The sequence below is a fragment of the Mastigoproctus giganteus genome, chromosome 13 (assembly GCF_048544385.1).
Source record: "Mastigoproctus giganteus isolate SK-2022 chromosome 13, ASM4854438v1, whole genome shotgun sequence".
Classification (NCBI taxonomy): domain Eukaryota; kingdom Metazoa; phylum Arthropoda; class Arachnida; order Uropygi; family Thelyphonidae; genus Mastigoproctus; species Mastigoproctus giganteus.
The window spans coordinates 138,680,275-138,752,363 of record NC_143587.1 but is presented as its reverse complement, the minus strand read 5'-3'; the positions used below and the strand labels follow the sequence as shown (position 1 = coordinate 138,752,363).

The 72,089-nt window shown below is 36.6% G+C and overlaps 1 protein-coding gene across 1 annotated transcript; it reads left to right on the top strand.

Annotated features, from left to right (window-relative positions):
• The first annotated feature begins 20,833 nt into the window (after window positions 1–20,833).
• Window positions 20,834–62,294, top strand: LOC150076484 (allatostatin-A receptor-like). The gene is made up of 5 exons (XM_090387369.1): window positions 20,834–21,231; window positions 28,326–28,449; window positions 34,452–34,666; window positions 44,181–44,316; window positions 61,887–62,294. Exons 1-5 carry the CDS (start codon window positions 20,834–20,836, stop codon window positions 62,292–62,294), a joined length of 1,281 nt encoding a protein of 426 aa, XP_090243495.1.
• Window positions 62,295–72,089: the final 9,795 nt, after the last annotated feature.

Genomic DNA, 72,089 nt, shown 5'->3' with positions numbered 1-72,089 from the left:
TCTATTAACGTCAGAACTACCCCACAGAGTGTTATGTCCGTTGCCACCCCCTAATAATGGAAAAGGGGGTGAAAATTGCTTAATGAGATCATCAAGGTCATCCAGGTGGCTTGGTTTGGATTTTATTGGCATATTAGCAACTGCGCCAAGACCACCCAGGTGGCAAATAGATAGACAAACAGTTAAGAGGAATCCTGCCATAAGACGAACTGCTATAACCTATAGGTTAGTAGCAAGTGGCATAGCTTGAAAGGGAGTGTGGTTACCCACAAGAATGGTAACTCCTCTCTGGGCAAGTCCATCCTCAGCTCTGTCTATGCGACGTATCTAAAGGCAAACACCTTTAGATAAGTCTCCTGTAAGCAAAAGCAAGTTGGTTCATGCTTACTCAGAAGAGCCTTGATATCATCACTATTTCTACGAAATCCACGGCAATTCCATTGTAGAAATTTAAATGTACCCATTTAGATTTATTGGGTCCGTCTGGTGGCTTCCGAAGGGCTGATGGCTTTGTTTTCTCAGTCCTGGATTTATCTCTTTGGAAAGACTGGGCGTTGGCCTATATCCATCTCTTTCTTTCACAAAGATTTCCTGTACCTAGTGAAATTATTCTTGTAGGAATGAAATCCTTTATTCCACACTCCACTTTAAAATCTCGTCCTTTATCTAAACCTTGGTTTTCCAATAAATGTGCTAAGGCTGTTCAAGAGAAGAACGTTGCATATCGCAATTGACTTGTTAACAATTCTTCAGTTTCATTTTTTGCCTATACCAAAGCTCGTAACATTTGTAAAGCAATCATTTATCAGTCCAAACTAGATTTTGAACAGGCTAAGAGTAGAAAACTTGCTTCTTCCCCTAATGGTAGCAGAGCATTCTGGTCTCTTGCCAAACCTGTTGGCCGAAACTTGTACCTATCTCTGCTCCCACCTCTGTCAAAACGAGATGGTTCTGTTTTCACTTCAACAAAGAATAAAGCTGACCTACTAGCATGCCATTTTTCTCTTAACTCGTGTATTAATGATCTTGGTAAAACACCTCCCACCACGCTCCATTCAATGCCTCCTCTGGTCTTCCGTCAAAAGGATGTCAGAAGGATTTTGACGAATCTTGATGCTAAGAAAGCTGCAGGTCCCTGATGGAATTTCTCCACTTGTTCTCAAAACCTGTGCTCCTGAACTTACTCCTGTTCTTTGTCGCCTTTTTTCACCACCTTATTCCAAAGGTGTTTTTCCTCCTTCTTGGATATTTGTTCATATGCAGCGAGTTCCTAAAAAGGGTGACAAATCCCTCCCATCCAATTATCGTACCTCCTTATCTTCTACTTCTATCGTTTCTTGGATTGTAGGTGACCGTTCCAATTTCTTTGGAGTTTCTTCAGCATTGTGTTTTGGAAGTGGAGCACTAGCAGGTATGGATATAGGAGTGGCGGCTGACTGTGATTTTTGGGAACTTAATAAATAGCGCGCAATGGGAGCAAATGACTCCCTTGATGGAATAGTCATATCAGTCATCGGTACACAGACTGATTTTTTTATATATTTATTATTATTATTATTATTATTCTTAGACATAATAATAATAAATATATATCAGTCTGAGTACCGATGGTACTTTTCCCAGATTTCTGGGCATATGAGGGCTTGGTGCAATTTATTGGTTGGATGCGTTTTCTGGCCCCCTGATAGACGTTTAGCTCTGTTTTCAGTCTTGGAATTTTTTTTTCATCGTTCCACCACTGGCATGCTTGAGATTATGCAGGGTGTTCTCCTTTGCAGTTAGTACGACTTGAGGGGCCAAGTTGTACTAACTGCCGTAGAACCGCAGAGGTGCCACGACAAGCTATTTGAGAGCGGTGTACTTATTGTTTTTGCATTTAAAACACCTCAGTGGATTCGGAGTATTAATCCTCACTGGGCAGTTTAAATAGCCTGCCTTTATGGAACTTGGAGGCCGTGGGATGTTGAACGCTAGGATGAGAACTCGGTAGGGATGAGATTCCCATCCTTCCGCATCGATATTCTTTTGACAGCCGTCACTCCTTGGTCTCTTGAATCAGAGCAGATCTCTTCTTCAGAAACATGAAGATCCCAACTTTGATATGACACCGCGTGAAAAATTCAGGTTTTTATGCCGGGTAACGATGATAGCCTAGTGGTCAGGCGCGCGTGCATAAGTACACGTGCCTTGAGTGACTGGGGTTCAAGCCCGTGACTGCTGAATACGGTGCTGTTTCTTGTATTCTGTTTATCTTGTGAACTCCTCTGACCGTTTGGTGGTCCCGGAGTATAAACAGAAAATTTATTTATTATTTTTGATCGGTAATTCCTCTAACGATGTGGCTTTCAGAAGTTGCTGTGCATGTTTTTGGCTAGCAGCCTCAACTAAAATGTCTCCAGAAGCCCTTTAACGGATTTTGGAAATCCCATACTTTAATCCTTTCTGGGTTAAGAAGGGTGACATTTTCCCGAGTGCCTGCTCTCCGGTGGAATGGAGAATGAGGAAAAGCGGTGTCACAGATGGTCTATCCTCAGTTCTGGGCCTTTTTGAAGTGCTGTTAGTGGTATCTTCCGATTGCTTAGGTAGGGGCCTTGTTTAGGCCCCCAGAATAGAATTTAAATTACTCATATGAGTAAGACAAAAATTTCCGATGCCCTAGGTACCTCTCCCACAACGGAGCCCTACGAGGGGACGCTCACTTGTGAACTAGCAGGTACTGCATACACGAATGGGACGCCAAGTTCGCTTAGGAGTACCATACCCAGGTTTCCAAGAAGCCTTGATCCCGTCCCAGGACCAAGGGGGGGGGGCTTATTGGAACGCAGTTGTCCCTAGCAGTAAAAACCACCCGCCGATTGATTCCATTCTGACCAGTCCGGGAACACCCGGACCGGGATCCGACTGGGATCTTGTCGAAGCAGGGACCGAAGTGATGTATCAAGGCTGGGCCTTTCAACCAACAGGATCCCCTTTCCATTTTCACGGGTCGCGGCGCATGGCTGAACACGCCGGATTCCAATGATGTAATCCTGGAACCAAGGTATGGGCGTTGGATCCCAGTGATATAATCTGGAAGACCAACAGCATCATTAGGAGGTTTCCTCACCACGTACAGGTGCCCACATCGAGGGGCAGGATAGCAGAAATGATAGTATCTCGTAGATAAAAGAGGAACTGCCACATCAAGTCATGAAGATTATAATCGGTAAGGAAGGCTGTCCAGGATCTTCCGCCTATATTTTTGTCCAAGAGAAACTTTTTGTAGTCACAGTCAGGAGCCTGAAGAGCTGGCAATATTTGAATTCGGAGGAACCTGTCGCTCAGCAGAAGCCTGTGAGACAGATAATAATGGCGTCGCGCTGAGTTTGGCCTGTGGAATCCTCCATGAATACAGTTTCCAGAGTTCGGGGTGTCGATCATTCCGGAGAACATCCTTATCGTGGAGGAGAGGCGTCGTTCCGTGGGAAGATCTAGCAGTCTCTTTATTACAAGAGCATATTAGCGTATGACTTCTCAATTATGCTTCCTCCGTCTCTGTACAAAATTGCAGAGTATGTGGCTGAATAAATAAAGTTTTTAACGAGTACTGGCTCGTTCACGTGCAACAGTTGTCTGGTGGTCCATCTGAGTTGGCGAACCTTGTTAGTTAGTCGTTCTACTTTGCTATGAAACTTCAACTTAGGGTCGAAAGTTATCCCTAGGTCAGTGTGGGGTGTGACTAGCGGTATTTTTAAATTATTAAGAGATACTAAGATTTTAGTGGGGTGATTATTCAGTGAGTACACCATTAAAGCTGATTTGGATGGGTTGATTCTAAAGTTAGGTAGTTTTTCATGCATACTGTTTAATTTCGAACTTATGACACTGTTTATATCAGTAAGTTGGTCATTAGGCCCAATTCTTGTTAGCATTTTTAGATCATCTGCTTAACAGATGGTGTAAGGGTTTTCTTTTAGGAAGGAAACGAGTGTAGCTACGAATAATAACCCGAGGGCGGAGGACGCCCCCTTGATGTACTCCTACAGAAATGTTTCTTGATCACGATTTTGTCGGAGGATCATATTTCTTTTTTGTAAGATGGTACTGAGAAACCAAAGTGCATCATCTGTGATAGAGAAATGATTCTCAAGCAAACTGATGAGAGCAGAGATACGTCATCAAAAGCTGCTTGGATGTTGACGGACGTGATCACCATTTTCTGTCTTGACCCGCGAAGAATTTTGGAAGTGGTGACTAAGAGATTCGTGGTCGTTAGTCGGTCTTATCAACAAGTGGTATTCTAGTAGTTTATAGCTAGATGTACACAACATTCAGGTTATCTTATGGAAAACGAATGCAACATAACGTAATAAATTAAAGACAAAAAGAATATCAAAGAAGGATAGTAAGTTTGTTATGATCAGTAATGCGCACAGAATGGTTGCAATTTTGATTTATTCAAAAATAGTTCAGCATTAGGAGTTGAGAAATACTGCAAAGCTTTTGATTTCTCAACTGTTTTGTTAGCTTGTTTGCTATAGGCTTTTAGGCGCATCAGCTACTCAGGCCATATTGCGCCGTATATATTAAGTCTGTAAATTGCATGTGTTTCGTAGTCGATTTGTCTGTTTTGCTGAACGAAAAACAAGTTTCCGGGAGAAACAACCATGCTAGCCTTCGGCTTCGCTCAACTAACTCAGCCACGTTGTGACAAAGGTCCATAAAAATTCCTAACTTCATCGACGGGATTTGATCTCAGGTCTTTTCCACCCGGTGTGTGTTAAGGACGACGATTCTATTAACTGAGGAACTGCAAGGACATTTCTCAACTCAATATTAGATAAATTTGTAACAATAAACCTTTTTTCAAGTTTTCAACAGCACTAAAATTTGTTATTAATGAATATCAAAAGATCCACCAACACTGTTTCGTATAATTTTGAAAGATTTCTCTTTCCAAAGAGAGAAAAATCCAGGACTGAGAAAACAAAGCCCTCAGCCCTTCGGAAGCCACCAGACGGACTCAATAAATCTAAATGGGTACATTTAAATTTCTACAATGGAATTTCCGTGGATTCCGTAGAAATAGTGATGATATCAAGGCTCTTCTGAGTAAGCATGAACCAACTTGCTTTCGTGGAGGACAGGATTATGACTCCTAGAGTAAAGGCGTTAGCCCCATTGGTTAACGAACCAATGGGGGCTAAATGGAACCGCTGGAACCTAACTCATTAATCAGTTAGGCTCCAGAAAAGGTTAACGAACAATACGTTTTAGCATTTGTTTACTCCAGGTAGTTGTGTGGAATGGGGCGTTATACTCATTGCCTGTTCTACTGTAGTGGTGCTCAAAAACTAATCAAAATATTAGTAAGGCATTCATGGTAATGTCATAATTCGCTGACACTGAAAAAACTTCGCTCTGAAATAAAATTTATTAAACTGAGTAAATTAGCAGGAAAAAGGGGTCATTAAGAAAGCGTGCAATTTCCAGGTACAGCAATGATACAGGCCTGATATCGAACCTCCTCGTGCTAAGAATGAGACTTAGTTACTGTTAGAGGTATATAAGTAAATTGCAATTCTTGTATAAGTGCCGATGAAAGCGGTAAGGTTTCTAGGAAGGGAACTGGGATTGGAAATAAATAATAAATTTTCATTTATTGCAACTACAGCAAGCCCATCACAGCACTAGGCTAGGGGCATTAATTCAGTACCCTTCTGCTTATAGTATCCCAGGCTTTCTGTATTGGAATGAAGTCAGAAAATTTGGTTGGCCATTCCATACCAGCTACACTCTGCCTCTGTTCATTAGCAGAGTTCTGTGAGGCATTACGTCTATAAAAATAGTCCGGAACTCCTACAAAGTGAGAACAAAAGAATGAATGACCATCTTGATACTTTCCAGCCGTTAGATTTCTCGCGGGATGCATAGAGATGAATAAGGCAATTGAAAGTGATTACTATCTTCAGAGTGCGCTTTCAGTAATGGCAGTGCTGGTTTCTCGTTTCCTCCAGTCAATGCACTTTCCAAGGTCGTCAATATAATTACTCCTTTCACAAATCCACTTGTAGGATTCGCTTGGATACAGTCCGTCCTGTAGATCAAGAAAATTGAAACATCTCTTATGAAACTCGCAATTCAGTTGAGGCCAGATATGAGCTTTGCAAGCAGCAGATCAACCAACTTCGTTTCACTTTTTTTCTTATTTTATTCTCCATACTTCTTTCCACCAGAAAGAAATCATCAAAATGTTGTCTGACGTTTTCCCAACTGACGTTTTAAAATTGAAACTGAAAACACGAAATGCAGAGGTTGGAAAATAAAGCGAGTTTATTTTAACTTACTATTTGAATTTTTAATAGGCTGTACTTCTCGAGGTGAGATTCAGTGTTTTGTTTAATGAATGATTAATATTTGAGCTCGTTCAGTAAACTTTCAGCACCAGTATTAACGCATGATAATATTAACGTGATGAAAGGCATTTTATTTATTTAAATAAAATTCTTAATTTAAGATACTAAGTAATGCCATTAACAAACACATCAGCCATTTTATTAAATATCTTTTTAGTTATAACGCAAGAATCAAAAGTTAGGGCAACTGGAAATATCCAATAAGACAAATCATTTATTATGCAATTGTACATAGCAGCAACAAAAAAAAGAAAGAAAAAATGGAGAAGGTTGCTACGGCCTTCTCAATTTCTTCAATTGAGAAATTTCACTGAAATTTCTCAATATGACCATAGTTAACACCGATTGAATATCCTCAGTTTTGGTTCAATCTGATCTTGAAAATCCACCAACCATATCAGCTGTTGCTATAAAACCCATCCGCTCGAGACCTTACCTTGATGAAAAACAACTCTAGGCTTTCAGAATTTGAAATATGAGTACCACGGTGCTGAAATTCATTACCGCGCATGACTAGCTCTTTGCGAAGCGGTTGGATTTACTCTCTGTATTTCGGAAAAAATAATTTTCTAGTCTAATATCTGCCATCGCTGTTATCTAGTATCTTGTTTCACGAACATTTTTATTGGGTGGTTGGTTTTGATTAATGGACAAATTCTGCGTTTACTATATGGTGCAAACAGCAAAGACAAACCCATGCGCACGCCTAGGGCGAATTTCACCATTTTAGTTTAAATGACCACCCCCCCCCCTTTGTTTTCTTCATTGGTTCAAGTTCTTCTGTCATTTGATTCACATTAACTGAGGTTTATTATGAATATATATATTTTTTATTTTAGTTCTATTCAGTTTATTTTGATATAGTTTAAGGTCAATATTGAGTTCAGGACATGATTGGGAGAATCGGCAGTCAAATCTGCATTTTGTTTGTTCAGTTCATTTATTGAATCTATAGAGGTGGCAGCCATCGATAACACATTTCATTCTTTTCAAGGTGCAAAGTATGACCTTGCCAAGTATGACCTAATATTACATTCACTTGTTTTACGCTCTCTTTTTATTATTTTTCTTTCTTTTAGCTGATAGTACGCAAGCTTTCTTCAATGAATCATTTCGCCATTATTAGGACTAATACCAAATTTACCACGTCCAAATTTTTCCAATAACTTCATAATGAATTAAATGAGATAAGTAGAAATTCATCCGAATTATATAAAAGTCTCTAACTAATATATAATGGATTGAAAATATTTAAAATTTCTTTCAGACACAAAATAGGCATTCATACAAATATGCTCTTTAAAATCGATTTTATCTTTATTACACCGTTATGACAGAGTCAACTATCGCGTGGACATTCTCATGAATTAGTGAACGGCGTGTACACGATTTTCACGATGGAAGCGGACCATACCCAAGTAAAAGTATAAACATTGACCACAGTATGAAAAGGATATGAAATCAGTTTCAACCAAAATATGCAACAAACATCTATTCAATTCAAACGACACCTTTTGTCCATCACTTGATAGTCGATCAAGTATCATATCAGATTGTTTAAATTCTTTAGAAAGTATCACTACCACAGAAGGAATCGGCTTTAGTCAGTTTATTCGTAGGAGGATTCAAGAAAGAGGTAATGAATACCTCTCTCGAGACTAATTCAACCAGCATGCAAAAAAAAAAAGCCCATAAAAATTCCTTCCATCGAGATGATTCAAACTCAGACTTTTCCACGCGGAGTGAAAGGACAGCAGTTAAAACCAGCCTGTTGGTGTCGAGGGCTGGGCATTCGTTATAAGAGAAACTCAGCCTTAGTTAAATTCTAAATTCGCATTTATTATCATTATTAAATCAATGTATTTAATTGACTACTTTTAGCCTGAAGGCTTGGACGCCTTCAGGCTAGAAGTAGAGTTAAATCAGCTGAAACTTTCAGCACGAATATCGTTCATTGAGTGATGAAGCAATGTGGTGGAAACTACTGTAGCTTCGTTTATGCAGAAATTGATGAACCTATAGTAAATTCAAAATTATACAGCGTGAGCTGTACATAAACGAACATTTGAAAGGGCAAGTGCAAATACACATTTCCGAGAGAAACGGACAGCGGAATATTCCAAAGTAAGAATTAAAATATACTTATTGACAAAACTGTCAATAAAATTATCAATCATTCTGTCGTAAGAACTACTCCATCAAAAGTAGTTTTAAATATGAATAAAATATTAGTTATCTGAAACACAGATGTTTTCGGACAATGCGATATCACTTAGCATTGAACAATCATTTTCTGAGGAATGTTTGCTGTCAGCAAAATATGGAAAATGGTTCATAATTAGTAACAGATGACTGTAATCGTTTTCCTATTGGACTAGGTTCTATAATTCAGAAAGGTCTTCCATTATGCAGGCATTTATATCTTTCTGTGATAGAATAAACTATGTATTAACAATAGCGAGCTATCAATCATTTAATTCGTAAAAATAGGCACATAATTATATCAACTTTAATTGAATATCTAACATCTGCACTGCATTTCATTGTGCCCATCTAAAACTACTTTCAAATTCTAAGTATTGATAAAATATAATTCAACTTAATGCCACACATTATGATTCTAAGAATTACAATAAATTAAATTACGTACTTTTGAGATCAAATATACGTATTTTGAATTTTCGATATTTAAGGAATAGTTGAATGAGTACAGAGTAAATTTACAGTTATTTAATTGGAACTGATTTTGTACGTATAAAGCTACCGATGCGTATACATTCGGCCAACCACCCACTTTCATTTTTAAAATGATTTGTAAACATAGTTCTGAGGTGCTTTAATGCTCTTGTCATGTTTGTTTAAGCGTATTTAATATCCAAGCGCTGCCACTTTCCAGATTTTGTTATAGAAAAAAAAAAACATGCGAAGGAACTTTCTCTGTTTAAAGATTTTTCTCCTCCTCATATAGCAAAGTAAAAAAACTAGTAATTTTCGAAGTTTTTATAGAATACAGAATAAGAAAGGCGCAATCTATCTTTTTAGTCTGATTTTGTTCATTTAGTACTTAATTTTTTTTAAAATTTTCTTATCCGAACGGTAAGAATATTACGCTGTGAGAAAATTCTAGGAGTACTCACAGTGGAAGACAAATAATTACCGAGTCTCTTTTCACCCCTACTGGAATTACTTGCTAATTTATTTTGAAAGACGGCTCTTACAGCTTTGGTACTCTCACTACCTACAGTCGGGCGTGGGCGAAATTTTGAGCTTTGTTTCATGCTGTGACTGAGTTGATACCCCTAAAAAGATACACCCAAGAATGTTTCTTCTGGAAACTGGGGTTTTTCATCCGGCAAAACACGCAACATGACAAAATGCACATGGTTTACAGGCACTACATACTATGCCTTATCTGTTAGGCGCAGTTTCTTAACCACCCAACCAACTTTTGAAAGTCTATCGAATAGGCGATTCTCCTTTTGGAATCACTTTTTCTCCGAAGTTTGTTCATGATTTATTTCATAAGCTGTACTGTAATGTTTCCAGCTCTTTTGAACCTATTGGAGGCTGTGGTACTTAGGACAGAATGCTACAAGGCCACTCCACAAAGTTATTTTACCCTTGAACATTATATGGAAACTGACTGTTGGAATCATTCCATTCATTTCTTATTGCGATTACTATAAAATGAAAAGAATTTTTGTTAGCTACTTAAAATATTATTCATTCTGGTAAAATGAGTTTAAATTACTTTACGACAAGCCATCAGTTCATAACTAACGGGTCGAAGTACCAGATGAGAATTGGATTTCAGAGAGAGGCCGCAAAATTGACCTTTCTGCCAGCCTTTAAATATTTGTTTGTACGCTATCAGTTGATGTTTAAGTTAATCTAATGGAAAACACAGAAAAAGGTCGCTTGGCCAAAATTCATATCTTTGTTTTTATAGCAGTTATTGAAGAGAATTCAATTTCGCCTAAATAACGTAATACTGTTGGAACTCTTAAAGAAACAATGCACACACACTTCTAATATTTCTGGCTTAAAAATATTGGTCTATTATACGTGGTGGGTCCAATATTATAATACAATAAATTGCATGTTGGTTTTAAGGCAGAGATGCTTTTATCTCCTGAGATGAGTCGCAAGATTAAATCGAGAAGTATGCAACGCAAACGGTCGAGAAACATTACGCTAACCAATTTATCTTTAAGATTTCTTATTTTCCATCTCCTGCAGATGAATGTTCATCGCCTTTCTTAATTTGCATAACTCGCTCTATTCCATGTTTTTTTTTTTTTTATCAGTGTTCAGAAAACGAAAGTTATTAAGTGAGAGACGAGGTAAGCGGTTTAAAACTGGTAGCTAATTAAATGTGCAATTAAACGCAATCTGTAATTACTCAGTTCTCTTTATTATCATTCCTGTTGAATAATTAATAAAATAAGGAACTGTTGCTTCAGAAATGTAGAATTTGGAAAGGCCTGCTTAAATATAACCTATCAAACTTCAATTCCTTTATGGCTGCGAGGGGATTCTCCTCAAACTTGAGCTCATTCCAATTCCTGAAGTATGAAAAAAAAAAAAAATTGAATTTATTCAAGAAACTTCGTCCACTGTGGTGGCAGAGGGGGGAAGAGGAGGAATGTGTTATATTCGCCTTTGGCATTTTTCGCTTACTTCGCTCGGTCGGTTCTAAACTAGTTTATCGCTTGCAACCTGCTCTATTGATCTATGTTTCCTGACTCCATTGATCGCTGGACTTTCTTCTTTCCATTTAAAGCATTCCTGTAATTTTTCCGGATGAATTATCTCTCCAGCATATTCACGAATTTTATGGGCTATACATGTGTCGTCCGTACTTTGTTACCATCCCTGCCGTTGCTTTTTTCCATTCATTACAGTTTGTTATCCATAAATCGCGATTATTATTTTTCAACTAGGAAACTGCATCGTGGAGAGCTGTTATCGGCATTTTTCGCGCGGTGTCGACAGTGGAGAGATAGGCGGTGAATAATTTAACAGCAAACAGGAAAGCATTGATGCTGGATAAGAAAGTGTGGCACCGTGTTTTCGTGAGAGTCTTGAAGATTAAAGTGAAATTAAATTCCTGATAAATGTAACGTGACATCCTTAGGTGTTTTGAGTTAGTCATCCGCACATTTACAGCGACAGATTTTAGAGATTTTTTAGTTTCCCGGTGATCGTTAAGTGATGCACTGCTATCGTTCATATAACAGGAAACATTCTGGCATATTTCTAGCGATTTAAATTATAAATAAATCCTACTTTTTTATTGCCTTCTGAGAGATTGCCTGCTGCTTCTTAGTCGGTCTCTTAATGTACGTTGACTGATTTGTTTACTATTTCTATAACGAGGAATCAAACGGGATAAAATTGCTAGAGAAGCTAGAAACACATTTATGTTTTTTAACTGTTTCATTAATTGGTCACCAGCGAATTATAAAGTGTCTCTTGTAAACTTGTTTTAAAATATATTATTAAAGAAAGTCAGGCTGGATAGAATGATAACAGTTGGTTCTTATTAAAAGCTAAAGCATCAGATAGGTTATCATCGGCACTTAAAAACTGGTTGTATACTGCTCAGAAGGATGTTTAGAGACATAAAATACGGTAGTCACTGATAAAATGCGGACAGTCAATTAGTAAAACGTCGAACAGTTAAGAGTTCCACAGTTTTCACGCAAAAGGGGATTCAAACAGCCCTAAAAATGCGAATGCCTAATGCGAAGTCGAGCCAGAATGACTTTATTTAGTTACATTTTCTGATTAGAGTACCAAGGAACAATTTCAGATTTTTTACTGCAATATTTATCTCTGGTGTGTTCCAGAATTCTTGTCAATGTGCAAGACAAATATGGAACTGAGACTCGGTTCACTAATTGGTTGCCTCAATCAACGCATTTTACTTAATTCCAATGCATATATAAAGCTCAGAATCCAGCAAAAAAGAAGGTCTGACTTCCCGAACAGCAACAGACATTTTGTGACCTTATACAGAATGGACGAGTATCATATTGTGTACCTATAATAGCCTTCAGAGCATGCAGGGAGTGAGTGCTATACAGTATTCCTGTGTATTGCTTGTATAAGACCTTGTTGTCATGGTCTTTTGCACCACTTCGAGCATAGACAAACGGCACTGCGAATGTCCATATTTGACATTGGGACACCGTATTGGGTTTTGTATGTGGGACGATACTCCACGATGTAGGTACGCGTTATATCGGAGACAAAGTAAGAAGGAAGTTTATGGTCCTAATTAGATTTCATAACTCTGCAAATGAATATCCATTTTGCTGCAAACACTTTATAGAACTTTTGTGCACAGAGACCACTTCTGAAACGTTAAAGATATCTTGCTCTGAGGTGAAATCTTAGAATATGTAATGAAAGCAAATTTAACTCAGTGCGTGTCTAAATTATTTAAATGTCGTGTACTCTTTATTCAAGCCGTTGCCAGTGGGTCGGTTAGTCTTAGGGGGTAAGCCTTGCATGGTTTTTCCAACCCAGAAACAAGCAAACAGTGTCCATATCATAATGACTTCGTCATTTTGAAAAGTTTTAATTATTTTTAATAGATCGTTGTGTTGTTGTTGTTTAAGGTGTTTTGGCGCAAAGAGTTTCTTCGGCTATACTGCGCCTATTACATTTGCGCTATGTGCTTCTAGTTCAAAACTAAGCTTTAAATGGTGTATTTTATTTGGCGATAGAATTTTTATCAGTTTTAAATATGTCAACAGTTTATCAATACTTGCGTCGTTCCCAAGAATATCCATTAGAGACTGTGTTGTAAGCTGGGTATTTTTAAATATAATTTGATTTCTTTGGGCAGTCCAACAGCACATTATGTACTGTGAGGCTAACTTCATATAATATGCATGTGCGCAATGCGTATACACAGTCATATAAGAATAACTTCTTCGTTTCTGTCTTTCCGGAAGCTTGATTTCCAGGGTTTTAGTTGAAATAGATTTGATATTTCCAGAAACGTGCCCATCTTTCATTACTAGCTTTTGAATAACAGAAAATATAATCATGATATGGACCTGATGATGTGATGCCATCGATCTGCTAGTTCATTGCTAAAAATCCTGGTATTCAACATAACTTCACTGTTTGCTTCTTTCTCCTAAGGTATGCTAACCGGACATGGATTTGACTTATCTGTGAATGGTTAATAGCACTAAGCGTTTAATTGCACTTAGGGAGTTCGAAAATATAATGCTTTTCACGAAGGAATGCTGTACGATATATTCTAATGCTATTTGAATTGCAATCAGCTCTGCAGTATGCACGTTAGTTCGATTGGAAGCTTTTGGGAAATTACATGTCTAAACGATTTACTGCCGTGCCTACCAGAGTGTCTGATTGTGATCCATCCGTATAGGTGCGTTTATAATCTGCAGAGTTTTATACAGAATCAATTTGTAATTGTTGAACATTCTGATTTGGGATGGTATTTTTTTTTTCTCCCATTGCTGAAAATATTGCTCACACTCGGGACGCCAGAGATTCTGGGGGATGGGATGTGGTACTTGGCTATCGTTTGCAACATTCTACAGATTAATCTGCCACTCCATGAACAGGTTTTGCAAACGTATACCTGCTGGTTTATTGACTATACCAAGTTTCCCTCTTTGGTTCTTGACGCTATTATCCAGAATGGAAATATCTTCACGAACCAAAGTGGGAAACTTTGTACAGTTTCTAATCAGTCTAAGATTTGTATAAATTGATGAGACTACGAATTTTTAGAAAAATTCAATAAGAGCCTTTGTCCACGTAAATGGAGAAGTGGTTCGCAGGCTTCTGTATGCAAGTTTTACGTTTTCTGAGACAAATGAATTGCGACTTTTTTTTTTATTTGAGATTCAGTAATTATTTTGCTCTATCCATACTTGCATTTTATATACAGAATTTTGCCTTTTCATTGAATACATATTTTGGGAGCTGTTTGATTTGGTTAAATCATCTGCATGTAAGTATCTCGCTACAGAGTCTGGCATTTCTCAAGAAGTCCTAAATCATGTCAACCACGCAAGACTTCATATTTCCAAAAAGAGTGTCCAATTCCTTTTCGATGTCCAAGCATATCATTATTATATGTTCATTCCTCAAATTGGTGTTACGGATGTTAGATTCTGCTTTTGCCACGAGGTGTAGCGTTGACCTAACTCTCCTAAAACCTTGCTGATCTGGATTAACAAAGTTTTTGGTTTCTAAAATCTATATTAGACTACCAGGTATTATTCGCTCTAAACTTTTGGACAGACAACTGATAAGAGCTCTTGGACGATAGTTAACTGGATTTAAATAGTTCTTTCCTGGTTTTGTTAAAGCCAGTATTATAGAGTACCTCCAGCTTTGTGGTAGGTTTTTTCCAAAAATATTTTATTATAAAAGTTACTAGACCGAGGAGTAACTCTTCACTAAGCTGCTGGGTTATTTGGTAGTAGATCTCGTTTGTATATGCTGCACTTGGTTGTGCTTTATGTAACTCGGCTATGGTGAGAGTTGGTTATATGAAATGTTCTGAGTGGTGCGGAAATTTTTTTATTTTCTGCTTGCTGTTTATGAACGAAGAAGGATAGGGAATATGAGGCTATGGCAGGTAGATTTTCGAAGGTAAATCCCAGAATATTTGCAATCTGTTTTGGCTCTGCGATGTCTTTTCCATTATATTTTATGAGCGGGGGCTGAAGTTTAAGTTTTTTCCATTATTTGGTTTTGTTTCTGCCTGTTTCCGCGGGTTTGTCTGCTTATGCCAATCGATTTTTACTTTCTTTTTGGTAAAATACTGAAATTGGTTTATCTGTTGTTCTTGTTGCAGCTTCGGCTCTGAGAGAAGAGATCTGGCCCAGTCTGCTGTGCAGATGTTTGTCTGTATTGAAACTTCTGTGTGTGATGATGCAATGGTATATGATTTTTGAATCATAGCTGCATATGAACATGATCTTTGAAAAACAGGTGTGCTTTTGTCTTCTTTATAGGTGACCTTGTGCTGTACCTTATATTTTAGAATCTGCTTTTCCCTTTTCCATATTTGAATGATTCTACCTGCATTTTGGACATCATAGGGTTGTTGACTGCACTCACTGTGTGAGTGTGCTCCTTTGATCCACATGGCGCACATAAAGCTATTCCCTACATACTGTTTGTGAATGACCGAACTTCTGCCATTCGGAACACAGCACACAGTTTGGAGGGTATGATTTTATACCACAAATCAAATAACCTGCTTTCACTCTGCTTGCGAGAGTTTGTGGCTGAATGTAAGGATTATATTCCTATTGGGAACAATACACCATCTATTTTAACCGAAATTCTTTGGCTTGAATTACCTTCTTGTCTTTTAATTCTTGGAATATTTTTACTTCTGTGCTGTTTATTAAGTTCCATTCCGTTATTATCCCTTTCGAATAGCTCAAAGTCACGGAGGGAGGGACTTTGATTGAGATTCCTCCAAATACTGTGGAACTGAGTGCCTTTAATAAAAGTTTCAACTAAGCAGATCTCCTGACTTCGATTTCCAAACCATTTTAGTGTTCCTTTTATAGTCTCCAGGTACCTTTGTATAACAAAGGTCAAGAATTTACTAATCGGTTGTTTTGTCAGGGAATGCAAGATTCCTTCAAATACTGTTTGGAGTAATTCCGTTGGTTTGTGCCAGTACTTTGTCTTTATGCACTGGGAGTGAAATTGTCATCTTGGTTTTCTGTCTGTCGAGTCAGAATCAGAGAGACAAGCTGGTTACTGTCCATCAGACTTCAGATTTTATTTAAGAGAGAGATATGGTCTCTTTGAAATTATAGTACCATATTCTATATGGAGCTCGCTATAAACCCTAGTAGAAATCGCTTAGTCACTAAATTGCTTGGCATTCGGAGCTAGATCGTCATGTGCGTTAAATACTGTGTTAGTTAGAAGCCCGTAATCAATATTTTTTATTAAACCTAATTTAAGATCTTTTATTCTTCTCCTAATGCATTTACATTACCTAATTTATTCTTAATTTTTTAATAAAACGAAAATATTTTTAAGCATAAATAATCGCAAATTTATAATAAAAATCTTTTACATATTCAGACTTTTGCATAAAGCTATAAAATAAATCAAAACACGAAAAATAAAATTTCGGAGTTCTTAATAAATAAATAGCCTGAAATAAGATGCATATTAGTATAAAGCTCTTGAAAAACTTCAAACGATATTGCTTCTGGTGAAATCAGTTGCCATAATTTATAAATTAAATTATGAAAACCGATTTTAACTTATTTTAGTTATTAATTTCTTTGACAGGAACATTACTGTTTTTTTTTTGCGATTGAGATAATTCCTTAATTGAGAAACATGAATCTATTATGACGTAGTTCGTAATTAAATTAAATTCGGAAACTTGTACCTTAACAACTGACCATTTTTAAACTGTCTAGAGTGCAAAATACTCATTTGATTATCCGCACTATGCTACTGAGGGGAAAAAAATCAAAAGTAACTACCAGATGGAAAAGCATCACAAGTTAAGGATATTGCAGGCGGACTCTTGTTTATCAATCGCACAAGTGGTCATTTGCCCGATTTAAATCTCTAAACTACCTTTTTAATGACTAATTTTTACAAACTTCAGCAAGTTATCACTCTCCTGAAGTGCCAAAGATCATTCTGTTTATTTATCCTACATTAAAGATAAATCATGCGTCTTTTTAATTTCTGCGTAATGTCTTTTTTAAGAGATCCGAACCAGAGTTGATTAATTTTTCGTAGTTTAGTGTTCTTCAATATTTTATACGACGGAAATTTGGTATTTATTGTTTTATTTAATGGTGTACGTTCTACTTTATATCTTCATATAACTGATTACAAATCAATTGTGCATTTTTCTTTTTTATACTAACTCATCTAGCTCACTAGCAACTGCACTTCAGTTGCTTTCAGATTTACGAAAAGTAATTTGTTTTACGCATATTAAAGAAATAAGTTGTATTTTTTTTTAAAGAAAATAGCTTTGGGATCTGAAAGAATTATACGAATAATATTCTTGAGGATGTTATTCACTGAAAAAAGAAAGCTGAATCACGCAAATGGGATGAAATTAGTCTGAGCCTTACGGCATTGAGGACATATCCTCATAATTTAACATATCATCATTTAAAATCAAATCTAACATGATAAACAAATGATTCTACTAGACAATTAGTTAAACGGTTGGAAATGTTCAGAGAGCATGGAGAGGGAGTAATTGCAACTGGTTCATCAAAGGCTGTTTCTGTTAACAATTTGTTCTAATAGGGTTTTTTGGAGCATCAGCGACTAAAGCCATATTGCTCCGTGTATATTGTATAAGTTGCGTTTGTTCTGAGGTCGGTTTTTTGCTTGCTGGACGAAAAATCCGAGTTTCCGGGGGAAAAAAAAACCATGCAACCCTTGTCTGAGACCGACGTTGTGAAAAAGCCCCATAAAAATTCCTCCCGTCATCAACGGGACTCTATCTCAGGTCTTTCCCACCTGGTATGGGGAGGACGGCGATCTTACCGACTGTGTTATTCACGAGGGAACTGTTAACAACTGCTCTGACGGTATTCAGTGAAGTGTTAAAATTAATTCAGTATGGCTGTAAGCCATAATGGATTAATTTTTACTTAGAATTGTATGCTAAACACAGTCAATAGCACAGAAAGCATCTGTATAGAGCAAATAATGATGCTCTTCCCCATCCATGTTTTGGTCAGGAAATACCATAGTACTGTCAGTTTTGTAATCAATGTAGCTCTTCCCTTGAAGGATCCCCGTTGATAGCCTGTTATTCGAAATTTCTTTTTCTAAAATACAGTACTATTAACTGATTTCGCTGAGTAGACTAATCGGCACGAGTCTGGGATTCGTTTTTTGCTCCTCTTTCATGATTGGGAATGGTACTGACATTAAGTATTCATGTTATGTAAATAAGGGCAAATCCTTGTATGTAGCAATTAGTTAGCATTCAACAGAATGAGATGAGGCTGCTACAGTATTTCTTCTAGAAAATGGGTATTTGATGGAAACTGCCATAGAAGTCATTAAGCATTATGTTGTGTTAATTTATCAAGCGTGAGAACATCATGATTGTTGATAACAAATTGAACTAGCATAAATTCGAAATTTATTTGGCTGCGCTTGACTGAGGAATCGCGCTCGGCCAAATATGCTCACTTATCCATGGGAATATTAATCCGATTTCGTTGAGTGCCTCACAAGCGACAGAAGATTGTGATTTTGCTTTGGTTCATCTTTCAGTGTAACAGAAAGTTTTAAACTTTCTCTTGTCAGTTAGACTTTCTTTGAAAGACTGAAAATATTTCTCATAGTTAATTTTAATGAGGATTTTTGCCTGTTTTGAGCTCTTTGAAAGAATTATGGAAGGTTCCATTGTCATTTTATTTGTATTTATTGTGAAATTGAGCCTTGAGTTAATTTTTACTTGAGTTCTCTGGAGCATCCAACCGGATAATCAAAATTCTTGCGAGCTACTTTTCCACACTGAAAACGTTTAACACAAAACTTTTGCAGTGTGGTGTGACATGAATCCATAACAACACTGATATGGGTTCCGCCAGTCCGCAGATATTATTGCACTGCTCCCATTTCGTCTCATCAAAATTGAATCTTTTTTGTTATTGTAAATTAACACAAGGATCTCTTGCCGCGATTTTACTGGTAATAATTGGAATTTTGGGGGCCAAAATCTTAGTGAAAGACTTGCTTCTCCTTTACTGCAGTTTTGTCAGTAGAGAGTGAAGTCGAGTCTAAAGTCTTCCCAAGTACTAGCATTGCATATCTTTGCTTTGAGATCCAAACCGAAAGTGAGAAAGAGCAGTTGTCTAGAAAAAAGGAAGATTTCAGGAACACTATCATCCACATAATTGGAGGTAGGCGAGTAAACTTCGAATACAAAGTTCAGACATCGAGGAACAAACTTTAAATTTAATGATATGAAAGTGAACTAAAAGAGAAATTTTAGCTTGTTTTCCTACGTTATACTATTTAAAGGCTAATTGGATATTCATGAATGAAGTTTGTAACTCTTTAACACCCCTGACTATTTGCTGAATACGCATACTTTAAGATTATTTAGAATTTACAAACTTTCTTAGAAAGATTTCCTAAATTCGGTTTCTTAATTCATCTGTATTTCTAAAGGAATAGTCAAAAATAAATAAATGAACTGCATCTTGCGAAGGCTGTTATGTCGGAAGCATCTCTCTCGGAAAGGTACTTACAGAGAATATAAGCACAGTACATAATAAGATATAAAAGTTCTATCAATGGGTTTCTTAAGGTTCCAATCATTCAATAAAGGTGATACGGTAAAACTTAGTTTACAATTTATGCCTGGTGGGTTGCCTCAGATAAGGTCTCTACTAATTTTCCACAGTTGCCTATAAACGAGCAAACAGTAAAGGGATCATTTCGATTTCGACTGCGAGAGATAAGCCAAGGAAATCGATATGCTAAGATGCCTACAGATATCTGAAAGTTTCGCTGTATCTGCATATTTCAAGAATATTCTGAGAAGGAAGTGAAAACCTATTTCTTTCCAATGGTTCTATCTTCAGCGAATGTTGCTTAGTTTTGGCTCATCGAGCAACTTATCATAAAAGAAGTATGTTTTTTTAATTCAAAGTACGATATATTCTGATATAAAATACTGCTTATCGAGCAAGTTGTCTTCATGAATATTTTCGTGAAAAATTTCACCAACGGTGATGAAATCTATGTTCGATGTATTCCAAAAGTTTATAAAATTTCCTATAAAAAGTACATTTTCGTATTTTCCCTTTAACTTTTGTATTGAGCACGGGTAACTCGATCTCAGAAATGCATTTCTTTGTGTTCAGTAGCAGGTCGATTCGTCTGACACAAATAAAGTTAAAAATAAGAACTAGGACTGAATTCTGCTTCACTTATACACACAATAAAATGCACTTAAACAACATTGGAAATAGTAACGGCCAAAAAGGACAGGTGTCATTTGAATTATTTCGCATAACCTTCACAATCCATTCGGCTCACGCAGCCAACATTAAATTGTAGCCACTTATACAAAAGGAAACACTTTAAAAAAATAGAAAATTCGGTAGACTGTCTTTGCAGTCGCTTTCAAATGTCATCGAAATGCGCAAAGTTATTAATGCGCACTAGATGTCATCGTCTGGTTTTATTACTCTCAAACCAGATGGAAGAAAGCGTGGTAAGAATGAGGTTGAATTGTGTGAAATTCGATTTCTCAGCCGAGTAACTTAATAAAAGATTTGGGCTTGCCACATCGAGATGTAAGATTCAGACATTTTACAGACTGTTATTTTTGACAAGTGTATCAGGTGTGTCAAGAAATAGTTGAATAACGTCTTTTCATTTTTTTTTTTTTACAGATTACAATGGCTAACTCTACTTGCATGATGGACGATGTTCTATGTGAAGAACGAATTTTCATGCAGAGTCCGCAGGATATGTTGGGTCCTCATGTCATTAATCCTTCATTTGTTCCAATCATTTTGACACACGCTGTGACATTCCTCATCGGTGTCGTGGGTAACAGCGTCGTTATCGCAACGTGGGCTGGCTCCAGACCTTCACGTTCTCCCACGTGTACGTTTTTGGTGAGCCTAGCTGTTGCTGATCTACTCTTGTTGGTAATATATGTGCCACTGGAGACACTCGCATATTTCGTTATTACTTGGGACGCTGGAGGCGCCACCTGTAAGCTTAATTCCTATGTTGAAATGCTCTCTGGGATGGCATCCGTATTAAATTTGACAGCTGTGAGCTTCGAAAGGTAAGGTTGAAAGAATTTTACTCTTTCATTCTCTATTTCAAATATGCATTTATTCTTATACTTTAGCTCTTGAACTGACTAATTTCAGAAACTTTGTGAAGCTTGTTAAATTTCAGCCAAATAAGGAGTAGCAGCGTTTTTATGAAATACAAGGTATAAAGGGGATCATTATATGGGAAACTTAAACTTTTTCTTTTCAGCTGGATCCGAGTAATTTCTTTAAGATCGCCATCGCGTTTGACGTTCCAACTGCTTCAGTCACTTTCGAGTATCCAGCACTTCTCTGTTTATTATATATCAAATAGAAACCCGACCCGTCTGATTACTTCACCCTTAGAATATTTCAGCTTTACCTTACTACGAAATCGTAATCTTATAAGAATTTTCTTCTTTTGAGTGACAGTCAGAAATAAATAAGAACGAAAAGTTTTGCTTAGAAGCAAAAAAAAAAAAAAAACACATGAAATTTATACATATTTATTATCCTCTGTGGATTATTTATAAAATTCATTCTTTAAGTACACAGAGTCAATTTTATTTTTTGTATAAGATAAATAGTGTTTTGAATAAGTTTATAGGTGAAGTTAAAGGATGTCACTTTAAGGCGATTTCTTCAATGGTTTAATAGTGTTTCTTTTAAACTTAATTCATTCATAATGGATGATTCCATAAGATTCCTCTTTCAATAAATATAATTCTAGTTACCTCGTTGAGTCCTCCTCGCAGATACCAAATGACCTGAAATAAGGGAAAAACTAGTAGCTTTATTCCACTGAAGGAAACAAAGAGGCTGCAGGGCGCAGAATAAAGTTCAAAAGGCGATCCAGGAAATAGGTGCTCAAATCTCCACTCCATACTTGATCATCTTTTAGACAGGTCCTTGGTGACAATAGTAGGTTCGCCACTTGTCACTCGTTTGGAAGGCTGGAATTGAATCTCTCAGAGATTGAAGGAATCCTTGAGGATTCTTCTCAATCAAAGCTGGACCTCATGCGAAAGTAGGCTTCCCCCGACAATGTTACCTCCCGTGAGTTATTTCGGTCAGCACAGCATGCGAATATGCCTGTAAAATGTACAGAAACAAGATGAACCATATCAGCTGGAACACCATGGAACACATTCTTATACTTTAGCTCTTGAAATGTCGATGGGCCACAAAAAGTTCCTTGTAGCAGCAATTGATCTCAATCCTTGTTGTTGTGGCATTAGGTTTCAGTCGTCCAGTTTGTTATGCATCATAGTCTTGTACTTGTGGCGGTATGCAACATTCTCCTGTCACCGTCTTATGCACCACTCCAAGTCATGTTATGGTTCTTACTTTGTTTGCCACATTGGTTAATATCTTGGATTTGGCTTACCTCTATCCTTCTTATTGCCTCCGCCTAATGAATAATTTATTCTGTCACAGTGGCATTTTTAGAAAATGTTTGTAGTAAAGTTTATGCAGTGAATTAAAAAAAAAAAAAAAAGTCTAAAGCACATTATACAGTTATCTATTTTGTATGCTTCGAAGAATTTTTTAAACAAATTGATTCAACCGTTATATTCATCATAATTATTTAAATTTAACTTAGTTACTTATTATCAATATTGTTTAAATTTAATGTTATTTAACTTCTGGTGCACGCGAATGTTTTGAGAATAAGAGAATAATACTTGTACATTTTACGCCATATTCCAGTAATTATAAAGATAAGGCAAATAAATATAATCCTTGTTGCTTATAAGGTAATAATTCCCATCACTCAATGTGTAGTTTATTATTATGTAAAAAATCTGCGAATTCAGATTTTTTTATTACAAATTAACAACACACGCTTAAAATTGCACAATCTTGCTTACAGTTGCCTTCATAGACTAAATAACGCGTTCTCCAGTTAGGTATTTGCATGCCATTACAGCATTTTGCATGTTTCGCACTATATCGGTTGTATTTTGGAGTCTCCGTAAATCTGCTTTCGATGAATTGCATTCGTGAACAGTTTTACGGGTTAATACCATAATCGCTGAAAAGCTTCAATGTGCTCGCGGGGACTAACTTCTGCTAAATTCCTGTGTTATCACTCCCAAGAGGAGATCCTATACCTACAAGCCTTCTGATAGTAACGGGGAGGGGGAGTTACAATTCAGTGATCAGCATTAGGAACAGCAAGTATTCCTGCTAATAGTCGAGAGAGCGTTAGAAGGCTTTTGTCAAGCGACCAACTTTGTGATGCACATATTGGGATTGGAATTATACATTTCTGGATCATTACTCTCGGGGTTCTAACACAAGTGAGCTCCAACCTGGTGGGCCCAAAGTGCTGATTAGGTTTTCTTAGATGATAGGTGAGCGCACGCGTGTGTTAAGCGCCAAAGCCACTAAGACTATGAGGTATCAGGATATGGTATGTTTTATGTAGTAAGGAATTAATGGTGGATAGTGGGTCCAACCAATCACAGGATATGGGCGCATGATTTTTTTCAGGAGTTATTCCTATTATTATTAGTTACATTTCTCCGTTAGTTAGAATTAACAAAAATGGTGCTTTTAACGTTTGTAGATACCAGAACTAGACTGGATAGCATTTAATTTCTTGGTGTCGGTTCGCTCCTGGTATTCCCTGCTCTGTTAAGTCCATGGCATAGAGGGATCACAACGTACGCCCTTGTATAGGTTTCGGTTCAGTAAAGAATTATTATTCTTCAACACATAGTCGGCCAAAGAAGCCAAGCTGTGAAAAATTCACCACACAGTGAATTTTTCATCATGAGAGTTGGAAATGAAAACACGCGCACACAATTTCGCTCTTTCCTACACTTGAGTTTTATTAGGAATTTGTAAAGTTTATCCCATTCCCTTCACAACCGATGGTTACTCTCCTAGTCGGCCCTTAATTCTACTATTTATTGCCCGTCGCGTGCAACAAGTTTTATCAGGATTTTATATGTCTTCTATGTTAGTCTACAGTTATCCTACAATCGATCTTCTTCGCTTTCACTCCATCGTTACTGTTAAGAGGTTCTTTCCTCTATGCTTCTTTCAAAGACTTCTTTTTCCTTCAGTAATCTAGATAAATATAAACTTTTTTAAAGATTTATTCTACAATTGTCATATCTTTCTAGTTCATTCGAAGTTGAGGTTAGCAGTGCAGCTTGCTATCTGCTGCTCTACTGTAACCCTTCAGAAAAAGAAAGCGTAATCCTGTGAAAATTGCATGTTCTAAAGATCAGATGCTCACATGCTCATCGGCTGAAAGGGATGGTCAAATATTCTTGTAGCCTGGAGTGGACTGAAATCTTCTATAAAAATGAAAACTATTCACATACAAGACAGCGGAATAAAAGTGACATTTCATTTATCCAAGATTTTTTTGTCATAAAAGAAAAGGCAATTTTTAAAAAAGTCTGGTGCATAACGTTATTTTACAATTAGTGTCTGTTTGTCTCTTATTTAATTCTCTGAAAAAACGAATTTATTATTTTCTACTTAGGCAGACTGAAAATATTATTTTCCACTGCTTACCTTTATCTTTTTTTTTTACTTAAGAGGAATTGTGGATGAGTTCCATGAAATTCCGATGTAATGATCATTGAGAAAAACTTTGCACTGGGAAAAAATTTAAACAACAATAATAATACATCGGATCTATAAGAAATAGTCAAGATGGTAAAAACAGTCACAATAAGATTCTCTTCTAATCAGCTATGAATTATTCCAAGGAAGATTGAAAATAATGCACGTGAAATTAAATGCAAAAGCAAAAAATTTAAACTTCATACATTCAATATTCAAAAACGCAAAAGAAAGCACAATTAAAACAAGCAAACTAATCTACAACTTTCACTTTTTTTTTTACAGAAAAACAAAAGTTTTTATGTTCGCAAGACATAAAAAGTGACATAATTACAGAAGAAAACTCGTGCTAGATCTTTCGCTTTCAGTTTCCACATTAATTTTGTTTTCTAAATTGCAAAATTAAAAACTCTTCGTAATTACAGCTCGTTTATTCTGGCTACATATTCTAGGAAATGTTTCAAGTTTCGTGAAGTTAATGTGGGCATTTTCAAAATAACTTTCCCCGCTTTCGTTCACTCGACTCATTAAAATTAATAGACAATTATTTTTATTTCTCATACTTTGTAAAATAAAATTTAAAAACTGTATATCAATCACAATGCTCATTAAATTTAGAATTTCTCCTCGGGATGCTATGAATAAACAATCGTCTTTTTACACATTCAATACAAAGGGTATTTTAAGTTTACCAAAGTCACTGATTGGTTTTGTTCTGGTCCATTTATTCTATATAATGTTCTGCTCAGTAAGTAGCAGTGTCACTATGGGTTGGAGTTATCCTAATTACTATGAAACATGTCATTTATGATGAAATAGGATTATGTTGCATCTGGCGTCATTGAAGAATATGAAACGTGTCTGAACTTAATTTGCAAGTTAAACTGATTATCAGAAAAAAACATACTTGCATTTTAAATAAATATTTAACTAGATGGAAAGTATCCAGATCCTTGAAAATCTTCAAACATTTCTGGTTCCTAAAATTTATCTCCTCAGATGACTCGTGATTTTAGGCAACTTTTAGATGCTCTTGGTTTTATTTAAACTTTTTTCGAAGTTGAATTTTTGCCTCTCACCCAATTCATTTAAATATCTACATAATGACAATTCTAATGAATGTCATTATGTAGATATTTAAAACTTTGCTTGCTGTACAGAAAATCCTACTTGATACAACAAAACTGATAGAGTAATCTGAAATGCGATATCAGCCTTTGGTGCTTTAATTTATATTAACTGATGAAATCTCTTAATTTCTATGACGTTGAACTTAAAAGGTCATAGCAATTTACTTATAACAGATAGCAATAAGAAGATAAATTATTTCTCAGGGGGGTAATTATCGTCGCCTTATTATTTTCTAAAAAGTTGTTGAGACAACGATAAAGTATCCCCTTGAGGTAACTTCTTAGATGTGTCAAAACATGTTAAAATACTAGTATATGAAAATCACATAATATATACTGCAGCCACTTTATTAGATATACATATCTAACAACGACTACGTTTGTTGGATCGTTATGGATTTTTCCTCCAAAGAGCTTTCCATCTCATTCTACACGTGGTCATTTCTTTTGAGATTTGGTAAATGGAGAGGTTAAACAGTAGGCTGAATTCACTCATATTCGTGGAAACAGTTCTGTGTAATTTTGACTTTGGTACATGTTGCATTATCCCGTCGGAAAAATTCATTTGCAAATCGATACATTGCAGCCATGAAGGAATGCGCCTGTTCGGAAAGTTTCCATAAAACCAAAAGGTGCTCCACTGCTTTCAAGTAGTCCAATACTCAAATACTAGTTCAACTGTAGTAACATCGACGAATTTTGGAAATCAGCTGATCTGCGTGTTAGGAAACTGTCCCCGATGTTATTTCATAAAAGAACCATATAGGGTTGGGACAGAAATTAATGTATTTATTTGGGTTAATTGAGGTCCTTGTTTTGTCTCGTTGCTTAGCCTTGTTCAGATGACAGAATGAATTCGATTCGTGTGCTATTCAAAATAGTTTTGCCTTTTGCCATTAGTGGACGTTGTTCATATGACCAATGGTGCTAGACGAAATCTATCACATCAACAACGATTTTGTCACCAACAGCTGTCTCAATTGGGTGTCTCTGCCGGAATCACAAATAAGGCATCTTCGAAATTCCTCATCAGTTTGGAAAGAATCCCATTTTCAACTTTTTTAAACAATGCTAAAGCGCAGTTAAGATATTACTCTTGTTGTTTTCGATAAACGAGTTGGTTAAATATATTTTGACTAACATTTAACTAGTGGAAACTATCCAGATTCTTTATATCGGCAATTTATCCTCGAATGGAGGCTTACTTCTGCTCTGGGACAGAGTAGGATTGGCTGATGAATGGTTGGCTAAACCAGTCACTGATGAAATGATACAAGAACATATACAGAAACTTCTGAATATGCGAATTAATTTTTATCTTTTAAAAATAAAGGAGTTAACTTCCGCGTAGAGAAGTACAATCCAGTCTACCACTTCACATGCCACTTGAAGAACGTCAAAGCTGGTGATTTTGTTGATGCAAAATAAAATTTCAGGGATTATCTTCTAAGTTTCTTAACCTCCTTGCAAAGGCGACTTCCAAACCTGATCCGCCCTTCCTTCTCCAGCTTTAAGAATAGTTATCTACGTATGCCGTAGGATGATGTTGTAAATTGTCCTTACACATACCCTTTTCCTTAACATCTCAGATAATGGTGAGGTGAACATTACCAAATAAAAATCTGCTTCACGTATCATTAAGTAAGATCCATACAATCCGAGTACGTTGTCCGTAAGCTTTAATCAGGCAGAATTAGAAGAACCTTTGAAATGCTTCTCAAGGTTGAAGTGTTCTTAAGGGTATATTAAGAACAATGGTCAGTACCTTTATAGGAATAAAATAATGGCAATAGTCTTTTCAAATGGCAAAGGACCATTTTTACACCTGGCTTTTTTTACAAGCAAGTTCAGTTTAAAACAATTTTGTTTATAATTTGAATTTAAATATTCAATCTTTTATTATAATTAACCTAGATTTTTGTGTTATTACTTATCTCAAACGCCCCCTGTAGTTATAAGAATTTATCACGCATTGCGATATTCAAATATTGAAATAAAAAGTTAATTAAATTTGTAGTAATTGTATTATTCATTTTTAATTATTCGATATTAAATTTTAATAATTTAATTGGTTATTGAAAATCAAATTTCATTTTTTCTGTGTGATTCTTTAGTGTATTCCGAATCTAAAAGGAAAAATCGAATGCCAACTGGTACTCCAAACATTAACTGCACAAAAAATATCGATTTTTGCTTTTAAATTCAAACAAGAATTTATTTTCTGCCAGAATGTTATAACGTTATCAAAAAAAATGAGAACTTGTTGACCAAGATATTAATACTTGAGAAAAATTCAGTCATTAACTATAAGCCCATACATATCAATAGAGAAGGAAGGAGAGAGGGAAGTTCACCATTCGCTTTGAAACAAAAAAAAATCTTAATGGACTTTGTATCCATGGTTTCAGGTTCCTGGTGATTGCCTTTCCTATCATGGCCAGGCGATTCTGCACAATAAACACATGCAGGAGAGGGCTGGTGGCCGTGTGGCTGTTGGCGTTACTTCTAGCTGCTCCCGTCCTAGTCACCAAGGTAAGTGCATTTATTAGTTACTTCCGAAGTCATCGATCATGTTTCTTGTACTACATACTCAGCAGCGGTAAATAATCAACAACAGTTGGGAAAGAATATTGGATGTGAGATTACACTTCCTCAATGTTTTAAAAATATCACCTAAGTGCCCTTAGTACGTTCAGGTAGTAGGTAGATATTATGGGAGAGTTTAAAGGATTGAACATTGCTAAATCAGTCGAACAGAATGCATATTGCAGTTTTCGTTAATAATGAATATTCCAAACAGCGTTATTAGGGACACCCAACGACTGAGAATTTTAGAATTTCTGCTTAGTTAATGGATATTGTAGGGGTAGCGCGCGTTTCACAGTTAAATGGTCCTCAAACTTTCCCATTTTACAATTGTAAAATTCCAACGAACGTCCGGGTACCGGCATCCAACAGACAAACAACCTTTAAGCAACCGACGCAAAAGTTATAAAGGGAGTTAAATTTGGGACACGACATTCCTCTTAGACGTGTTTAAGATGTAAATGCAACTGTCTGACGTTTCACTGAATATGCATGCATGCATTAACGCTTGGGAAACGTCAGTTATAAGATTAAATAGTTATATTTCAAACTTCGGCTAGCCGACAAGGTCTTAAACGATGAAACTGCAATGAACACACAAAACTCTCGCTGATGTCAAGGTCCGTTTTGGTTTCCATGCGACCAACATCACATCGACCTCAGCTTTCGTAGACTGTGTATTTTGCACGCAGCAGTCAATCTAGTGCTGGTCATCGATTGTGTGATGTTTATGAACAACCCTCCTCGATAAAAGCAAGAAATTGCGAGAATCAGACCTTCATTTTGCAGAATATTCTCGTACATCGCAATTTCTTGGTAGATTCTGTTGTACGTAGTAGTGGTGTTGGATGTAAGAATATGTTAATTTAATTTTTGCAGATTTATTCAATTTGAAATTAGTTACTAAACGAAAAAAGGCTGTGCACTGGTCAATAGATAATGGAGGATTGAGATAGAAAAAAGCAAAGCTAAACCAAATTGCCTCAAAGTGCTTTGGTTAGGTTCAATTAGCAGCCAACTGCTAATGGAATAGTTATTTAATCCTTTAAGCTGATAAGAATATTTAAAAATTCTATATTCATAAACTGGTATAAAATATCGAAAAAAAAATGAAACTGTTGCAAGAGAACACATTTAACAACTGTTTAGTTTTCATGAGGGTTTTGTAACGAAGTTTTGTTTCAAAAGAATTGAATGTAATTAAGTTTCCTACGCTGACAATTATTTTAGGGTTTTTTTTTTTTTTTTTTTGGTAGTTGTTGGCACATCGGCTTCTGTGGCCATATTGCACCTCCCAAGGTTTTTGCAGTACTTTGATCCAAGCCCGAGGCGAGAATCGAACCCGCGACCTTTGGGTTGCCGGGCAGGTACTTTACCCACTCGGCTAGCCCGGTCGGCAATTATTTTAGGATTTCAAACATTTACTTTCTTCATCCTCCTTCTTCGAAGGAGGAGAAATTTGATCGCACAGGTGACCTTCAGAACACCAGGAGTTCTCAATTATTTTTCACTGGCTCTTGCAGGCTGCATATGCACTGATAAAAGGGAGTATAACCATTTCTCTTCTGTTTTCATAAACGGATAGGGAGACGAAAACAAGCATGAAAGAATTTTGTTCTAAGACTACTTTATCAGCTGTCGGTAGCTTCTGTCTTTTGGTATCATATGAAAGGAGGCAATCAGTACTGTCAACAAGGAGCTACCTGGAAACAATCAATAGAAAAGTTCAAAGTAGTAGGCGGCTACAGAAGCAATTCTTCTCAAAGCACCAATACGAGTCCTTGCGTATTACCAATGGCACCTGACGAAGGTTTTTCTTCCATCTTTGAAGTCGTTGTGTACATCATTAGGAATATTTGTCTTTAAATATTAGAACTTTCAATCAGCTACTTCAAAACATGCAAATTAATGATGTGCCAGAATGACTGCGCATGTGCTCACTTCACAGAATCCATAAAAGTAAATTAAAAAAAGAAAGAAACTAGCCTATAGCTAAAATTACTTTACCATTCTTTAAAATATAGTATAAAATGAAATTCGGAAAAATACCTTTAATTTCATCTCAGCGAACTGTATTTTATTATTTTGAATAAAAATGGCAAAGCTAAAGCATTCGAATTAATCGTTTATTTTTCAAAAGATTGGAATTTAACTTAAAATGGAATTACAGAGAACTGAAGAGATTATTTTCATTTAGATTTTGAATATCAGCAGGCAGTCAATGGCAAGTTTGGGTGAATTGGATTATTTCAGGAAAAATACTTATTACCAAACATTCATTAAATGCAGAAAGTTATTAAGTTAATACCAATTATATATATATATATATTTGCTCTTATTACAGTTTTAGGCATTAAATATTAATAATTGTAGCAGATTTTGTTTCGTTTTAATGCATTTTACCCTCTCCACGGGGCCATTTGCAATGAGGACACGCATTAAAATATTTTCCACAGAAACAAGGCATGCAGCAGAAATAGAATGGCTATGAGACAGACAGATAGAGATCAGTCATTAATTAGCCTAATTACCCTCTTCTGAATGGAATCTAGAAGCTTGAGAGAGGTTTTGGGGCATCGCCCCAGATGTAAGAACAATATTCCATGGTAGGGCGGATTTGCACAGAGTGAACAGCTGTTTGGAATAAAAGTAACGCGAAGAACCAAAGTGGAAAACCCAGTTATTTAAATAGAGTGAAAGCAATACACTTGAAATGTGCCTATGCAAGAGAGATTAGTCAGGCAATCTCCAATAGAGATATATGATCTTGCATAAAAATCAGGGTGTCATTGAAGATAAGCATAAGAACAGAAGAATCCTTTTTGCGATAGACGCATTATAGCCCCAGCAGCTTATGCGCCATTAAACCTCCATAACACACACACACACCCCTTTTTGCGAGTTACAAGACATAACTGAGTTTTAAAACGATTGAAATCAACTAAGGTATCTTTTTCCCACTGGAATATTACCTGGAGATCAATATTTTAGAAATTTGAATTAGGTATTCGAGAAGTTGAAGCTGTTTGTGCAGGGCAAGATTTTCCAAAGGAGAAGGTGGAATGCACTGTGCTATCATCAGCAAACCTATGGATAGGATTTCCGGTCAATGGAAGGACGTTAATATACAAGAGGAGTGGGAGAAAGAACTGAATCTTTGAGAACACCAGCATTTCTGGAGAAGTTAAAAGACAGAGAGCCATTTCCATAACTCGCAGGGAGCGGTCAGAGAGAAAACTGGATAACCAATTACAAAAAAAAAAAAAAAAAACAGTTGGCAATCATTATCTGATCCGGAAGCCTCTTAGAGTCACCAATAGTTTCGCCCCGGTGGACTATCTAGTGGCCGACCTGCAAACACCGTTTTAGAGCTATACCCACGAAATGTAAGGAAGATTGGATCTCGCCATGATGTCCATCAAACTTAAAGTCATCAATCACACTTCATGATGGAATAGGTGGGGGAAGGTGCCAGAGCTTTGCTCTGGAGATTAAACATGAGTTCCATCACTTCAAGCCTCCAATAAGCAAAGCGGTGGTATTGCGCCAGTTGGCGAGTCACCTACCACCTAGTATTGTCTGTATTGACTATTAATGATCAATCTGATTTAAGATCTTTGAGATTCTGCTATTGGTGAATTAATTTTTCTAATTTTAAGTTTCTTTTGCCATTTGTTTCACTGAATTTGTTTGTGTGTTTTTTTTTTTTTTTTTTTTTTTCATCTCTCTTTACTGAAAACCTTGAGGAGCTTAGCTGCTTGGTTTTTTTTTTTCCCGCTGAAGGTTGTAAAGACCGTTGAAGCATTTAAAATCAGCCTTTAGAATTATTGAAAGACATCCCCATTCTAATCCTTTCACTGCTGCAACAGAATATTGCCTAGGCTCTTCACTTGTTGACACTGAAGTCTCAATACTTTTATCATATTCTTCTGATCTTGAGACTTTAATTGTGCCAGTTGGTGATATTTTGCAGCAAATGTCTTGAGTGGATAGATCTCGTGTCTTTGAATCCTGAGACAGCATTCGAAACCCTTGCGGGTAACCCCCAAAGCATTGGAAGCATCTTTTAAAGATACCTCATCAGTAAAGAGAATAATGTGCTATACCCGAATAGCATCCATGGATTGTACAACACCCGATAAAATATGTAATCTTCCAACTAAATAAATTCGTTTAATTTCACTAAATAATCTCAAAATATAATCTTCGATATATTTTAGACGACGTATTTTAGAGGTCAGCAAAATGTTAAACAAGAAACGAACCTCTTGACACAATCAGGTTTTTCTAACAGAACGAACGGGTTTCTGAATATACTATATGAACGATGCGGCAATAATCTGTCTCTGCCTCGTATGAAAAAAATAAAATGTGAAAACATTTTTATTTAAAATGAATGAAATGCTTAACTTGATCCAATTTACCATTTATCTTATGAGATCAATTGATGGTGTCTTTCTTCATTCTTCTTCGAGGAAGGAATTTATCTTCGAAAACCCTAAGGGGCAAACCTAAGAATCGGTTCGCCACTTAGCAGAGGCTGAGTTGAAATCCTATCTGATGTTGGAGGAAACTTTTTTAGGTCTCTTCACTAAGGACTAGTTTTCGGATCTCAAGGAGTAGCAGAAATGTTAAACTGGGTTATTCCGTCTTTTTACATTCTGCAAAATATGAATATAGTGCATCGATTTTCACTGGTGAAATAATTTTCATGGAAGTAGTGAACTGAGTATACTTCACAAGTACTATACAATGCTGTATGTACTATATATACTTTAAATTGAACTCAAAGCGAACTGTGCGTAAGAACAGAAGGTCCAATGCATAGCAAATGACTGAAATATTCAATTTAGGCAAACAAAACCCGTTTCCGACCGAACTATGCAGCAGATTTGAAAAATCTGGGATTTGGTAATCGAGAGCTTATCGACTAGAACGATGGAAAAACATCATGTGGTCTAACACGACTCTCAATATAACCTTTTTTTTTTGCACCATGGTGGGGTGAAAGCGCGGCATGAACCTCATGAAGCCACCCATCCAGATTCTGGCCCATCAGATAAGCAGCTGAAAGTGGTATAGTATCATATTATGGGGTATGTTCTGTTAGTACGCACAGCGTCTTCTCATATCGTTAGAAGGTCGTGTTCCCTTCAATCTTTGAAGGTACCGGACCAACTTTACTTTACAGTACTTTATTTTTACCCAGATTGCGTTGGAATTTTTCAAGACAACGCAACTATCCACAGTACGAAAATTCTATCCGAATTGCTTGAGGAACATTCCCAAGATTTCGAAAATCCACTCTGACCGCCTAATTCTTCAGATCTAAATTCAATTGAGAATGTCTGGGGGACGTTGGAAAGGGCAATTCGGCGTCAGTTTTCTACCGATCACAAAACAGCGTACAAATGTCCTGATGGAAGTGATCAAATTTGGTGCTAGTCTCCCTCTAACACCTAATTAAATCTATGCCCTACATGTAGGGACTACAATTTTGAAAAAAAAAATGGCCGTACTGGATATTGAATAACGGTTTCTAACCTTTTGGCAAATGAGCGTAGAAACTATTAATGATTTGATTATCTTCCCTACATCTCTTACATCATTCTAGCTATTTCCATTTGTTTAATCAACAAAAACAGCTTTGCAGGAAACGTTTTTCTGACGATATAGAAGAATTCAAATGCTGTCAATCACTGGTTGTGATAGAAAACGACATTTTACGTATATGATTTCCATAATTCAATAAAGCAATGGGACCAGCATATAATCACCAGCTTTTGGTGATTATACTGAAAAATAAATACTATGTACGAGTCAGTTTCTTGCTTATTTATTTTCCCCACTTTCATTTCACCAATTTACTCTGATGTTCCCTCGTATATTTTATATTTACCACTTTATATAATTTGACTTTAATATGAATATTATTCTTTTGCTTCCAGCGGGTTTATCCGATAACGTATTACAACAACATCACAAGCATCACAGCGTATTACTGTTGGGATTCAAACGACAGTTTGGCTTTCTCCGTAGCCATCTACCAATTAGTTGCGATGTTTGCCCTCCCTGCAGTTCTCATGTCTGTCTGCTACTTTTGGGTTATCAGGGAATTATGGAGTAGTACCAAAACAATAGCAGCTATGACCAGGCCTTACAGGTAAGTGTCTTCAACGAATATTTTTGTTTCAGAGTTGGTTTTAGTTGAGTAGCATGAAGTCCTTATTCCTTGTTCTTTATTGTCAGTAGATCAATATTCATTTCCATAAATACTGTTTTCATTAAATGGTGATTTTGTGATTCTTTCTCTTCTTATTCGGGTCAAAAACATACAGGGTGTTCCAAAAATTTCAGGACAGGTTTATGAAGTCTATTGCTGTGACGCATTTTACCTATTCGCCGTGTACGGTATTAGATCTGCACCTCTGAGGAGAAAGTAAAATGAATAAGGGCGATATTTCCGTTGTTATAAATGATTTAAGAACTAGGGGATTAAATTTAAATTACGGGGAGGTTTTTACTGAATTGCAAGAAGTTCTCTTTCACTCAGAGTATTGGTACTGGACGAAGTTGCTCTATGGGCAGCTGAAGCTGAGCGCTTGAAACGATTCAAAAGGTCAGCTGGATAGGTACCTACTTGAAGAGGGTGTTCAATAGATCGTTTATTTTATGGGGGCGGTTCACTGATTGCAGCATGTATGTCCTAGGACTTATGAAATATAATTTGTGCATAAAAAGCGCATTTTTTATATTTGTATGTAATATAAATAACCAAGAGGAAGGTCACTGTTCCAGATTATGAAACCTTTTTGACACTCTTAGTCCAGAAGAGTTATACACCATGTAACCATAATCTATACATGACTGTATAATGCGTGGTATAGGTACTGCAGTATGACCCGATCCGCTCCCCATATTGTGGTAGATAATACTCTTAAAATATTTAGTATTTTATCTTTTTACAAATATGCAATCTGGAGGGTTTTTATATGCTCGCGGAAGATTGATTTCCTTCGGAGTTCCAGGTCTGTTACGCTTCCTGCTACAGTGTATCCCAACAGTTTTTGAGTTAAGTTATTATTTTGAACCAACTTAACAATGTTGTTGGTTCTCTGCAACTGTCTTTTTCCCTATGCATTTTCGAAGAATTGCAGGAGATATTGAAGTGTTCTGCACACAGAGCAATGGACTTTCTTTATGGTAGACTCTACGTTATTGAATTATTTTTATGTTGAATATGGTGGAACGTAGTACTGAAACATGTGGTTCCTCTCAGATTAAGTTAGGAGATAAATATGAGGTCGAACCAAGGTATCGTCTCCATACAAAGTTACTGTTTTCTTTAAGAACTTAGCTTCAGCTTTGTAGTGACATATAATTTAGTATTATCTATGCAAAGGAATGAATATTTTCTTCATTAACTCTAAATTAATTGAAATTGAGTGTAATCAAATAATAATTTATAATCGCACAATGTCGAGACCATCAGATAAATAACCAAAGAGATCTATTCGTCTTGAAGAGGACGTTGTAATAAAACAAAGAGTGACATTTCCCATGTTGCATAGCAAGCTAATCTGCCATTATCCTCAGCCCATATATAACTAACAAGAAGGTAATCTTCTCTTCACTTGCTGTAGCAAATATTACCACCATAAAATGTTATGGATACGTGCTTACGCTAATGGAACTGAGTGGTTTCCTCTGTCGAGACGTTTCCCTTTGTTGACTTCTGTCCTATTTTAGCCACTCCGCAAAGGTCTGCTGTGTATAACCAAAGTCTGCACTCAAAGAACATGGAAATCGTGGAAATTTAACTAAACACCAAGTACGGTTAAGTGAAAACGTCCCCTTAGCCGTTCATAAGAGCTGAATGCACACTTAATGTTTACATATGCTTGTCGGATGCCATAAAAATCGTCTAAAGTCAGAAATAAGTTTTCATTTTCACGAATATCCGTTATTTGCAAAGATTTGAAATAATCCCTAGATTTTATATGACGTAATCGAACAGCTAAATGTATTACACTCGTGATAGCGACTTCACTAGAGCCCCTCTCAGATGAGTGAAATCCACTACACTCTTTTTTTTAAATAAATGGTGCATAATCATACAGCTGCCAACCTTAATGTTTTTTTAAACAATCATTTTTATTTATATCCTCTTTCCTCTTGTACCTTATTTGGAAAGAAGAATGATATCGCACTAGAATGCTAATTTACTGGGAATAGAGTTCAATGTTGTTCAGAATCAAGCAAGCTATTAATTGCAGAATTACGAAATTTAATCAGAAGTATAGCCGTCTATTGATCATTACTTGCTAGAATTTTGGAAATCGACCGCATCACTGTTGGGACTTGACAGATTTTAATAAGTCATTATAATGCTTGGTCAGTTTTTGAGTCATGAATGCATATGTAATAGAAAAAAGGGGAAAACAAACAGGATGGATAATGAGGTAGGCAAAAATGTTAAAGAACTGGAGACTCATCGACAAATGAATAAGGCCATGAAGAAGAAGATGAGAAGATCATCTATCCTAACCCAACAAGCAGCATTCTTAATGGAGAAAAGAAATAAGGCCTTTGAATCTTTTTTTTTTTTTTTTTTGTTCCTAAAAAAGATTATCCTTATAAGTAACAGCTGCTTTCTGAGAAGTCTGGTGAGAAAGTTTTTAACTTATTCCACTTGTTGTAACTGAATATTCAGACGTTTTGGTCAATTTTTTAGTAATTGTTTTCAGACCATAGTTCCATTCTTCCGAGATTGTTCCAGCTTTGTTCCTCAAAAATAGATAAACTAGCAGGTGAACTACGGAATGTAGATTGTATCAAATAAATAAAAATGAATCGAAACCTTTTTTTTCGCATTTAAGACATAAGATTTCATTTAAGATACATTATGACTACTAACATTCATGGTGTAGAGTGAAGTATGGATGCTCAACGCTAACTCGAATTGCTGTATTGTCTCCACTTACCTCGTATGATAAATTATAAATGGTATTCTTTTAACCGTGGAATATTCTGTGAAGAATATTCCACGGTTAAAAAAAGGCCACATTTTAAGAAAGACAGAGGTCTTCGGCAACTAGACACCTTAGCGAGAGACCTATAGATATATACAAGGTCCTGAAGGCAATTACTAAAACGAATGAAAGAGATATTACTTTCATGAGTAGAAGAGAGAAAAAAAACGGGGGTTAAAAATACAAAATTTTGGTGAATTAACAAAAAGGCTGGATCCGATCAAGTTTACTTTCGGGCAGCGTGTTTTAGTAGATAATTGGAATGAACTGCTTGTGGCAACGGTCGAGAAAGAGAATTTGGCAAAGTTCAAGGAGGAAGTAGACAGTCACTTTTTGGCGACCGGATGAGGGATATATCTATAAATTATGGAGAATTTCTTCTTTAGTTGATTTGTTTTTGGAAAATGCAGAAAGTTCGCTTCCTTGCATCATTTATCCATTACAATACTAACCTCAACACATCTGCGGTTTGCTCATTTATCTCTAATATTAAGGAAAATAAAAAACAGGTCGTTCACCATTACCAACTGTACACAAAACGCTAATAACCGAAAAAGAAACAGGATGAGCTTAGGGATATTTCCGTCCACCCCAAAACTCAGCTAGTAGAAAAGTTGATAAAAACGCAAAGACTATAAAAGTAGAAAATCATCCATAGCCAAGTTGTTTTCAAGATACAATAAGCAATACCATGACTCAATGTCAAAAAAAAAAAAAAAAAAAAAAAAAATGTATGGTTTTTGCATTACTTAAAATGAAAAATAAGATCTTCGTCCAGAGTGTTAGATTCAATATTTCTAACGTGGCTCATGTCACCTATAAATGTGCTATGAGGCATGATGTTCCAGTGGTCAATCAGCCAACCGTTGCCATTTCTGCAGATATAATCGCATACAAGTATGAATTATAAAATGGCAATACATTTTTGTGCATTTAGGAAATCACCGCCTTTACTCATTCAAAAGGGCAAATGGTCTATAATTATGCATTCGTAATAAACTACACCTTCAAATTATATGGATTTTGTCCAGTTGTTTCTAATATTTAGGACATTACACGATATTTTTATAAGGCCTGTACTTCACCCCCGATGCATTATCGATGCACCACCTCCTCCTACATATAACACCGAAAAATGTAGAAAGAACTTAATAACATATTTCTAGACGTTAATAATAGAGCACATAATATTCTTAAGTATCGTTTAGAAAGAGATTGAAATGTATAACAATGTAGGTGCTTTATTAACACTTGTAAATTTATAAAATCCATTAGCGAAGAGCGAGATAATTACCATCACATTAGGGTAGCGAATGTCACGTGTGACTTCTTTATGCTTTATTAACCTAGTATCGCTTATAATAACGCAGTATATCCCCTTTCAGTCGACAAGGATGAACAAGACTCCCATATATACAATGTGGATGACTTATTTCACAGCTATGAAAGAACGGCTCTCACCGCAGAACTATGTGAGACACGTTTTTGTTACAATAAGAATGGCAGTAAGTGGTTACCACCAGATATAACCACTGCAAGACTTCTTAGAGTGCACGGGAAGCAGCGCACCTTGCAAAAACAAACGATGTGTGACAGAAAGTCTATAAATCGATGCACCACCTCCAACAACAGAAAAGCTCTGCGGTCATTTTTAGTTCTTCTTAATTACTACTTTTCGTTGCAGAACATTCCTCCACCCGCCATTCCTGTGGCTTTTGGTGTGTGCGTTAATTTCATAGTTCGATCAATTTTTGGCGAACGAAAATGATGAAACTTTACCTAAACTTCTACAGAATAGTGTAGGAAAGGTTTTCTTTTAACCGCAGGTGATCTACAAAAACAGTTCATCGGCCGATAACAAATGACTTATAAGAATTTTAGATATGTTGAGCAAACGCTTTAAGGAACTAAGAGAACTGTCAACCTACTCATGACAAACAAGAGCATCTTTTTTAACCTTATATCACGATAATAAGCTTAGAACGTACACTTGGGTCAAGTGAGATCCTAATTTGGTTGTCAGCCGCAGGCGATGAAATTTAAATGACTTCAATCAGCAAAAATGGCTACCATAACCAGAGATTGTGTTCTTCATTGAAAGTGGAAAATAATTACAGGCTGTAATGGTAAGGACCAGTATTGTTTACTTTGTGATAATTGAATATCGATTTTAAGCTTTCAGCTCTTTTTTTTTTTTATATATTTCTGAAATTCTAAGGATAACTTTTATGAAACTTCTAAATATGAGATACACGATACTCTCAAAGGCCATCACACGACAGCAACTTTCAAGGTGTTGTGGTTTTTAGCACAAAGGCTGCTCAGGCCATATTGCGCCTATCGGTGATGTGGAAGTTACCCATTATGGCTGTTATGAACTATCAGAAACGATTATATCATTTTATCTGTTTAAGAAAGCAGAAAAACTGTGAGATTGAATATAGTTAGGGAAGGACACTACGTGGTCGGGGAGTATCTATTGGACGAGATTCGATGACCTGATTATCAAAGGACACATGGGAAGTTTACTTTTCCCAATTTGCTTTGGAAATTTTCGATTTTATTCCGTTTTCTGAAGTCAGTGTAATGTTTGAATTTTACAAATTAATGGGTAGTGGTCACTGTTGAGTGGATCGTCAAGAGCTGTCCACGCAATACTGGGAAAGAGGATCGGAGAGCAGATAGATCTATTGCAGAGACTGTTCCTGTTGGGAGATGGATGCAAGTTGTTGAGCCAGTATTTAGGATGGTTAAATTTTACTTGTCAATAATTATTTCGATGAGTTGTCCTCGTCCATATACAATGGGAGAACCTCAAAATGGATGCTGGCCATTGAACTCGCCCAGTAAACAGAAAGAGGTTGGCAACTGCAAAATAAGAATCTTCAAATTCACGAATGGTACAAGGATGACTGAGCGGTTTAAGTAGATCGAAACAAGTGCCAGAGTCACACCAATTGCTATATGCGTAGTAACAGCTTCAATAGAGGTTGGTAAAGGAATGCGTCTGCAAGGATTCATGAATCTATGAGAATGGCTACCTCACCGTGAGCATTATTTGTAACAGGTCTGTCTTGTCAGAAAAGAGTGTAATTTTTGTTTTAATCAAGGGAGATACTTGAGCCAACTGAATTATGATGCTTAATTATCTCGTAGATGTGATCAATATTGCTGCGAAAGCATCTTCAATTCCATTGGACGAAGTTGATGACAGTTTCGATTTAGACGAAGGAGCCGAGTCTGTCGGCTTTTTGAAAGTGTTTGAGGCAGCCAATTTTAATTTTATCTATTCATAGGAACATAGCTCTTGTGTCTATTTCATTCTCTGGAATGATCTCCAGAATGGTTTCGGTTTCACTACAAATTTTATTAGTATCCATAAGGAAGCAGCCGAATGGCTGTTTGCTAATGGGATCAGGAGTTGCATGGGCAGCAGCTGGTATCGTGACCGGTGTGTTTTTAGCTGTGCTTGAAATCTGTTGCTTTTAGGATTGAGGTACAGAAGAGAGCAAAGATAGCCCATTCAGAAACGGAGATGCTATGTGGAATTGATGTATCAGTCCAGACTGATACTGAATGGAAATTTTTTTTAGAGCCCTCAGAGCCCTAGATTTACGTCTAGGTATCTGTAGTTGTAATTGCTTTCGGTAACGATGTGAGGACACCTTAACTCCTTAACGATGTGAGGAACTCCACCAAATGAGGCGAGTTTGAGTAGAGAATCAGTGTTTGGAGTTGGCAGTTCGCCAGATTTCGGTCGTTGCACCATTTTCGGGGAACTAGCTACGCTCTCAAGCCATTTATATATGAGAAATGGCGATAAATTGCTTAATAGCTGGTTTTTTTTTAGCGAATGTAGAATGAGAAAATTGGGTATTCTATTCGGGTAGCATCCGGTCTCAGTCCATTTGGTTTGGATGAATCATTATCGGATTGATGTAAATCCATAGGATTTGGATTTGCAGTCTTTATCGGTGAAAAACTGTCACAGTTCATGTTTGCTCCTTTTGACCCTGGGGTTTGCTTTACCACTCAGGATTCCGGCCCCGCCACGGGGGGAGTAGTGCCACAATGTGACCAAGCGGCTGAGTTAGTATTGTTAGAAACAGATAGGTGGCTTTCCTTTCTGGGCCTTTGCCTGCTTCTTGTATTGCGAAAGAGCTACTCTAATTTATAAATAAAGAAAATTGTAGTTGAAACAAAACATAAAAAATATTCACTTAAAGGCACACAAATCGCTTGGCACCTGGGGCTACCTTTCAAGCGACTGGATGCCTATTCAAGATATCAACAACGTATGAAGCCTGTCTTTGGACAATGGTGAGCATAGTACATGTGGGAATTATTTCATCTAGCTTATGGTGATGAATTTCATCTAATAATTTCAACTAATTTCATCCAATTTGTGGTGACTATACTCCGAAAACTTTGTCCAAATATTCAGACTACACCTAAAAATTCGAGTTTGTTGAAATGGTTCAGAAAGAAACGAAGAACCCGCTTGGTAAGATATGCAAGGGACCACCCATGCGAGGTAAAACCTATGCGAAAATGTGAGTTACAGAGGTTGGCACCAGGCACCATATAGGGAACCTGATTGAAGTCTGAAAGGGGATAGTAAAATTAATGCAGGAAAATTTTTCAATGCTTTAAGTGATTAATTAATAACAGTGAAAATTGTTTTATTTTTGACAGCGAGTCGTCTCCTGGATTAAGTTATCTTCGTGCGTAACTGTGGCTGGCAGCTTTGGTAAATTCAAAGATCAGCTGAATAGTTAATTATAAGATCAAGGACGTATCAGGGTAGGAAAAAAAAAAAAGCGACTTTGGCAAGAGACCGCTAAACGCCCTTAAGAGGAAATACTTGGGAGATGTGATCGACGAAGCTTGGCAACTAAGCATCACCTGGTGGCTAGGCGGATGAAGGATTTCTCATTGAGGTGTACGACACTCTAGGGCGAATACCTATAACGAATGTTGAAAGCATCTCACCAGGGGGCGAAAGAAGAATCAAGTTAAACAAATATATAAATGAAATGAAGTGTGAATGGTCATGACATTTTTCCTGTGGTAGCGTGTTATAGATAACTGGAAGACATTGCGTACCTGCCAAAGTGTCCGAGGTAAAGAGTTTGGCAATATTCAAGGCTCAACTGGATGGGCACTTTGTAACACTGGAAATAGTATAAGCGATTGGGAATTTTTTCAAATGTTTAGCTTTTTATGGAGTGCAGAATAAATTCGCTTCCTTGCAACCTTTGGCCATTACGATAAAAACTATAAATATGGAGGATTATTATTTATCGCACTGTTCATTTCTGACGGGTATACCGAGATAACTATGGCGACAGAGCTCCTGGTGTCATCAGATATGAAGTATTTTGAGAGATAGAAGGCAGTTTCTTTGTGAGAGAGTAGTGATATTTGCGTAGCAGTATAGAATATATTAGTGTGGTGAGTAATGTGGGTTTTTCCTACAAGAGCGCCTTTATTTTGTAACATTAACTAGCACGCAAATATTTTTTGGAATGCCAAGATGCATTCAGTAATAAGTATCTTAGCAAGCTTGTACCAAATAAGACAACCATTCGTGAAACAGGAGAAAACAAACTAAAAAGAATAAAACAGGAGCAAGGTGGACTCTCTTTCAGCGTATACTGTCATGCTTTAAATTCTGAATTCAATTTTAATCAAGTCTGTTCATTTGCAATCAAGATTGCATTTTAATTGGATTTTTCGAAAAACTGGGTTTGCATTTTAATTGGATTTAATACACACTCGGATATCACCATTAAACTAAATACTGAGATATAAAAATCTCGCAAATTACATTTTCAATCGATTTACTTAGCACATTAATAATAAATGTGCTCGTGATTTTATTGACTCTCAAGAGATAGTCCAAGTGCTTTAAGAATGGAGTTGTTTCTGCTCCTATAAATGATCATTTACAGCGTTTATCCTTAAGTCTGCAATGTACTGATATAATATGGAATCAGCATTATTATATTTATCTTAGGAAGAATTAATCAAATCATAAACGCCTTTTGAAGTTTTCTCACGATATTAACCATAATCATCTATTTTCAATACATCTATTTTCAACAAGTCTGACTAAAAAACAATAGAAACTAAAATTTAATTGTAAATTCTTTTCTTTTTAAATTGGAAAATTTTTTAGGCAGACTGCTGGCTCATAAAATTAATTTTAAAATTTTATTTTCCAACACTGAAAAATATTATTTAATGGCGTGAATAATTTCCTTTGCCAAATAACCACAAATTTACCTCAACATAGATGAATTAACACGTTTTTAACTTAATATTGTCTGTCATTTATATTTATTTAGTTTTATACTTTAAAGTGTATTCATAAAAATAATACCTCGCATTTCATCGTACTTCAGACTATTTTTATGCTTTTACTGTTTGCTATAATTAATTATGTTTCTGGATATTTAATATTTTTTGTTAAGACAGACAAACGACAATCAAATTTTGTCCGTTTATTGGATCTTAGATTTTGTGATTTATTTAACGATTCGGCTTATATGACTGCGTATGTTAAATATTCTATGATTATTCATAAATTAGCATGCCATTCTGTGCTGTGATATACGTTAATGGATTCGATATTTTCTTCAGTGAAACACTGGATACCTCCTGCTGTCGACAACCGCACATCATTCGCTTCACTACGAATCGCCAGCAAAGAAACACACAAAGACGCATTTGTAGTATTCACCGCCAAGGCTTGGAAGTACAACAAGCAAGGAAACAGGTACAGAATAGAATTTTTTGTTTTTATTGCTTTAATTTTAAAACGATGACAGAACAGAGTTGGAAATGTAATGGGCCCCATTTAATCGCATTTTCTGCCATTTAAATCATATAAAACTCGCTGAAAAGATTGTAAACTCTAGTTCTTCCATTTTTATGGTGCTATAAATATGGTGAGATGAGAGTCGGGTCTGCATAAACTTCTGTATTGTTTCTATTGCCAACTACAGATGTGCTCGACGACTATCTTCAATTGCCTAAGCGATAGTTAACTGAATTTTCGTTCCATTTAAATCGTATAATATTCTCAATGATAGTAAACTCTAGTTCTTTCAACTTTTTATGGTCTTAATACTTTTCTGTGGCTCATTACTTTAAGAAATGAGTTTTTTTCTTCATAAGAAGATCGAACCACTCAAGAAAACTTATCTTTTGTCTGCAAGTATTTGCTAACTTTCCACATCATATTGACTACCAAAATCAAGTATCATTTGCTGAACTACTCATATCTAAATTTTCTTAAAATTATTGATTCTCTTCTAAAAAAGATGGAACAAACACTTGACAACTCGGCTAGCAACAAATACACCACAGCCCAATTTGCAGTGATATACAATATAACGATTATATGAAAAAAAAATGCCAATTTATTAAATATTTACTTGTTTGATTCAAAAATTATATTTATTCAACATTTAGAAAGATATTAGCTTCGTGATATTTCGCTTCAACAAGTTTCGTTTTAAAACCTTAAAGCAGATATCTTTTCTTTTTGTATCCTCATCCTCGCAGTAGCTTTTTGTCTACTACGAGTTAGAACCATTTGTTGATAGCTATGAAGGTTCGGATTCCCTTTAGGATTTTAGCGGATAGCTTTCAACAGAAAAGTGTTCAGTTTAACGTTAAATGATCGGTTGTATATCGTTGAAACACAATGAAACCTAGAGAAGCAGAAGCGAACTGGATGGGCATAATTTATATTCTGGGATAAGCCATAGCCTCTCTGGTATAGTCAAATTATCCACTCTAAGCTTTTCTCTTTTACTCTCCCTCTTCTTTTCGAAATAGCAGATCATTTTAAATCAAACATTGATGGTTCTGCAACCATTACACGCAAAAACCTCCCTGGGGTGATTCCTACAAACTTTGGGAAAGAGACTCAGCCTTATCCTAAATCTTGTGCTATGTTTTATTTCTTCTCAAACAAACCGCGCACATTAAATGAACAAAGCGGACCTTTTCCTACTAAAACCTTGGGAATGGTTATGTATTTTCAATGTATTTTATACACTGATTAACCACTTTATTAGACGAACTCATTCAGTGCGAGAATGAGTATCTTAGAAACTGCAACTGTGTTGGGGATTTCACGAACTGTATCGAGATTGATCCAACCAACGGCGATCCTGTGGTCGGAAACAGTTCGTTGATGGAAGAGGCCAAAGGAGGCTGAAAAGGTTTGTGTTGGATAACAGAAAGGCAACAGTCACTTTAACAGTCATCTAGTACAATACTGATAACCCAAAGAGGCCTTTCCGAACACACAACTCGTATCTTGTCACGGATTTGGTTTGGTAGCCGAGAATCGAATGGGGTTCCACTCCAGTAAATAAATAATGAAAATTACGGTTACCTGGAAGCTCGAGAGCACTATCTGGACAGTGCAAGATTGGAAAAACGTTACGTCTTATGAATCCCAGTTATTTCTGCTTTTTAACGTTAATGGGCGGACTAGAATATAGGAAAAACAGTAAGTAATCTACGTAATTGTTAACACTTGAAAAGATGGGTCGATGGACCCATCTTGCTAGGTATTAACAATGTTGGCTAGTGGCGACTGTGTAATATTGTGGAAACTGTTTTCGTGATGCACATTTGGCTAGTTGATATCAGTGGAACAAAATTTGGATGCCACAGGCCATCTAAAAGTTATTTCCGACAATGCGCATCCTTTCATGGCTAAGGAAGGGACGCGCTTTACCTTCTGCAAAGAGATTATGGTACATTATCCTGTCTTTCAACAGGATAATGCGTCATGTAACATGGCCAGAATTGCACAGAACTGATATTTCAGGAACTTGAGTGAATTCAGCCTATGGTGACCTTTCTAGTCATCATAGTTAAATCTAATTGTGTACCTGTGGGATGAGATAGAATGAATTCTTCGAAATAGATATCCGCATCCATCCAGTTTGCAAATTAGCTATCGACAGTAATTGAGTGATAATGAGCCAGCATTCTTATGGTACACTTTCGACAACTAGAGTCGATGTCACAACGAATCCAGTCTGTTCTGTGGGCTACAGTAGTCCTATCAGCCATTATAAAAGTGTACGCAATAAAGTGGTCGTTTAGTGCATGTAATCGTACTGAAATGTACGTGAGGATTGTAGAAATGTATTGGTAGGGATATTTATTTCTTATATCCTTATTAACATGTTACAGCATAATCTGATTTGACAATTATATAAAAAACATGATTCATTCTCCTTGTCTTATTTCCTAATTAACTCCTAACACTTACATATTCACTATACCTATTTTCTTTACTTCTGAATACAATACTGTTTCATATAGTAATAATCAAAATTCTACATTCGCCATTCAACTCATTGTTCTCACTACACTATTACAATATACTTGTAGACCAATCTTCACTATCCTAATTTCCCTCCTTGTTACTTAAAAATTCGGATAAACTAATTGTACACAAATCTTCATCAATTAAAACACTATATTCAGATTTGTTCATATAACTTAATTTTCTATCATTTAAAGCATATTTAGATTATTTCTTATACTCTTTACTTCCCTTCTAACACATTATACACTTTTAACTGTCTCAATGCCCCCCTTACACAATATTTCTATCATTTTTCCTTTCTAACATATATTAAAACGCCATATTCAGCTTCGCTCGTATACCTTATTTATTTATTATTTAAAACATTCAGAATCTAATCTTTAGACCCTTTTACTTCCCTTCTAACACAGCTATTTGTACACCAATTTCATCTATTACTCATTCCTTCATTTTCCTTGCATTATACCCTAATCCCTTTTTAACATAATAAACTCTGTTAGTGAATCTATCTCAGAGATAGTTTATCTTTCACTTTACTTTCTAGTGCTACCTCATTTCATTAATTACCCTACTATTTTACTAACAGTCCTTGTTAACTTAGAAAATACGTAACATATCGCTCATCTACTTCTATCTTCTTCTCCAGGAAAGTTTCTTCTCATCTTAGGCTCTTCTAGGGCTTTCCTTTTTGGTTTCCTTCATCTGCTTTCTCCTGAATCTGTTTCAGATAATTTTCCGGAACTCTTGGCTCAGATATCTGCACAACTTTGGAGGTACAGCTTGTGATTTCGTTGCTAGGAACGCCGATCACTGCCTTCCCTGCCAAAACAGGCTTTCTTTCTTGCACGTTTACCTCAAACTTTCGACGCACATGTTTCCCACTCTTCCAAAAAAAAAAAAAAAAAACACCATCTATTTCAGTCCGCAGTTATTCGCATCCTCTACGCTTCACTACCCCTTTCTCTCGCTACCACGAGATGTGAACTCCGATCACCAAAAACAATCTACTTCCATTTTAACCCACAACTCACGACTTTCAACTTTTTCTCCTTCGTTAGAACCTCCTCCCACAGGACTCTACCAATCTCGAGAATTCTCCTAACTTTCCCTCTTTTCTATTTGCTAAAAAAAATTACCATAACCTTTTTGTCCAGTGTGCAAACCAAGCCATTTTCCTGTTAATTTTCTTGTCTAGTTCTCAGGGCAGCACAAACCTCTCATGTCTGCCGATCGTCTCCAAGGATAGCCATTTTCGCGTTTTCACATTTGCGAAATGTTGTCAACTTACCAAAAAGTCCGCCACAGTAACTTGGTATTTTCCGACAACTGCAAGCTCGTTGGCACTTATATCCAGATGCCGCATTCATCAAACGCTCCATAATCATCCGCGTTTCACTGTCCCATTGTTCTGTTTCTAGTAAACCTTTCTCGCCCGTTCGTAAATGACTACTCCTTCCCTAGTACAGGCCGCTGCCTTTGTTTACTCACAGTTCACCCCTTTTCCACACATTTGCAATTACAGTACTTGTAAATTGCATTTACTTTCTCTTCCATTTGACTGCTATTCAATTTGCACATCTATAATCTCTTATTTCCAAATCCAGTATCCTTCCCATATATGCATCACTTAAATGTCTAAAATTCCTTTTCCATACCAAGGATTTACCATATCAAAGAATAATTTATTCCCAAATCACAAATTTCCCACAAACTAACTCTCCATATTGGTTAAATTCACATCTTACAATATATAGTTCTACGATCTTATGTCACACACTGTTACATTGTTCAAGATACACTTTCAGATGTGGAAATTTTTATACTAGTGATGCACACTTGAGCTACGTTTGTTTAGAATTTTCTCCTAGGCAATTAAGACCACGGAGTCTCAGTATATCGTGGCTATAGAGTATTTGTGTTGTCTGGTAGGTTTATATACTTTGGATAAAAAAACAAGTTCTAAGGAGTCAGAACTTACAACCTACTCCTGAGACCGACTAACTCGGCCACAAGAAATTTGGGCTCAAATTCATATCAAAATTAGGTGATAAATATGACACTTAAGCACATTGTGTTCTTATATTCACTACGTTACTGAGTAGAGTACAATCTACCATTTGATATGTTTATAAATGGAAATACGACCTATATTTTGTTGATTAATGATCATTATTTTCACTTTAGAAAAATTTGGAATTTGTGCACAAAATCATGTCAAGTAAGAATACTGTTTCTACTCTTTCCAGATATAAGATAGGATAATGGCTTATGCGACGAAGAAAAATAGCTTGAAGAAAGTTGAATTATCATCGCTTCTGAGAAGTACGGATGAGTTAGGCATGTTTTTGTTGATTTTGGACTTGGTCACCGTTAGAGTTTTAGTATTTAGATCAAATCCATTATTATCAAGTACGTCTACCCGATTTTATGGAACAAGGTTTTCTCTCTATTAATTTAATTTCTGTTCGAAAATGTGAAGAGAGGTAATTTGAGAGCAAGGATGCTATTAAGCTTGTTCCTTGGTCAATAAACAGTAATATTTCGTCGACTTGTATAAGTTATATATAGGGATAACGGGACTAGACAGCAAACAAACAAACAAATACACAATGTGAGGAATGAAGAATACAGTGAGTTATTTTAGTTTTTATGACGCATTGGCAATTAAGGCCATGATTCGCCAATCTAATATTTAGATATATTAAAAAACAAACACAACAGTAACGTACAAATAGGTTACTATCTCAAAATATAGAAATAAATTGAGATGAAAATAAAAACAGGTGTGGAAATAAAAATACACATGACTATAAAGATTTATACTTTTTAGAATTTGCAAAATTGGTACTGTCATAAAATCTGATTGAGTGTAAGTCAGATGGTTAAAAGCGTTAAAACATAAACGTCATGCATTTAAAAAATTAGGATACTCAATTTGACAGTTAAAATGGGGTCACAAAGCTCGAACATAGGAGAGTCATCAGCCCTCGGCAGAAAAGCGTGCGTCAGATGACTGGGTCCTATGCGGAGTCGAGCTAGAATAACTTCCTTTGTTACTGTTGCTGCGCAGACTAGCTGCAACTTGTTTGCAGCCTGCCCAGCCATGCCAAGATTTTTGCCATTGGGAAACCAGTTTCTTCCGTATGAAGAATGCAGTAAATAGCGCTAACCATCCTTGCTCTTTGGTGTTGGTGACTGTTTCCAGGGACTAAGTGGAAAAAGAATTAAAATTCATAAAATGTATTATATTAAATATATTGATTGAATTTCACTCTTGTCGAGTTTTGAGGCACAAAAGAGCGGTATGCATTTTTAAAAACAAACGCCAAAATAGATTAAAAAAAGAAAAGCGAAAAATACATTAGCTTAAAAGCCTTCTCTGGTTGAGAATGAACGTGAAGTGTCTTTAAAACCGGCTTCGTTGTATGCCCGCGCAATGTTCCAATCCCTATAATGCTCGGCAAGATAATAAACCTCTCCTAGTTGTTTATAGTTATTTACGAATATGACACCGCATTCTGCATTATCTTTTTGTAAAGCAGGAAACTTCGTTAATGCCTTTCATTTTACCACGTGTACACCACCTCTTGTACCACAAACACATATTCTTCGCTATTAGTGAAGTTAAAATGAAACCCGATAACTTTGCTCTAGCAAAGTTATCTTTGTTTAAAAAGTATCCAGTTTGTTTAATAATCTATTTTTTTTGTTTAAGGGAAAAATAAGGAACAAAAAGATTATACGGTATTTTTTCCTTTAATTATTAATACTTGAAATATTTACCTTATTAAATCATTAAGTTTTGTTAATAAGTATTTAAAATGAAAGATTTTTTTATATTTAGAAAGATTTGTAGTTGGAAATAATGTGAAATACGATTGCTGCTAAATTAAAGTTGTCAAATTATTATTTTAAAATGGCGCTGGAACTTGTTTCTTGTTATCCGTATCGTGTATTTGTAGGTGTGTGCGTTCCCATGCCAATATAAATGTTGCGCGAACTGAAAAAAACAGAATAACTCAAGTGGGGAACTTTCTCCTTACATCTGGGATCGGTAACTACAGTTCGATTGAAAAGAACTTTAGAAATTCCATCAGCTTTCGAATCGCGTCAAAAATTGGCGTATTATTTACTGCGTTCTTGCTTTCTGAGATTTTGTCATTTGCTCGTTCACTTTATTCTTCAGTTATTCCAGACCTCTTGAAACTTGTGGCAGAGGACCACAGATTGTCAATAAAGTTGCCAATCTTATTCGATATAAAGATATCGTCTTTACAGTGTTGAATTATAATGCACTGTGGATATAAGGTGGCAGAAAATATGGTAATCTCGCTATTTAATGACTGATAAAAACAAATTCTTTCGTATAATTGAACGAGCACCTTTGCTCATCGCACCTTTGTTCGCCTAACGTATCCTGTCACCTACATACCCAGATTCATAACGACCTTTTTCTGCCTGGAAGCTCACGGGGATATAAAGAAAGGGAACAGCACAACCCCAACACATTCCTGATAAGAGGTCAAGACTTATGAATTGATATAAATTTAACCAATGTGGCTCATTCTTATTAAAATAAAGCACGACCTCAGATTGGGGACAGATTCTTGTAGGAAATATGTTCAAAAACTGAGATATATGCTTAAAAGAGTTCTCATCATCCTCAATTTCAAATATTGTAGGTTAATGACCAAAACTCAAGACCTGTAGTTGGTTTAAATCATCTTTTCCATCTACTTTACTATTTATTTTTATTTTTTTTCTAGAACATCCAGGAAATTTCTAGAGCATCTAGGAATGCTATACAACATTCGATAATGTAGGAAGTTTCTAGAACTTTCGACGGAGTTCTCTAGAAACATTGTGAGCCTTCTAGAAACTTCTCTACTGGTGTATATATACTAGAGGGTTTTGCACCAAACAAACATTTTCGTATTTAAAAATGTGTATGCGTTTCAGAGAACGATGGTGAACAAGTATTTTCGTGAATTAGTGTTTGTAAACAAGTGTTGTGTGCATAAATGTAAATTGTAAACTGTGTTTAAATTAGAGATAATTTTTAAAAAAATTGCACAATTTCTTAATTGTGTTCTTATGTGCGCGTACCTCAACCGTACATGAAATATGTCGCATTCTTGCTGAAATAAGCCTGATAGCCTTTGCTGCATTTGCAGAAAATTGGTATTAAAATCGCAGCTGAAGCCACTGGACAAACCTGCGAGAAAATCTGTGAACTCTATTTTGAATCTAAGGTTGGAGAGGAAGATAAAAGATGTGAAAGATTTCCTGTTGCTCATGTTCAAGGATATTAACAGGCTGAATTAGAGATAGTCATAAATCGATGTCTTTGGCTGTTGCGATGATATGCCAAGAACCTCGAGACCACACAAACGATTGTTAATTTTGCATGACCAATTCTGGTTTATCTGGGAAATCGAAGCATAAAGTTGAGTATGCCAACATACCTTGGTCTACACACCACTTTCCTATTAACAGGACATGGTCCCATCAATCAAAAACTAACATTTCTGGGCATTACTGCAAATCCTTACTGCCACTGCAGCCAAATATAAGACTGGCATCATCTAATCTACATCTGCACTCCCTACGAGGACCTTTGTATCACAGATATACACGACGACTTTCCACTAGATACAGCGCACCTTTTCATAACAGACCAACAGTACTTCCAAGCTTTTACCAACTTCGCTCATTAGCTTTTTCACCTGCAGAAGTAGCCACACTCCTCCTGACCGTGACTAATTGCTTCCTCTGTACCTTTCTCCCAACCTGAGGATCAAACTGGGCATCCTCACCTAAACTTTGCCAACTGAACCTGGATTTGACTTAAACCGGTCACGACTCTACTGTTATCTCTAACTACTAACAGTGTATCGAAGTATTTCCCCAGAATAACCTTCATACCGGGATTGACCTTCTACTTCCACCTACGTCGACTGCTAACCCTGGAACATCCTTGTAGGATCCTTTGCAAACTCAGCCACATGGCTGGGTAGGATTTTATCTGGCCACACTAACCCAGGTATATTCTGGGTAGGATATTGCTAACCCAGTCCTCGGATTGGTTAGGATCCAGTGGTTTAAGACTAATCCAATGTCGACAAGCGACCACAATCAGCACCTTCGCTGGATGACATTTCTTCCCTCTCCCTGATACCCCTCTTTTGCATGGTGGAGCAAATGTTCCACTGATAATTAGGGGGATGCCTTTTTCTTTTTGTCCAAGAAGCTCAGGCGACCCTGGGCTTGATGGGAATAATGGATAGCCTGGCTTTCCTCCTAGCGGTGTGTACGGACAACGTGGGGTTCCATTCGGGGCTCTGCAGCCAAAAACCAGAACAGAACTACAGAACCCAACATAATACTACTCACAATACTTTTTTTTCTGGCTTTTACAGAGTAATGTATACTTCACAAGAGTACTTATGGAGCAGTTGTGGGAAACCAACAGTGGCGCCCCCTCCCCAAACACTATGTGCATTCCCAACATACCTTCTATTCTAAGGCCGGTTCCTCCCGATGATACAATGCCAGTGCCAAAGCCACCAGATATTTTTGGACTTGACTGATTCGGGATCTGAAAAGGAATCTGCAGAAGATGAAGAACCCAGATGAGTACAGATCCAGACTTTAACACTTGATGCTGCAAAAACGCATCTAATCACCACGCAGAATTGAACAATTTTGTCAGAGATTTGGATCTCTTCAAAACCAAGGCTCAATTACTAGGATCATGGCTTCAGCAGTGGAATCTTTTTGCAATAGGGTGTCAGTGTCTTTTTTATAGGAATACGCAATCTAAAATAACGCCCTATTACTCCACGGATGATATTTCGGTTTAGTGTAACAATGCTCAGGAATTAATGAAAGAGATATCTAGAGCACGTCCCCAGCAGGGAGGATTATATTGATTCATTCAAGGTCAGTTTGAAAGTAATTTTACTCCATAATGAAAATAACTATCCATCTATAGATGGATGGTACCTACACTGCAAGAACCTACACGTTCTTTTGCAAAAAAAATGCTATCAAGAATACAAATGGAACATTTGTGCCGACTTAAAAGTGGTAACTTTTCTAACTGGGTTGCAAGGTGGATACAATAAATACTGCTGCTTTTTTTTTACGCGAGCGAAGGATTGCCACTAGAGGATAAAAAAAAAATGAGCAGAGCATTCAGAAACTACAACAGGCCAGAAAAATGTAGCACATCCTCCTTTGGTAGATTAATCAAAAATCTATTTACCTCTGTCGCACATCAAGTTAGGATTGATAAAAATATTTGTGAAAGCGATGGACAAAAAAGAGGATTTTTCTCTTGGAGGCAAAAGTTTCCTCGAATCAGTGAATCCAAGATAACAGATGGAATTTTGTGGGTTCCCAAATCAAACGGCTATTCCAAGATGAAGAATTCACTGAAAAATAAAATGCTACAGAAAAATAAACCTGGGTGGCATTCGAAAACATCTGCCAGAACTTTTCAGGCAATGAGAAATCACAAAATTACTGTGAAATTGTGGATGGGCTAATTTTGGCGTACAGAGAGTTGGTATGCAACACGTCATTCAAGCTTCATTTCCTACTTTCCCATTTAGACTTTCTTCCTGAAAACTTGGGGGAGCGGTCTGCGATGAAAACAGCGAAATGTTAATGCAGTTGTCATATTTGAATTCAGCAACGTAAAATCTACTAGAATCACACTGAATTTTAATAGGGAGAGAAAAAAATTTTTCTGATCAAGCTCATTTTAGTTCTCTAACTGCATTACTAGATAAGGAAATGTCTCGGGAGATTAAATGAAACCGCTTGACACTCACTCACTCTGGAAATGATGTGGAAGCGAGCTTGAAGAAGTTAATGAAACCAGGCATTCAGCGAGCATTGAGACAGGCAATGAGTGAAGAGAACGTCTCTGAAACATCTCTAGCGGAAATTATCGACGACTCTTGATTACTGAATTAATAATTGATGACTTGCCGAGTGTGGACTTCTGCTGTTCTAAATCTGTTCTTTGAGGATATCCAAACATTTAAATAATTTTAAAATCGTTTGATACCTTTTTATAATGATATCGTTTAATTCTAGTATTTGTGAAAGAACGAGTTGGTTTTATCTACTCAAATCTCAACATAATCTTTCTTCTCACCGTGTATATTTGCCCTTAAGAGTGTAATAATTAATGTGAGAAAGACTTTACTGTATATCTTAAAACTATATAATCAGTTTTATATCTTTTGTATTATCTCTTAACAAATTCATATATATTTTGCGTCTAAATCGAATTGGGTTCCTTTAGTAACAAGAACAAATTGATAGTAATCGATATCAAAGTATTCTTTGCTAAATATGTGGCTACCACTTTTATTCCTTTCCAACAACACAATTTCTACCCAATTCCTAGTGGACTAAAAACGAAAGCTGGGTGAATACTAAAGTTGGAAGAGAATGCTTTTAAGATAAACGGTAATCGCATAAAATGCGACACAATTTGCAATTCAACAAAGTTTTATTAAAAACAAATAAAGAATTTAATTACGACTGATACAGAATGTCCTGGAAACTTTTACGTTGCTCTTGTGAAGAATCGCAGTCGCTCTTTTTACTGTTTGACGGAAGTCAAACAAGAATGTGTTAATCAATGGTTATTTGTGTTAATCAATGTGTTATCACAATGATTAACATTGTGATAACACATTGATTAAAATTAAAATTTGAATGTGTTAATCAAATCATTATTTGGTACAAATCCGATGAGCTGTTAAATATTTCCTGGGCTTTGCAGAAATAATATGGATACAAGGAATTTTCCAAAATAGGTATTCTTCAAGAGAAAAGCCCATTTTGCGCGTAGCATTAATAAATATCAACATCAGCCGTTTTCAATCCAATGCAGGATGAAAGCTTCTTCAGCAACTTTCCAGTTCCTTCTGTTTTGATCAATGGTCATCTGTTTACGGCCCAAAATTCTTGAATTTCATATGTCCATTTCCGTTGTTTTTTTTGTCTTCCAGGTTTTCTTTAGAACCATCTTGGGTACCATCCTATTATTTTCTTACATCTGTCATGTGTCCGAGCTGTGTCGTGCCCAAGTTCATTTCAGTTCTTTAGTTTTGATAAGCATGTCCTTTACTTCAGTTCTCTCTTCTTATGAAACACTAATTCCTAATATAATTCACTCCATTCTTCGCTGTGTAGTTTTCGGCTCATCTTCTTTCTATTGGCGAGTTTACAAGTTTTACTTCCATAAGTCATGGTGGGGATTATACACTGGTTCATTATTGTACGTTTCAGACAGATTGGGATATTGCTCCTCAGTATGTGACTATAATTCCTGAATGCCATCCATCCTTGATTTCTCTTTCTTGACTTCCAGCCATTTATCATTATTGCAGCTTATGACTGGTCCAAGATAAGTACATGAATCCAACTTTTTAATTTTTGCTCTTTCAATGATTATATCCCTTCCTGTGGTATACTTGTTCCTCACTACTTTTGTTTTAACCATATTCATCTTTAATCCGAAATCCTTACTAGCTCTGCATAATACGACCAGTACAACCTGAAAGCTTCAAGGGCAGCGGTAAACAACTTTGGAGATATGTCTCCTTGTCCAACTCCTTTCTCAATTTTAAATTTGCTACTCCATTAACTGTGATATTACGTGGTGATCCATAGTTGCGAATCCTATCCTAAAGCCAGCTTTCTCTTTCGGTTGATTCTCACCATATATTCTTTCTTGCTGTTGTTGTATTTGGCTTTTTGGCACAAGGGCCTCTTCGGCCATATTGTGCCTGTTCGATATTTGCATATCACAAATTTCTCATGTTATTGTGATCATAGGCTATTATAAAGATTTATCTGTTTCAAATAAGTAAACAGTTCCTCCAAATTTGCGTCATTACCAAGAATCTGCAATACGGTTATCGGTTCCTTCAAGTGGGATAGGGAGGTAACGCTTGATTTTCTGGTAGTTTGGTTTGGTTTGGATTTTATTGGCGCATTAGCAACTAAGGCTATAATGCCCCCTTTCTGGTAGTTTAAAGTTGGGGATATTCAATGAGAATATGATTTATTATTAATTGCGACTGGCAAAAGAAACACTGAGGAGGGTTCTCTCCCATAAGAAATACAGATGAGTTGGATGTGAATGACCGATGCCTAGCCTCGCTTCTTGTCGACTGCTTTTCCTGATACTAGATGTCCACAGTTTTGGCTCTTTTTTATATGCAGCAGTTTATTATTTATTTGAGCTTTCCAGAGCTCAGACCATTGTTTCCTACATGATGTTTCAACGATGGATTTGTAGTCTGTGTAGGGCACTTTTTGTTGCCTGGGAGCCTGAGTCAGGGTGTTTAGCGGCGGCGTCCGCTTGTTCATTATCTGGAATGCCTACATGACCAGGTATCCAGCAGAAGGTAACCTTCTGGTTGGCTTTTTGACAGTAAAATAACTTAGATCGTATCTCTTTAACAATCGGATGAGAGGGCGACATGGTAGATTGAATGGCAGTGATTGCGCTTAAGGAGTCTGTGTATATCAGAGATTGCTTTATACAGCTGTTGTGTATTCTATCTAGAGCTAGTTTTATTGCAAATAATTCTTCAGTATAGATACTGCATTCCGTAGGAAGAGACGCAGCAACTGAGAAGGTGGACACACATCGAGAAGAGTTTCTATTAGTTTACCTCTTTTGTCGATTGTTGGAGATCCCCACAGCGAATGATGAGCATTGAAGTCTCCGAGCAAGTAGAAAGGAGGTAGTAGCTGGTCTATTAGATTTTCTAGATGTTCTGAGGGGAATGAGGAATTTGGAGGAATATATATAGATGCTATTGTAATAGTCATGCCAATTTCTGCGCGCATTGCCACTACCTCAAAAGGAGTCTGAAGAGCAACAGGTTTAGATGGAATATTATTTCTAACAAGAACCGCCACGCCTCCACGGGCCAGCGAGTCGATACTCCTGTCTCTTCTGAACATGGTATAATTTTAATGGTAGGACACACTTGTGGATTTAAATAGGTTTCTTGTTGTTTTTTGGTTGTAGCTTGTTTATACCTCTATTTTTACTTTGTTTTTCTTATGAAAGAAAGGACGTGGTCGTGTCCATCTCATCAGTTGCGTGAAGTTCTAAAATTCCATCATCTGAATTATTCTGCCGATCAATATCCATTTCCGTTGAAATCCGTGGATGCACCATTGGGGTTTCTGTAGCTTTTGGTTTCATTGTTGAAGACGCATCGGCTGGAATGGAGATTGGAGTATTGCTGGCTTGTTCAGTTGTTTGTTGTGAAGGATACTGTTTGGGAGAAGTGAGTATGGATCGTGCTCAATTCGCGATAGATGTATTAGGAGGAACTGTAACATCTGTTTGGATACTTACTGATTGGACCTGTTTAGCAGCTGTGCCATACGTACGCTTTGGCTCCATGTTGATTATTTCACTTCTCGCCTCTGAATAAGTGACTTTGTTCTCCACTTTATATTTCTGTATTTTTCCCTTGCTTCCATATTTCGCATATTTTGGAAAAAGCTGGGTGATTACCTTTACAATTTGGGCAATGAGGAGTGGTAGCATTGCACTCGGATTGGTTGTGCTCCTTTGATCCGCAGTTAGGACATATCGCCTCACCTCTACATGCAGTCTGAGAGTGTCCATATTTTTGGCATTTATAGCATCCGATTGGGTTTGGGATGTAGGGTCGGACACGGCAATGGAGATAGACTGCTTTGACAGACGTTGGTAAGATGGGAGAGCTAAAAGTGAGGATTATTCTCCTTGTTGGAACGAGAGTACCATCTTTACCAGTCATGATTCTCCTGGCTTGGATGACTCTTTGTTCTCGTAGCTCTTTGACTATTTCCTCCTCTGATACGGTTAATAAGTCTCATTCTGCAATTACTCCCTTAGAGGAATTTAGGGTAGCATGGGTTAAGTGACTTTTATTGTATGTCGGCCGAAAGTTGTCAGATTTAATAACTTTGCAGAATGCTGGGATTTCATGGTCTCTACCAGAAGATCCCCAGACTGGAGTCGCCTTACTGATTTTAGTGAACCTGCGACAGCCTCTATGCATTTTTGCACAAGGAATGGGGACAATTTACTCAAAGGCTGGTCTGATGTAGAGTGCAGTATGAGGAATGCTGGTATCTCCTCTTGAGGATTTGTTTTTAACCTCTTGGGTTAGGAAAAGTCATCATCGGTGTGTTTTGTCGCTAGTTTTAAGCTCGGAGGCTCTAAAGGTGGAAACGTATTATTATCCATCTTTGCTTCTTTCAGCCCTGGGAGAGTGGATTTCTTCTCCCAGGTTACCGGTCCCGCCACGGGGAGGCAGGAGAAATGCCTCTAGTGTGACCAAGCGATATAAAAGTTAGTATATTAGTTAAATGGAAAAAAAGAAAGGTGATTTGCCTTTCTGAAACTTAGTTACAGATCGTAAGACTAAGTTTACTATTATTTAATGAAAACGTAAGAAAACTGCAGCTTCGAGAAAAACGCTCTAGAAATCACTGAGAATCGCTTGATCACTATAACGCTTTGCACCCGGGCCTATTCTTTCTAATCTGTTAGTAATGACCCTTGTGAACAACTTGTAGATGTGGGGCAACAAGCTAATTGGTCTATAATTTCCAATTTATCTCCTTTAATGTCCTCTCTGAGTCTCTTTCTAATGGCTTTGCTTTACTCAGTATATTCAATTTTGTCCTTGTCGGTGTTCATCTTGCTCTTCATTTGTCGTTTTTGGTTCATCATGACAAGTGTTTCTCGACTATTTTTTTCTTCTTTGAATTATTTTTACCTATAGGCTTCTTGGGCTTTATCACTTTCAGAAAGTTTTATTCCTTGTCGATATCTTGGTCCTGAAAGGCCTGCAAACTCAAGCTTTTTCCTAAGTTCCATTGCATACTGTTTTTTCTCCTTTCCTGTTATCCCAAAGATATTATTTACCCCAGTCAGTTTTTTTCTTTCTTTTATCCATATCAAGTGGGTATCTTACCATTCTGTGATCACTTCCAACATTTGCCTTGTTCGGGATGGTAACATCGTTCACAATATATTTTCTGCTAGTAAGGATGAAGGTCAATTTCATTAGTTGTTAATCCATTTGGGTTCTTCTATGTCCACTTTCTGTTCACGCTTTTTTTTTTTTAAGAAAAAAAAGTGTTCTTACTGACATTCCTCGATATTCGTCAAATTCCATAAGTCATTTCATTTCTTTCACCAATTTCAAAATTCCCTATAATTTCCATTTCTGTGCTGTGAAGCTAAATTAAAAGCTAAGGTTGGAAATTCCAACCTTAGCTTTGAATTTCCCCGTAATGTTGTAGTGAGTTTCTTGCTCATCTAGAAGTCGCAATTTCGGTGTACATTTCTTCAACCCCTTCATCATCCTAGCTCACCGTTGGTGCAGATATCGTTATAACCTTTAGTGTGTACTTCTTAGAAATCTCGAATAGCAGTCTTGACATACATTGTGATGTACTTTTTAATTTCAAAATGCTGTTTTTAATATCTTTATGGACCAGAAAGCCAACTCCACCTCGACTGTTTTCATTTGTGTACAACAGATTTCCACGTGATAAACTTGTAACTGATGCATTTCTTCTACTTGTTTCAGCCAAGCCGATGATATTCCAATTCACATTTTCTAATTCCTTTTCCACTCTGATATCCTATCTTCACCGACGAGCGATCTTACATTGTAACAAGCCAAGTTCAGTTTCCGTGTGTGCCAGCGTGGTCGTACCCAGAGATTCTTGGCACTCTCTGCTCCTCTCGCTACCGCAAGAGGCAGAGTGAAAGCCGCTGGGGACTGAGGGCCATTTGTTTCGTAGTGTTGTCATATTTAATAAACTGTTGGAGGGTTTGGTCTTTTCCTCTTCAGGCTGACCAGGCGTCTTGAAGAGAACCACTCAACACGTTCGCTGCCACCAAAGTGGCGTAACAGGGCTTACCGAAGAGAAGTTATACATGAGTGGATTTTAGGGAGGCAGGCCAACCGGATTTCTCACAAATCTTCTAAAACAGAAAGATGTTGGTTCCATCAGTGTCTTAGACCGAGTGTCTGATAACACACAATGTCTGTTTCCCTCTAAGCCCCAATAAATAAATATTATACCGATTTTCCAATACTAAATATAACTCGCTCCATATCCAATGATATCGTGTGCTCTGTTTTCCATTTTTATCTCAACGCGCTACGTTGACCAATGGATTGTGTGATAAATGAATTACTCTTGAATTTTGTGAAAATAAAATTCCTTATTACTGACATTTATTTTTTTTTTTTAAAGAATACTTCTCTTTTCTTTCGATAACTTCATTTCTGTTGAAAGGTAGACGAGTTAAAATTCGTGTGGTCAAAATAGCTTTCTTTAATTTCTTCTCAATTTCAAGTGAGCGGCACTGTGTACAGTCCAGCAAACTATTCGATTAACAGCGCGAGCATCATAACAACAGGAATAGTTGGAGTGACATCACGACCCACAAAGTTACATTCAAAAGTTTATACGAGGATTTACCACATACCGTTATCGGCTGTGGAATTTAGATAATCACGGGTCAAGACGTTTCGTCCAGTGACAAATTCCGCTTAATGTGATATGGAAGCTGCAGCTAGACCAGTGATAATTTTTGAGTTTACAGGAATCTCGATTTTTGAGGCTGAGATTCATTATTCCATAAAAGGCATTACTATAACATTTGAGATGTTCTTTCAGTGCATGGTGCGCAAGTAAAACGAAATGGAATAAAAAATTAAACACTTTAGAGCGCGTAGGGCAAAGCATCTTTAATTTCTTTTAGACAGGTCGTAGATGATTCTAATTCTTAAGCGCTTCGTGGTTCTTAAAGTGTAACTCAATTAGTTATGCTTAAATAAACGTATCAGTACTTAATCATTTCTATTTTGTATTATTTTAACATATATATGTATTTATATTTTAATTTCTTTTGTTTGATGCAGGTAATAAAAATGCTGATTCTGGTGATCATGTTGTTCCTGGTCTGCTGGGGACCCCGTCTCATAATGAACGTTGCAATCAAATATGGCCTGAATAGCTACACCTATTCGGCCTATACTGCTCGTATATCATTCTACTTACTTTCCTTCATCCATTCTGCCCTCAATCCTTTCGTCTATGGCTTCATGTCGTCCAATTTCAGAAGGATGATGCTACAGTCTTGTTCGGAAGATGTGGTGAATGTTATAACTTGCGGACGTTCCACGCGCTCACAGACGAGAAGGCAGTTTTCGGACTCATACGAATTCAGCACTTGTGCCACGAGTGTTCGTCGCTCTCGAGTAGTTAATTCTGTGGAAACGGACGACAAACGGTATCGAAAGAATGAGAGCGAGTGGACACCAGTTTAGATGGAAAATGGGCCAAAATCATTCGTGTTGTATCTATGTTTGTGAACAATAAAAGTCGTTATTTAAATACTGGTAATTTATTGATGATCCTGGTAAGAAAGAAAAAAAGTAAAATGATTTGATTACTGTTCCTGGATCAAGCTGTATTTGAAGGTATTTGAGTCTGTGTTTGAATTTTGTTTTTCAAAAATGCAATATACAAAGATAAAAAGAAAAATCAATTTCTTTAGTCAGTAAGTACATTACAAAAATAATTGTTTATTTGATTGTAAATGCTCAAAATTTGTTACTTTCATACTGCAAAAGTAAAATTCAAGTGGAAACCCAATAAATATCAGGAATGTTTTTAGTGTCTGATGAGATGAATTCGAGATCATTGACCAATTGTTGAGAGTATTGTAATTTTGTATTCAAACGCTTTACTGGTTTTATTAATGAATTTTTAAACGATGCTTTATTTTTGAATTGAAATTAAGAATTTTGCTATCTTGTATAGGCTCATAAAAACTGGGTCTGCGTACAGGCCTAACTTTTTTTAAATTTTCAGTCTAATTTTGGAAAAAAAACAGGGATAAAAAGCCTAAACTAGTATATTCCATTCCCTATTATGCAAGAAACAGTCCATATTTTGTAATGACCAGTCAAAAAATAATCATAGAACTACCAGAATTTCTAAAACTTGAGAACAAAAATCAGTCTTTGTAGATATCTTCATCACAGTTCTGCAACTGCATACAGCCCTCTGCTTCTGCATAACCTTTAACAAGAATGTTGTATTTTATTTCGTGTTACAACAGTTCATTCAAAGCTTTTCAAATATGCACGAATAAACAGACGAATCAACTGAAAAACAAAAAAATATTACAGGCACAATATACTGCAGGTGGAGGTGGTTCGGCTGTGGAGGAACTGTAACGTGAAAATATTGTTTTGCTTATCCTACCATACCATTAAAAAATTCATATCTTTTTACAAATGGCTTTGCGAAACCGACTATTTCTTGGATTTTTCAAAAGAGTGAATTAATTTTAATAAATCAAATTTATTTGATAGTAAAATATTTAGGAAGGATGCCGATAAATATTTTAAGGATATCGTTTGTGTTTCAGGATTCCCTGATTAAACATTCTCATCCAAACTCTTCCAGTCATTCTTTCTAAGGTAATTAAGGATTAGGCCATCCTAATCCTCACAAGTGCCTAATAGAAAGCGTTCTCTATATTCAGAGAACACCAACATCAATCAACTCAGTGAATTTGTGGTCTATGAAGAAATCCTCAATTATAGATGAGATCGATTTCAGAAATTGTGGCAATTCATGGATTCTAGTATTGAAGGAATGCATTTAGGTTATCCTTGCTAAACGTAGCCTGTAACAGCTAAGTATGTGACTGCTACTTGAGCGTATTCTCAAATGCGATAAACACGTTTTGTAACTGATATGAGAATAGTGACAGCAGTTCGAACAAAGGGGACTTTCAGCACAACACTGTGTTGTAAACAGGAAGTAGATCAAATAGATATTGATTAATATTCTGTCGTAAATTGTCTGACCTTTATCGCATATTCATGTTCATCTATGTAATATGGTATTACTTACCGATTCGTATGGCAGCAAAGATGCTGATAGTAAATATGTTTTTAGTAAAATGTATTTACGAAAGATTACCAACTGAGTTAGTGGCTTGATTTCGAAACCTTGTTGGGAAGTTCCTTCAATTGAAGGAAGAGTATTTTGGTAGTCCACAGAAACTTGTTCAAATAGTTCCACATGGATTTCAATTGATTTTCACCTTTGTTCCAATTTAAAGTTGTTAGCGCGAATTTCACCTCTAGGTCTAGAATGGGCAGTAACTCGCATTTTATGACGAATAGCTTTTCATTGAGTTAAGTAATCTGATAAGCTGAAGATCGTACTTTTCTGACGCTTGTCAAAAGTGAAGAACTCTGGTTAAATCCATGTGTGGACTTGGGAGAGAGGGGGGATTGAAATGAATAGTTAGATGCGCGAGTCATGGCCAGAACCGAGGAAACTGAAAAAGTTATCCATTCATTTTTATGGATACATGAGCCTACTTGGTCTTTTCTCGAGCAGTTAACCAGTAATACTAATTGTGTTGCTTCTGGCAGTGTGGAAAATATTTGTTTTTGAATTTCGCGACGGAATAAACTTATGGGTTTTTCACTTGGCAGAGTTAGTTGGACGAAAATTGTTTCATTTTCCTCAGCAAAGTCGTGTGTGTATTTTACTGCGCAAAGCAACCAAAAAATACATTGAGTTTATAAACGTTATGCTGACGCATCATGACGTTAGTTGTTTCAGCAATAATTCAGAAAACAACAAGAGAAACCCGCAACCTGACCTTTTTCTGAAGTTACTGAGATTGCTTTTATTTCTGCTTGTGACATGCATAGATCTTCAGAATGCTTTTCAAGGTGGGTTCACGGAATCCCAGTGGAATCAATGTAGCCTGAGTCGCTATCAGCCTTAAAAGATAATGGTCTTTGAGATATTGTAGAAGAACCTTGAAGTGCGTAATAGCTTGGTGGCCTTGTATAAGGTCATATGCCCTATGAGCAAATGGGACAGCTGGATGGCAACTGCACTTTTACCCTAATATTGTTCCTCTCAGCATAGAGTTTTATGAACGGTATGCTGACGCATCATGACGCTAGTTGTTTCAGCAATGTACATAGTGATACAGATATTTACTTTTGCCGCACCATCAAAAAACAAAATAATCCACCTACGTGTTTCCCTTCTCACAGGTGCTGGATCCAGTTCATCTCTGGAATTTCCCAAACTTTAAACCTTAACTATCCATGTAGATAACTTATCCGGTATTCAAGAACTCACTGACTTCCTATAATCCAGTCTAAACCCCTTCACGTAAATTAAATTTAATTTTTACGGTTTTTAACAGAATTTGTTTCCTCAATTTTACATTCAGTTCCTTTCGCACGCTAAAAAAAAAGTAAGGAAAATAACTTGGAGATTAATATTCCTTACACATGACGCTGATAAATTTAATACTACTTTCACCCTCCGAAAAATGTCCTTTTTTTCAACTGACAAATGTATTTATTATTATGTGAAAGGAATAGTTTCCATTTAAACTTTTCCGAGAAGTAGTTCCATCTCTAAGAATTGTTCCTCTGTTTATAAAAGGACTGACAGAACTCTTCCATCATTTATCTTTCTGTAGTAAAGACTCGGTCACTGGAAATTGTTTTCCTCGCGCACGTAATCCAAAGGTCAAACTGCCTTTTTTACTGTTGCATTACGTGATCTGCCACACCACATCCAAATTGTCTGCATGCAGACTCGCACACGAAATCTGCATGCAGAAAATTTACTTCTTTGGCACGTGCATTCTTATCATCCTCGACCTTTGACTCGTGAACACTTTTCTGCACACTCCATTTCTCTGGTCGTTTTCGTTAAGAAATAACTACATCAGATAGCCAGTCTTCGGTTAGCCTCGGCTCTCAGCAACTTCACTCGAAGTACATTTCTTGAAATACAAGCCGTTCTCTTCGGTCACTACATCAATCTTCTCGCTCTTATCTGAGCTAACTCCACACTAGGAGCACTCTCCCCAGCAAGATTGTTCCGCACGATAACTAAATCATATTCTCTGCTTTTGTTATTCAGAGTTCGGACTTTCCTTCTTTCATCCTTTTTCAGAGGAATTTTCTTCTTTCTCCTCCCAACATTGCACTCCTTTTAGCTGTCTAAACTGGACATATACATATAAATTGGTTTCGATAAACCAATTTATATGTAAACCAATTTCGATAGTAAAAACGAAATTCAGTTTATATTTATTCAGTGCATTTAAACCTAGTTTCAAAAGTGTTCGAATCTAACTGAGGGGACGGGGGGGAGAGAAAGAAAGAGAATATTTCTTGAGATACAAATATATCGAGTGTTTTAAATTGCAAAGAACCAACGCGGAAGGCATTCTACATCTACAAATAAGAAAATATTCTTATAAACATATCAGAAGTCTTTATGACCTCCAGTTTCTTCTAAAGTAGCATTCAGCGCAACTGTTACACGATTCGCTGGAATATCTTGTCGTTTTAGGATTACTCAACGGTTTCAGCAGCTTCCGAAATGCGATTTCTCAAGTTTGGATTTATTCAAGAACCTGGAAGTGAACTGGATCCACGGCCGCTTTGTATTATATGTTCTGAGCGTTTATCCAATGATGCCATGAAACCTTCGAAACTCGGCAAGCACTTGCAGTCAAAACACCCAGATTTAGCTAAAAAGCCAGAAGAATACTTCCAAAGGATGCGTGAAAATTTGCAAATGCAAAAAAGTTCATTAGCAACAATGATTGTTGAAGATAAGTCCTTAGTAAAATCTTATTTGATAGCACTTCAAATCGCGAGATGTATGAAGCCGTATACAATTGGAGAAGAATTAATTAAGCCTTGCTTATTACAAGCCTGTGAAGAGGTTTTGGGGAAACAGGCTGTCCAGAGACTGAAAGGAATTCCTATGTCTGCTAACACTGTGAAGCGCAGAATTGAAGACATGGCCAAAGATATTGAAAATCAAGTGATTGCACTTGTGAAAAATTCTAAGTTTTATTCAATTCAACTTGACGAATCAACAGACAACTAACAAGGCAGTTCTTCTTTGTTTTGCGAGGTTTGTTTGCCAAGGAGAATTAAAGGAAGAACTCCTCTGTTCACTAATTTTGTCGGGTAGAATAGCAGGCTCTGAAATTTTCAATGCACTTAATGGTTATTTCCTGAAACTCAGTATTGAATGGAAGAAATGTGTTGGGATATGTACAGACGGTGCTTCAAGCATGACTCGACATCGTTCAGGAGTTGTTGCGAAAGTGAAAGACGTTGGACACCAAGACATCTTGTTTACTTATTGTATTGTGCATCGTGAGCAACTTGTGGCGAAAAGATCATCTCCAGAACTGCACTTCGTGTAGTTCTGGAGATAATCTTTGGAGATAATTTTTTTTTAATTGTGATGTAATTAAAATTGTAAAAGAAATTCGCCACGAAGCGCTGAATTCTCGAATATTTGAGGCACTTTGTGAAGAAATGGGTTCTCAGCATGCTCATGTTCTTCTTCACGCTGAGGTGAGATGGCTGTCGAGGGGTAAAGTACTGACCCGATTGTTCGACCTGCTCCACGAAGTCAAGTTATTCTTCCAGCAGCAAAATAATTTGAGGTTCCATGATCTCTTGTCCGACACTGATTGGCTAGCCAAGCTTGCATACCTGGCAGATATTCTTTCTCTGTTACACGAGCTGAACACGTCCTTGCAAGGACAGCTTACAGACGTGTTCACACTGCGAGGTAAAATGGATGCATTCAAAGGAAGATATTGCCGTGGCAAACGCGGTTGTCTGAAGAAGATCTGCAAATGTTCCCAAATTTTGATGATTATATGAAACAGGAGGATGTCAACCGACAGGTAATAACTCTTGTTCGACTGCACTTACAGTCGCTCACTGACTCTTTTGGTCGTTATTGCCCAAAGGAAGAGGAGCCCAGACACGGAAATACGTGTATAATAATAAATACATTTTCGGCGAAAATCGAGGATAGTAATTTGAACATGAAAGAAAAAGAAAGCCTAATCGATCTATCATCCGACGACAGTCTCAGAGGTAAATTCCACTCGTCCCTAACAAGATCTCATATTTTTGGCTTTCCGTAAAAAGTGAGTACCGAGTGCTGAGTGAAAAGGCCATCAAAACTTTAATTCCAATCGCAACTACATATGTGTGTGAAAAGACATTTTCATCAGTTATGGCAATTAAAAACAAGTACTCCTGTCGGCTAGAAATACAAACGACTCTTCGTGTTGCAGTAACGTCATTGGAGCCAAGAATCCAACAGCTTATTTCAAACAAGCAGCAACAAATGTCACACTGATAATTTTGCTATAATTAATCCTTTATACACCTTTATGTCGAAGTGCAGTCGATATTTGATAATTGTTAATATTAATTATTTCTGTTAATTCTTTTTTTAATAAAATGAAACTTAATGTTTTTTGCATTTTTCATAATGAATATATCTGCATTTATTTATTATACTTTTTTATCATTATAAGGCTATTATATTATTAATTATTAACATTAACGAGATCCAATTTTTTGCAAATAACTTGGAGTGCAAAAACAAGTTTAAGTACCATTTCATATTTAGAACGTTACTTTTATGGAAAAAATCATGATAGTGGTCCGGGGGATTCAAAAGGTTGGCGACCGTGGCAGTCTACCACACTGGTTATTCACAACAGGATTATTGGTGTGATTCACGTGGTGAACAACATTCACGTCGGTGTTGGTGCTTATGACTTATACTGTTCAAAGACTGTTTTTCACTGGTATACTTTTATGGCGTAAATCTGAATATAAAATTATTTCAATGTTTTTCACGGTTTTTCAATTATGGAACTGTGGAAAAACAAAAGTAATGATGAACAAGTATGCCACAGAAATGGATATAATCATTGAAGGAGCAGTAATTGAAAAGGTGGATTCATATACTTATCTGGGACAAGCCATTAGATGAGATAATGATAAATGGCTGGAAGTCAAGAGAAGAATAAATTTCAGATGGATAGCATTCAGGAAATAGTCACATACCCCAATTAGTCTGAAACGTAAAATAATAAACCAATGTATACTCCCCGCCATGACTGGAATGGAACGAATATTAGGAATTAGACTGCAAGCTAAGAAGAGAAACATGGATTAGGCAGCAAACACAAAAAAGGGACATTCTTATTTAAACTAAAGAACTGAAATGGACTTGGGCAGGACACATAGGTCGAAGACATGACAGATGCACTAAGAAAAGAAAATAACAGAATGGTACCAAAGAGAATCTAAAAGAAAACCTGGAAGACAACGAGTTCATGGATAGTAAATGGATGGCCATTGCACAAAACAGAAGAAACTTGAAAGTTGCTGGAGAGGCCTTCATCCTGCAGTTGACTGAAAACGGTTGATGATGATGATGATGATGGAACTATATCTCGGAAATAGATTTTTGAGACATATGTTTATAGAAACTTTTTTTATAGAAACCTTCACAGTCAAAAGGTCAGGGCATACTTCATACGCTATTTTGCATGCAAAGTTTAATTTTTAATTAATCGTAACAAAAGAATCATGCATTTTAACTGTAAATGAAGAAAAAATTTAGAGCTATGATTTGTCATAGCTCTAAACAGAATGGTCAGTGAAGCCGCTCAACTTAATTCAGAGTAGCGTCTCCCAGAAAGTTTGGTCTGTTAAAATAGAATAGTATAAAGTGGATCACCTAAGTTATAAATGCTATTACAAAAATGTACATTCTAGTATGTAAAATAACTGAACGCCTCTATAGAATGGGCCATATTCTGCCACCAGCTCTAAACTGCCTAAAAACTGAATTTGTACCGTTTGTTGTAATTCATGGTATACAACAGTAATATCATGTGGTACAGAATGTGGTATACTAAGTAACAGACCAGGCGGTAGTTTAGAACTATAAATTCTTTCTTTTCCACAGCTATGTGGGCACACAAAAAGTTTTATTCTTAATATATCCCCTTGAGTTCATATACGTCCTCCAATTTGAGGATAGAGTGGAAACAACTTTAAAAAAATGAATCTTTGTTATGGTCTCGATAACAGACACTACAGCTTCTTGAGATCGCCATCATTTGAAAATCAATGTACACTCAGATGTTTCGTAAATTGCTGAAGCATTATCATTACGAAGAAGTAAAACAGCTCACATCAATTTCTCTCTTCTCTGTTCCTTCAAGATCCTTCTCAATTCTTATTTTTTTTCGAGAAAGGCAGCATAGACATCTCCAGTGATTCTTTTCTTATGTGGTCTATCAAAGAATTCCTCCAATATCCAAAAAAAATTGTCATGTTGTCGGCGCCGGAGAGTAGAGTCCTAATTTTTTTAAAAGCAGTTTGTTTCTAGATCCCAGTGATAAATCCACGTTTCATCAACAGTTACAATTCCAGAAAGAAATTTCTTTTGAGTCCACATCATGTATGCATTTGAGTCCTGCACTGTTTCTGGAGAGGTGTGAACATTCTTCGAAGATAGCGAAAAATGATCTTCGGCCTTGCCATGGAGGATGGTCAGTACCAATCCCTCATAATGAAATCTTCAGTTTGTTCGGCACGTTTGTGGAGTTGTAATTTCCGTTGGGATTCTTGACCCATTACAACTTAAATTATTTCACTTATTTAAGTTTATTTGTGTACTAGATGCTCAGTTAAATCATTTATCCATGTACTATTTTATCTATAAACTGCTCTGAGATTTAACTTACTACGTTCCTATTTTAATTAGTCCAGCCCTTGTGTAAGATTTTTAACCTCTTGTTGATCCAATTCCCTTTCTATACATTTAAGAAATAATTTTATCAGTAATAGTACCAATTCAAACTGAATTAGTGCCCGTATTTCACAGTATATTTATTGAGCTTTTCGTTCATATTTCACACTTAAACTCTGATTTTGTTCAACAGCTCCTAACTGTATTTGGACAAAAAGTTTCAATACTCTTAAGAGACGAGAATGGACAACAGATTAAATACGACTTACGTGTTGCTAGGTGGACATACCGATTTTTCTGGGTTAAAGTACAGAACTATTAATTCATCCTAATGATAATTCTTGAGTGAGAGTCGTTAATAATAAACAAATTTCTAAATTAAAAATGTAGAAATAGACTTTTTTCTTATAAAGATACGTGATGCATCATACTATTTCCTAGGTACGTTATGCATGACATTTCTACACTGGTCTCTGGACAAAACCAATGACAATAATAGAGGCTTCCGATGAAACATCTTATTAAGAGAAACGTATTATACGCTGAGCGTGACCAAGAGTTTGGAGTTCGTGATTGCAGTGCGGCTAAATCCAACTAGAACGTACAATTCTATAGCAACCCTCTTTTGATGAGGTGGCTAAACTGTGGTCGAGTAAAGCTTTCTAACTTCCTCTGGCAATTTATTCCGGGATATATACTCCAGTAGACGATGATTAACCAGTAAACCAGTTCATTAATTCCACCGAAATACGTCCAATTAGTACTGTTTATCTCACTTGCTTATTAGTTGCAAGAGTTCTTAGAGTATCATTTTGATATTAAGCCCAAAGAGACCACAAAGGATAGTTTCAAACCCACAGTATTCTCACTCAACTTCCGGAAACGCAAACATGCAGGACGGTGGCTATATTGTCACGTACTTGATCCACTTGCAGTCAATTTGGATGGGTTCGAGTTATTGATGTATTTTCAAGCAGAAATGAGTTAGTTGGTCTCTCAACTTGAAGTTCATGGAGCATTTCCCTATTTAAAAAACCATAAACAAACTAGCCTTAAAGACTTTTGCGGATACTGCACTGATGCTATATTGCTTGAGTATCTTTGTCGATTATTCAATTTCATTCCGTACCAGACGGACAAAGTAAATTCTGAATGGAGGCAAATTGGTATGGCTATTTCGCTAATTTTATTTCTGTTAATATACTAACCAGTACATATGAAAGTAAACATTTCAACTTATGTTGATTAACGAAAAGTATTGGGGGTACTGAAGGAAAAGACCGTCGTTTCAAAGCTTGTTAGCTTCTCTTCGGTGGGTGGGCAGGTACCCTGGTGTTGGAATAGTGACAACCCAGTTATGAAGTCTAACTTCACAATATGAGAGATGCCTGATGGTGTGCAATGATAGACCATAAAATATTTAAGGGCAAAGGACTGATGCCGTCTGAGTGGTGGTAGCC

Bases quoted from the DNA above. Each gene is read 5' to 3' on its own strand.
- LOC150076484 (XM_090387369.1), top strand. From the start codon at position 20,834: ATGGCTAACTCTACTTGCATGATGGACGATGTTCTATGTGAAGAACGA. The intron at 28,450-34,451 runs GTAAGTGCATTT...TTTTGCTTCCAG, and splicing joins CTCCCGTCCTAGTCACCAAG to CGGGTTTATCCGATAACGTA. The intron at 44,317-61,886 runs GTACAGAATAGA...TGTTTGATGCAG, and splicing joins TACAACAAGCAAGGAAACAG to GTAATAAAAATGCTGATTCT.